Genomic DNA, 72089 nt, shown 5'->3' with positions numbered 1-72089 from the left:
CAATAAATTAAATTTTTTAAATAAGTAGAAAGGAGTGACATGTGAGAGCAAACGTAGACAGTGAAAGTGGCCTTTGAGACATAGGCTTTGCTACTAGACTGCGATGAGGGGCTTGACAGCTGTTACGGCCATGAGAAGCAACATGGGTACTGCAGGTTAAGAACATGGTGTCTGAGGGGGAAAGGGAAATGCCACAAAGCAAGCAAATGGGGAACAAGAACTGAATATGATTTTTTCTCCTAAAAACACAAGGAGCATATCAGCTGAGCTTCCTAGATGAATGCAGGGTGAAACTGTAAAGGAGTAATTAACTTGAAAGCAGTTCATTGCCAACGAAGTGTCTATTGATATGTATGGAAGCAGCGGGGAGGCCACATCAGAGGGCAGGGGACCTGTGCTTGAGTTTCCGGAGAGGAAGAGAGAATTAGATAAAAACAAATGTTTGAGAATAATGACAAGCAATGGGGGCTTCGTTTTACCTTTAGTTTTGTCTGTTTCCCCAGTCAAGAACTCATATAAGCAGGCTGATCTTGAACTCTGTCTGTCTGTACAAGAAGCTGCCTTTGAACACCTGATTCTCCTGCCTCTCCTCCCGAGTGCAGAGATTCCAGGTGTGCACCACCATATTCAGTGCAAGAGAATAATTGATATTGGATAAAACACCAAACCTCAGATTGAAGAACACTCAACAAAGAGTCTGCACCGGGGTAACAGTGAAGCCTGTGAGAGCAAGAGGAAGGAAAGGTAACAAGAACAAAAACGCATCAAAACCACACAGGGAGAGAAAGAAAGGCCCACGGCACAAGAGAGGAAGCCAGCTACAGGAGAGACAGCAGTAAGAACAGCATCTGAGGGTGAGGCTGGCAGTTCCACTTCAGAGCGGAGCACTTGTCTAGCATGCTTTCTGACCCAGAAAAACAAAACAGAACATACTCCTAAACAAGGCAAAGCACAACAATGTCTCTAAAGGGCTATAGTGAAAATTAAGGCAGGGAGAGGAGACTGCTAGGGGCTGTCCATCACTGTCAGGTAAAGCAATGACAAAGAAGAACATTTTCCTGTAAACACAAACCTGGGAGAATTCAATGCAACAGAGTTTTACTACAAAAAACAAAACAAAACAAAAACAAAAACCTAAAGTGAGCAGACTACCTACTCACTTAGCAGGTAGCAGCCAGGCACCCAGACTGTTAAGAATGACTGAAGAACACTGAAAGTGGATAAGAAGAAACCACTAAGTGGTTGTTGACCTAAAAGGAAAGTTAATCCTAACAGCGTTGTAGCTGTCCGGCAGCCAAGGAGGGCCTGGAAATGAAAAAGGTCAGGGTGGGAGAAGAGGATGAAGCCAAGACAAAGGTTCTGATCAAGACTCAAAGTTTACTATTCAGCACTGCGTTTTATAGGGAGAGCCCACAGACCCATCCTGTGTTACAGCTAGCTTATGTTGAAAACAAGCTCGGTTTACTCCTGTAGGAAACTGCAAGTATGGCAAGGCAGAAGACTCCGCCTGGGTCGTTTTAAGGTCCAACTGTGGTGAGCACTTAAGGTCTATTTAACCTGCTCCAGGCTCGGGGAAAGTCACACAGCATAATTATCCTAACAGCATAATTTTGAAATTATAGAATGTTGAAATAAGTAGATCACTAATGGAGGCATTCATTCTTCCCATGGGGCTGCAAACCCCCCAAGCTCCTCCAGTCTGCCCTCCAACTCCTCTATTGGGAACCCCTCTCTCAGTCCAATGGTTGGCTGCTAATATCCACCTCTGTATCTGTAAGGCTCTGGCAGAGCCCCCCCAAAAGACAACCATAACAGTCTCCTTTCGGTATGCACTTCTTATCACCCATAATAGTGACTATTTATAGTATGAATCCCCAGGTAAGACAGACTCTGGGTGGCCTTTCCTTCAGTCTCTGTTCTACACTTTGTCTCCATAGTTATTCCTGTGAGTATTTTTTCTCTTTCTCAGAGGAATCAAAGCACCCCCACTTTGGTCTTCCTTCTTCTTGAGCTTCCTGTGGTCTCTGAATTGTAACTTGTTTATTTTGAGCTTTTGGGCTAACATCCACTTATCAGTGAGAGCATACCATGTGTGTTCTTTTGTGATCAGGTTACCTCACTCAGGATGACACTTTCTAGTTCCATCCATTTACCTAAGAATTTCATGAATTCATTGTTTTTAATAGCTGAATAATATTCCATTGTGTATATATATATCACAATTTCTGTGTCCATTCCTCTGTTGAAGGACATCTGGGTTCTTTCCAGCTTCTGGCTGTTATAAATAAGGCTGCTATGAACATAGTGGAACACGTGTCCTTATTACATGTTGGAGTATCTTCTGGGTAATATGCCCAGGAGTGGTATAGCTGGGTCCTCGGGTAGTACTATGTCCAATTTTCTGAGGAATGACCAAACTGATTTCCAGAGTGGTTTTACCAGCTTGCAATCGCACCAGCAATGGAGAAGCCAACCAGACACCCCAGAGCTCCCAGGGACTAAGCCATCAACCAAGGGGTACACATGGTTCCAGCTAAAAGAGTGGCAGAGGAATGCCTTGTTGGGCATCAGTGGGAGGAAAGGTCTTGGTCCTGTGAAGGCTCAATTGATGTCCCAACATAGAGAAATGGGGGGGGGGGTGTCGGAGGAGTGGGTAGGGTATAGGGTAGAGGGGCATATTCTTGGAGGCAGGGAGTGGGAGGACAGGTTGGGAATTTTTGGGGAGGGGGAAACTAGGAAGGGTTATAACATTTGAAATGTAAATGAAGATATATTCAATAAAAATTTTTTTAAAAGGAAGCATTCATTGGAATCATGCAGTTTACACTATGTGCTTTTTTTTCTATTAGTAAAAATCTGGTTAATGTAATTTAGTATAGTCTGGGAAATTAAGGATGTATATACTATCCCTAGCACAAGGCTTCTTAATCTCAGCATTATTAGCATTGGGACCAGATGATTCTTTGTCACAGTGCTGTCCTGTTCACTGAGGAGTGTTTAGGTGCTTCCTTGGTCTCTACTCAAGAGTTGGCAGTTACACATACCTTCCCCAGCCACAATCCCAACTTTCTTCACATAGTTGACATATGTCCCTTGGAGATAGATATTGCCCCTTGTTGTGAATCACCAAAAAAACACATAGCAAAGGAAGCACATGTTTACCCTCTTGCAAATATCTCTAGGAATGGGTTCAACTTAAGTAAATATGATATGCCAGTAAAAAATGCTATGTAATTAGACAATAATTTGAGGACTGAAAAAAACCTTAATAAGGTCACTCATTTATTTTATTTTTCTTTTACAGAACCGAGGTATAAACTAGAGGCTTGCTGTAGAGGAACAGCAGCATGGCTGCTCTGGTAGGGATCACACCCAACGATATGATCCAGACAGATGCAGATACTCCCTGGGTTACAGGATGATCTGCCTGAAATACAGACATATTCCTAGTATACACTTTTAATCTCCAACAGTGAAGGTAAGTTTAGTTTGTAGAAAGTAGCCATATTTGAAAGTGACATCTAATTAAGATTAAGGGGCAGACAGACTGACAAAATCAGAGAAGGATTTGACTGAATGAGTCAGAGATAGAGTAGACAGGAGAACCGTGCAGGGACAGAGGGTGTGGCAGTGTTAACAGGACAGTTTCACAAAGACGGTGGCAGAGAGAACAAGCTAGACACAAGTGAAGACAGAACGAGCCAGGGAAGGAGAAGCCAGAAGATTAGAACATACTGCCAAAGTCAGTATGAGGCCAGGCAGAGCGACTCATTGAGAAGCTGAGAGAAGCTGGATTGAATCAGTCAGCTTGGAAGATGACACCGTACAGAGGCTAGAAGCCTCCAGGCCTTGGCCTAGGCATAGGAGACACTCTGGGCTCAGCCTAAGCTGAGTATTCCTAAAGCTCAGGTAGGGCTTTCATCTTGTCTCTTAATCTGAGGAAATAAAAGTGATAGTTACAGCTTGTACATGCTAGGCATGTCCTCTGCCACTAAGATAAATACATCCCTAGCCCTGTAAGTACTTTTTTTTTTTTTTTAAATTTAGATGGGCTCTCACTAAATTTCCCAGGATGGTATTAAAACTGCAATCTTTCAGTCTCAGCCTCCTCATAATTGAGATCGTATGCCTTTGCCACTAGATCTGGCTCTGGGGTTGACTCCCCCCGCCCCCACTCTGTAGACCAGGCTGGCCTCGAACTCAGAAATTCATCTGCCTCTGCCTCCCAGAGTGCTGGGATTACAGGCGTGCACCACCACCGCCCACCTGGGTTTGACATTTTAACAGTCAAATTTTAGTAAGAAAAACTCTGTAGTGTTGAGACCACAAGTCACCTAACAACTTTTGAGTTGGTGGGGAATTTATTAAGCCTTTCCTGCATGAAATCATGTCTGAGAGAGGAGAATCATTAGAGTTGGGACATCTGTGTCCAAAGATTGCAGCGACAAGATGTCAAAGTCTGCAAAGGATCGGAAACTACTAAAGTTTAATGACTGGTGTACGGTACAGCTTGTGTGTCTAGCAAATAGTTTGAAAACACTGATCAACTTATTTAGAGCACAACACAAAATTCACTTTAAAACTTCAAATATGTACATTGATTTCTATATTAACTAAGATTAGGTTATCAATTAAAAAATGTTTTAGTAGTACCTTGGAAGCTTGGGAATAAAAAGGAATTTTAAAAACCCAGTTGGTACTCAATCTACCTTTACAGTTTTTGACCAAGTCTGGTCTCCATGGGGAGTTTTACATGTTTCTCAGGAGGTGTTAATGTGCTCAGGATTGAGAATCACTGTTTCAGGATAGAAGTTGGCAAACTAGAGCCACAGCCTCCTGTTTTGTAAATAACACCGTATTTAGTAAAAAGAATCATGGAGTATACTTGTCTCCCAAAGTCTGGCCTGCAGCAGTTACATCCTAAACGGAAACCTTCTTGCCCTCTGCAAGTTACATCATGTTTATAACATGACCACCCTCCTGGACTAGCATGGCGTGAGTATTACCATGACAGGTAATGATGGAAATACTGTATACAGAACAATATTCTTTATATGGAATTATATCATTTGCACCCCTCATACTAGGACAAATTTAGGCACTAAATGTTAAAACACATGCGACACACATACTCAAATGACAAGCACAACATTCAGGGTAGTATACGTTCTGAGAAGACAGAAGATACTTGGGGAAGAGAAAGGGTTAAGTTTAAACATCAAGGAACAAAGACTGGCTAGGATTGAGAGAGACAGTTCCATGCAAGTGTGCTATGCTGCACACTTTTCTAAAGTCTCGTAACTGAGTGATTAAGGGTAGTGGATGTTGAGCCCTTTTACATACTACTTCTAGTACATTTTAGCAAAATACTTTTCATTCCATTGTCTTGTGAGGTTCTCACAATAATACAGCAATGTTAGTTAGTAATGTTAATGTTAGTTATTTCAGAATAGGAACTGTCTCCATATTAGTTTGCAACTAAATCCTTAGCTAGCAGTTTAGTGTCTGGCACTTAGTATAGGATCAAGAAATACCAACTGGATAACGAATCAATGAATAATACACATTTCTGTGACCTGTAGAAGCCTAAGAGCTGACATGCAAACTCATATTGGCATCTGGCCTAGTGTGATTCCCAATACACCGAGCTAGCTTTCTACCATGTGTTGTATATTTAAATGATGATGTTAATGAGAACTGCTTAACAAGCAGAGAGGAGATGAACTCAGGCTTAGCATTTCCTGTGACGATCAGGAACAATCTGGAGAAATTGATCATTTTACTTTTTTTTGTTATTGGTAAGTATCAGAATGAGTAGACAGCTTAACTCTTTATTGTGTAACTGACATGTTTTATACATTAAACGACCGAGAATGGGTTCAGTGGTAATACGGATGGCTGCCTAGAAGGCGAGATAGTCTGGTAATCCATCCCACTGTCAACACACTGTCTAGCGTACTTCCTGTGGATAGATGTAAAATAAAACAATAAGATGAGACACTTAATAAGTGCACTCTATTGTCTCTCTCACCTCTGTCTCTGTCTCTCTGTCTCTGTCTCTGTCTTTCTCTCTCTCTCTCCTCCACCATACCTAGGCATGCACACAAGCTGGATGGTGTTGGCTGTGGGGATAGAACCCAGGGCCCCAAGTTTCCTTACACAGAACATGTGCACTATCACGGACCTACATCCCTGGCCCTGGGAAGACACCTTTAAGTTGGTTTTCCTTTCCCCCCACCACACTCTCCATCCTCCACCAGTTCTTCTTTAGCACCCACTGTTTTCTTTCCCCATGTCTCCATGAGTTACCATTTGCTGCTTATGGGACTGTAGGCACATAGCAATTCTCTGCTTCAGTTTTTCCACATGTAAAATGGGAACAATAAAAGACCCAACCTAGGTCAATATGAGATTAATTTGGCCAATATGTGTAAAACACTCAAAATAGTAGCCAACTCATAGCATGACATGGCTTTTATTTCTTCAGTTATTGTTTTTTTTTAGATCAGCCACCAGTTTCAAGGGAAGCTTTTCCTAATTCCCTCCATCAAATGCCCCATTTCTAGGTTCACTTTGGTCTTCCTTTCACACCACTACTTACATGCTTTTTGTTTTGTTTTTTTGTTTTTTGTTTTGTTTTTTGGACTTGGTTTTTTGAGACAGGGTTCCTCTGTATGAGCCCTGGCTGTTCTGGAACTCACTCTGTAGACCAGGCTGGCCTTGAACTCAGAAATCAGCCTGCCTCTGCCTCCCAGAGTGCTGGGATTACAGGCGTGCACCACCACCGCCCGGCTACTTATATGCTTTTATATCTAGTCATTTAACTTTTTGCTAAACTAGATGTTAATTACATACATGTTCATTTCATTGTTTTTCTTCAAAAGAGCAATCATTTTGGGCTAGAAACACAGTTCAGTGGCAGAGCACATGTAGCCGTAGGCTCAAATCACACCATTGCAAAAATGAGAAAACAGGGTTGGCCGGGCGGTGGTGGCGCACACCTTTAATCCCAGCACTTGGGAGGCAGAGGCAGGCGGATTTCTGAGTTTGAGGCCAGCCTGGTCTACAACAGAGTGAGTTCCAGGACAGCCAGGGCTACTCAGAGAAACCCTGTCTCCAAAGAGAGAGAGAGAGAGAGAGAGAGAGAGAGAGAGAGAGAGAGAGAGAGAGAGAGAGAGAGAGAGAGAGAGAGAGAGAGAGAACTGGGCTGGCAAGTGGCTTGCTCCCCAGCCTGGTGACCTGAATTTGACCCTAGATCCCACATGGTGGAAAGAGACAGCTGCCTCCGACAAGCTGTGCTCTGACTTCATGCAATGCTGTGGTATATATGTGCCTCCTGTACCAAAACAAAACAAAACAAACAACAACGACAACAGCAAAACCCAACCAAATTAATTTTATAAAAAGGAATGGCCAAACATTAAGATTTTACTCACAGATTTTACTGAGGTATAACTGGCATAAAATAAGATATTCACATTTCTTTAAAATGGTAACAGTTTCATACAAAGAAACATACAGTGCATTATAACCAGGACTATATGTGTAGGACGTATTGTGACCACGCTCTCCACCACCCTCTCGTTCCTCTCATTCCTTTCCACCCCTTTTCCTTCCTCACTAATCTCCTCCTACTTTTTTGTCATTTTCTGTTTGACTCACTGAGTTTAATGAGGGTTCCTTACAGTCGCATGGGTGAGGGGTTATTTACCAGAACACAGACAACTTATTAGGGGCTATATCACTAAACAAAAACCATATCCTCTCCCCCGGCAACCATAAATTTCCTCGTGAACCTCTCTCTCCTCCACTATGAAGTTCTGATGCCCAGTCTCGGGTGGGTATCCACAGCTCCTATGCGTTCCCAAGTGCGAAGATCAAGGCATTCCATTCCATAGCACCCCAGCCTTAGCTCTTCTCTCTCTTCTGCAATGCTCACCAGGCCCTGGAGGGGGCGGTATAGATGTCTTATTTAAAGCTGAGCATTCACCAGAAACTCATTCTCAGCACTTTGACCAGTTAGAAATCTCAGCTTTGTACCTTGTGAAAAGAAGCTTCTCTGGCCAAGGCTGAAACCAGCCCTACTCTGAGTAACTACTTGTGTTTAAAGCACAAACTTTTATAAGCTTTATGCTTATAAGCTTATATGTAGACAGGAGCAGAAATATCACCCCAATAAAGTAAAGCTTTATATAATCTTATTTTCTACAGGTCTCAAAGCCTCTAGGAGTATTTTTTCCCCCTCTTGTTGGAGTATTTCTTCCAGGCATGCTTTCAAGGGTGTGTGTGTGTGTGTGTGTGTGTGTATGGTGTTGTGGGTGTTGTGAGATCCTGCATAACTTTGGGGGAGTATCTTTATTTTTGTCACATACAGCATATAAAAAATATAACCAGAAATAGGGAATATAGGGCTAGGAAGCAGAGTCTCTTTGTACCATGGAAAGGATACCTAGTTAGTGTGAAAGGACGCTCTACTGTTGTCACCCAAGTACCTGAATTTTAGAAAGGCTATTAGTAACATCTTCCCCTGGAGTGGAAACAGGCCTTAGCTGATAGCATCCTGTTGTATAAAACTTTACAAGGAAGGTTCTGTCTGTTCTTTGAAAGGATTACTTCATGATACTTCACCACAGTTTTACCTTCTAACTTTATAGGACAACTTGATTAATCCCTTTCCACAGCTAGAGTGTAACCAATGCAGAACCATGGTAGTCTTGCTTATCATTCTAACAGTACGTTAGTGCCCAACACTTGCTTAGTAAGGGTGATTTCATTTAGAATGAGGCAAGGCTAGAAACATACTTGAGATAATATCTTAATGGCCTTCTCTACTGTGGTGGTTTGTCTATGGTGATATGTCTAAAGGCACTATTAGGAGGTGTGGCCCTTGTTGGAGTAGGTGTGTCACTGTGGGTGTGGGCTTTAATACCTTCAGCCTAGCTGCCCGGAAGCTAGTCTTCTCCAGATGAAGATGTAGAACTCTCAGCTCCTCCTGCACCATGCCTGCCTGGACACCGCCATGCTCCTACCTTGATGACACTGAACTGAATTTCTGAACCTGTAGGCCAGCCCCAATTAAATGTTGTCCCTATAAGAGTTGTTTTGGTCACAGTGTCTGTTTACAGCAGTAAAACCCTAACTATGACAACTACCACCTGAAAATGTTTGTATTACACTTGGTAAATAATAGAGCAAGACAAAGCTTTATAATTCTACAGGGACACAATCGGAGGAGCACTTTAGGACCTGTGCTGCCAGTCCACAGCCATGTGGACAAACCAGTGTCGCCAGAGCCACAGCTGGACAGCAGGCTGGAGGACTCTGGTGCTGGAGATGAGAAGTGAAAGCAAAGACATTTTCAAAACAAGACAAGGGTCCTGAGTCAGAGGAGCGGGAGTTCTGTCAGGCCTGGATGACAGGGAATAATGCGCGATGAACAGAAAGAGTGGCTTTCGACAGGTGGGCAGATGGCCGGGAGGAGACATATGTCGTGAGTTCATTTTAAATGGCTTTGGTTTGAGGTGCTTCCGGATGTTCACTGCAGGATGAACTGGTGACTACCGAAAGTGTGCCTGGAGCTGAGCTGTGCGGCCTGGAGCTGAGCTGTGCGGCCTGGAGCTGAGCACTGTGCGGCCTGGAGCTGAGCTGTGCAGCCAGGTGGGAGATGCAGACGCAGCAGGCTGGCCGGCTCTGCTCCCTGGATAGTTAGCTCACCACCCACTTTGCATAGCTCAGAAACTAAGGTTCATTTTTAGAAAAACAAAAAGGAGGAGGAGAATAAATAAATAAACAAACAAACAAACTAACTAATATCTATTAAGATTCAGTGAAATACAACAGATCTAAATTTCAATGTGCAAAAGCAGTTTTGCTGGAGTGGAACAATGGTCATCTTTTCTATATCCCAATGATTTTGTCTCCCCCCCTCCCGCCCCTACCCAGGATTTTAAAAAATGCATCAGAAGTCGCATGGCCTGTGAAGATGTTCACCGTCTGGCCCTTTACAGCTACGGCTCACACACACACACACACACACACACACACACACACACACACGCGCGCGCGCGTATGCGTTTATCGCTGAGTCAGCAAAGGCTGCTCTGCTTTCTAAGGCAGCTTTACCAGTAAGGAAGACAGCAAGTGTGACAAGCAGCTGTTACAGAAAACAGTCGCATCTGTCTTCCCTCCTTATTCAAATCCTTTCAAGTGTTTTGATAAGACATCAATCAAGTTGTCTTAAAATTTGTGTTCAGAATTTTACATTTTATAAAAAGTGTGTTGGGAACGGTGAGACGGCTCAGCTGGTAAGGCGTTCTTCGTGTAAGCCTAGTGATCCCAGTTTACTCCCCAGGACACCCATAACTGTGGAAGGAGAAAACTGACTTCATGAAATTGTCCTCTGACTTCCACATGTATGCCAGGGCAAAAGCTTCAGCCTCACACAATGATCACACACGATCCCCCTGCCCCCCAACACAGCATGGCACAAACTTCCCCCTCCGACTAATACTAATAATTTATAATAATAATACAATTGTTTTAACGTTTTACTAAAAACCCTCTAAGTACTTCAGGCAAGCCCAAATTATTTGCCTTTTAAGTGAAGACTAAATCTCTTGGCCTATAATAAAAACTGGAGGACAGTATTCGGCGGACCAAGCCTTCTGCACAGGCTGAAATGAGACGGGGTGGAGAGTAACACTAGCTGCTGCAGCCAAAAGGGGGAGCCGCGTCGCCTCAGAGGACCAGCGTTCAGTTTGGCAGTTAGCCAGAAACAGATTCTTCCCAACATGAAAGGCTTCTCTTCTCCGAGTATTAAAAGGCTGCACATGAGGAGCAGCAGCAGCTGGGGAGAGGCTGTGGGTGGTGGCCTTCACACCAGGAAAGCCTTGGGCTAGAGGAGTGCCAGAGAGGCAGGACACTTGCTCCGGCTGCACAGAGCCCTGGGCTCACCATCTCTTGCCCGTGTTTTCCTCCAGAAAGAGCTGCAGGTCTAATTAAGGCCTTTGATACATTATGAATTGATTTTTGTGCAGGGCGAGAGAGGGATGGCGCTTAGCTCTGTTACAAGCACTGGAACTCCATGCAGTGTTACCAGAAGCGTTTGTTGAGGATATTGTCTTTTTTTTTCTCATGCATGTTTTTAACACCTCTGTTAACCATTAGGAGGCGCTGGTGGATAGATACAGACTGCTATTCCCAGCAGGGTTCTTTTCCACTCCTGCGGAGGCTCTTTTGTGATTTAAACGAAATATGTTTGAACTCTAGGCAAAGACAGTGTGCTAACTACAGCTCTAAGATATTCCAGGTCAGAGTTCTAGAATGCCGACCAAGAGCTGTTCGCAGCAGAGTGAGTCTACAGGTCAGAGGATTACCGTGCAATGACTTCCGGCAGGTTTCTTAAGTGTTCTGTACCGACTTCTGTTTGCAGTCCCTGGGGTCCTGAAGGCAGCCATCTCTTCCTCTTCCTCTTCCTCCCCCTTCTCTTCTTCCTCAGAATCCCGGAGTGTCCTGCATTCCAAAGCCCTAATTTGCTGGGCACCAGCTGGGTCCCAAATGACTGAATATTTTCTTTCTGCTGTTGTGTTCCCCCATGTTTGTCTCTAATTTTATTAATCTGGATCTTCTCTCTCCATCTTTTAGTTAATTTGACTAAAGGTTTATCAAGCTTACAGATTTTCTCAACAAACCAACATTTGTTTCATCGATTGTCTCTAGTTTATTGATTTCAGCCCTAAGTTTGATTATTTCTCGCTGTCTACTCCTTTTGGATGTGATTTCTTCTTTTTGCTCTAGAGTTTTCAGGCATGCTGTTAAGTTACTAAGATGAGATCTGTCCAATATTTTTCTATAAGCACTTAGTGCTATAATTTAGCCTCTTAGAACATTTCGTTGTGTTCCATAGGTGTCGGTATGTTGGGTTTTCATTTTCATTCAGTTCTAAAAACTTTACAATTTCTTTCTCAATTTCTTGACATTTTTCACTCAGTGGTGGGTTGTCCCGTGAATTTGTAAGCTTCCTTTTGTTTCTGTGGTTGCCAGCTTTAATTCATGATGGTCAGATAGGATGCAGGATGTTGTCTCAACTTTCTTGTATCTCTTGAGACTTTTGTGTCCAAGTATATGGTCAATTTGGAGACAGCTCCATGAAGTGCTAAGAAGTTATAGTCTTTGATAGTTGGGTGAAGTGTTCTGTAAATGTCTGCCGGGTCCATTTGATTTATAGCATCATTGAGCACCACCATTTCTGTTTAGTTTTTGTCTAGATGACCTGTCTATTGGATGTATGGTTGCCTCCTGATACACAGTTGACTTAACAGGGGCTACACTCAGAGAAAACTGTCTCTCCCTGTCCCAGCAGCTCACAGTTGTCAACAGCTACATGGCCTTATCTCAGTCACAATAGTGCTTGCTTCATAGTAATTAAAGTATAGAATGTGTATCTCTGTGTAAAGCAGAAAGCATGCTGCTATAAGGATTCTAACTTGATATTTGGGCCACATTGTCAGTTTTCACCCCCTAGTAATTCGAGTTCAGTGATAAAAATGTTTACATAACAGGCTCATGATCCCATTACAATAAGAGTATCTCCAGAGAGAGAGAGAGAGAGAGAGAGAGAGAGAGAGAGAGAGAGAGAGAGTTCTAGAAAGCCAGTTTTCTCTCTCTGTATCTATATATACATGTATGTAAGCATGTATATATGTAAATTCCAAAATGGGCAACTTCTAGTGGGAGCCTCTATCAATTTCCTCCTCTCTTCAAAGTCTTTGTCTTTACACAGTCCAGGGAACATAGATGGCTCTGTGGTGCTGCTGGTGTTGCAATGGGAACAGCAGGCTCTGAAGAGAGATTTACTTCCCTCTTTTAGATCAATCATGGAGGCACTTAGACAAGGTGTGCCTTTGTGGGAAGCTCCAATCTACCTGAGGCCATCATCTGTGGCTACGCTTTCCTCTGAGTCTCTCCTGAAAGATCTTGGCAATCATTTTCTCCAAATGGATGTAGATACCCATCATTTCCTCTCCCCTTCCTGCCTTGAATTCTGGGAGGCAATCACCTTTTCAATAGTCCATTGCCACAGGGAGATGGGGACTTTAGAGATAGCTGTGCAAGTGACAGGGTGGGTATGGTCAGAATGACTTCCACTAAACAATGAAGACTACAACAACAACTAGTCCTACTTCCTTCCTCTTCCTCCTCCTCTTCCTCTTTTTGTTTTGTTTTATTGGGACAGGGTTTCTCTGTGTCTCCCTGGCTATCTCGGAACTCACTCTGTAGACTAGGCTGACCTCAAACTCAGAGATCTGTTTGCTTCTGCCTTCTTAGTGCACCCACTGACTGGCTCCATGGAACTTTCTTACTGTGGCTCTTTAATTCAAGCTGTTATGTTGAACTATCAAACTACCCAGAACACAGCAAGGATCATCTGAGCAGGATAGCAACACATCTTGAAATATTATAGAAGGAGGTATTAAATGTAATAAATGAGTTTGACAGCTGTTTATCTAGTCAAATTAAGACAGGTGCTATTAACAACTTGAAGGGAAAATACAAGAGTGCTGAACAGACATCACAAGGCGCTTCTCTGGGAACCCCTCCCGGCCCCCACTTATTCCTATTCCTCATTTCCTGGCGTTCTGCTATGGTAATGGAAGAGAAGTAGAGGCAGAGAGCTTTCTGAATGTAATGTTTGAACCTTATGAATGCACGTTCAGGGATTCCAGAATTTAAGCTTTCATTACTGACCTCTGATTTGTTTTCACTGACCCCTGATGGCAAACAGCTGTGTGAATAACTGTTTAAAAATTAAGTTAAAGGGATGAGTAGTGGTGAGTTCCCGCTTTCAAGTTGTTCAGTGTCATACCTGACATTTCTATGCCATTAAACTTGCGTTCCTGACTGTCAGTCAGTGATGACACAGCCTTTGAACCCTGACAGGTCAAGTGCAGACTGCAGAAAACAGCTTGGTCTCTGAGCCTGAAACACTCTGCCATCTCTGTGATCAGGCTGACCATGCATGCAACTGTTACTGTGGCAAATAAAAATACTTTGGAAATTTCCATCTTGAAGGCCAGCTCTTTATGGAAAACTTTGAGAAGAATTTTATTTACTAAAAGAAAACTTGGTTCATGTATTCTTGTGGTACTTAAAAAGCCCATATAGACTTTTTTTTTTTTTTGGAAAGAAAAAAGAGAAAGGAAACCACTTGTTTGGGGAAGACAAATAACAGACAAGAGGCAGAGAATCTAATGCATAAACTATCACACATGAAAAGGTTTGAAACATTATCCAGCAATATTTTGCCTCTTGGAGAGCTGTTTGCTGGAAGTTACAAGTAGGGAAACTACGACACAAGCAACTTCTAGAGCAGCTCCAATGTGCTGTTCCTCTTGCTTTGTTACCTCACTTGTTCATCATGCACATGTTTCTCAGTCATCACTGGAGACTCAGGCAGCTGACCAACAACAATTAGAGTAGAGATCCACACTTTTAGTTCCCAGGAGCTGGAGTATCTCCTAATGAGAGGAAAACAGGTGGTGCTGTCAGAACTGCTTGTCAGACCATGGAAAACCTTATACTCCAGAGGGGACTCAGCACCTGCTATTTCCTCCCAAGGAGGGACTCTTGGTGATATGCTGATGTACTGAAGATACTCCATGGCTAGCAGGATTTAAAGGGAAATCCGCCAAGCTGCCTCCTTCCAGCCTTCCTCCTCTCCAGGGTCCTTTAAGGCTTTGCTGTTCAGATCATACTAGCTAGTTGGTGATTGAGAGCTCTTTCAATTGTCTGTTCAATCTACTGCCCCCTCTTGTGTGTGTGTGTGTGTGAGAGAGAGAGAGAGAGAGAGAGAGACAGACAGACAGAGAGATAGACAGAGAGACAGAAAGAGACAGAGAGACAGAAAGAGACAGAGAGAGAAAGGATAGAAGAATGAGAGAGATCAGAGTGTCATGTGATTCTGGCATTTCTTTAAATGGGCACTGGAAGACATTTCAGGCTCATGTTGTACGTTCCTTGCCTAGCAATGAAGTCAGCCGCTTCTCCAGGGACGCTGGGCTCCTTTCACTGTGAAGCAGCTTTAGAAACAAAGACTTGCTTCTGGTTGTTGTTCTGTTGGTTGTTCTTGTTATGGTGCTGCTTCCAAGCACTCTAATCTTGGAAAAGAAAGAGTATATACTAACTTTTGTCTTATTTTCCCTTGCTGTTATAAAACACCCAGACAAGATCAACCTAGGGTAGAAAGGTTATAGTTTGGCTTACAATTCAGAAAGATAGAGTCTACCATGGTGCGGAAGACATGGCGACAAGGCAAAAAAGCATGCCTGAGAGGACCAGAAGGCTGGCTGCATCTACTGCTCAGGAAGCAGAGCGTGAGAGAGAGAGTGGGCTCAATTAAACACCTCACAACCTGTGATCCACTTTCTCCAGGAAGGCTCCACATCCAAAAGGTTTCACAACCTCCCCTTAAAGTGTCGCTAGCTGGGAGCCACGCGTTCACACATGTGAATCTACAGGACTAGGGGGATGGTTTTAATGAGAATGGCCCCCAGAAGCCGATCTATTGGAATGCTTTGTCATCAGTTAGTGGAACTTTTTGGGAGGGATTAGGAGGTGTGACCTTGTTGAAGTAGGTGTGGTCTTGTTGGAAGAGGTCTGTCGGGGTGAGCTTTAAGGTTTCAAAAACCTATGCCTGGCCCAGTTTCCTCTGTATCTGTTGCCTGAGACTCAGATGTAAAGCTCTTTCTCAGCTACTGCTCCAGCGCTGTGCCTGTCTGCTTCCCACCATAATAATCATGGACTAATTTTCTAAAACTATAGGCAAGCTTCCAATTAAATGCTTTATTTATAGGAATTTCCTAGGTCATGATGTTTCTTCACAGCAATAGAACAAGAGCTAAGACAGAAGTCAATGGGAAACTATAATAATCCAATCCTGGCAGGGTGACAAACAGCACGGATCCTTCAGGAATGAAGGTATGGGTCCCTCCTCCAGGAAGAACACAGATCCGTCAAGGTGCTTGCTGAGGGTGGAGGCAATACAGAAATAGTACTAGAGGAAGATAGTTATAAATACCAGCTTGTCATGTAACTAGTTGCAAAAACCAAGGATTATAATTGACATGAGTCTTTCAGTTATATTTTGTTAAGATGTATTTGTGCAGATATTTGTTTTATTTTCTTGATTTATCACGCAATATAACACCAGTGAGAGAATACCAATGATTGTTATATTTATGGTTGAGATTCCAAAAGAATTTTCCTTAAGGGACAGTACCACTTATTCTAAAATACTATGTGTTTGCTACAGCACATGAGATAGTTCTATCAATTTAGGCATAATTATGACTTGGTAATTGTTTTCGTTTGGAAACTAAACATGGCTTAAGGAAATACAATTATGTATTAAGTAGACAAGGGGTGACGTTGTGATATTCTTGGTTGTCAACTTGACCACACCTGGAATTAACTAAAATCTAATCAGTTGGGTACACCTGTGAGGGATTTTTCCTAATCAAATCATTTGGCGTGGGAAGAGCATCTTTAATACAGATCATCTGAGGCAGGTACATCCACCTTAAACATGGGTCACTCCTTTTTGTGTCAGCCATATAAAGGCCATTGAAGGAGGAAGCTTTTGTTCTTTGCTCGCTTGCCCCTCCTCTCACTGGCAAGTCTAACCTTTCTCTGGCATTAGAGCTTACTTCTTCAGGATTCCTGCATATATTGAAGACAGCTGAGACATCCAGCCCTGTAGACCAAACAACTGCTAGATTCTTGGACTTTCTGTTAGAATATGGCCAATGTTGGACTAGCCTAACCACAGCCTGTAAGCCACTCTGCTAAATCCCACATATATAAGAACCCTGGATTATACAGGTGGTATTTCACATTTAAACTACATTACCTTCAGGATATGTATTCATGTCCGAGCTTATTTCTATATTCACTGTCTGTATCTACATAAAACTATAGATTAGTTGATATTGAGGTCCTTGGTTGTGTATGCAAAGGTAACAATTCAGCAGATGGTGTCTCATAGTAAATCTATTTCAGTTTTGCTATGGTTGTACATTCAAATTACTCAAAAGGCAACGTCTTAAATCCTTTCTGTAGGCCACCTCTAAAAATTAGACTATTGTAAAATCATAGTACTGGGGGCAGGGCCCTGCATAGATATTTGAGATAAGACAAGCTGGTTATGGAGTATAGTCATGCTGCTCTCTAACTAGCAAAGGTAACAGGCCATATGAAGTGTGGCTATACTCTGAGGACTCAGAAGACCCGTGTTTCTGGTTTGAGTATTCTGACAGTCACAGACAGAGACATGACTCATTTGTAAAGGATAGTGGTTTCAGGAGTTGTTTTACTTGATTTCCAGAGATCACAGAGCATTGTGAACATCAGGAAATGGTGCTAGGAAAGCCCCTGTAATTGTAATTAAGGCTTAAAGTCTAGGTCTGTCTCTCTGTCTCTCTGTTCTTCCTCCTCTGTTTCTTCTCCTCTTTCCCCTCTTTTTCTTCCTCCTCCTCTTCCCCCTCCACCACCCTCCCAGGTATTTGTCATTTTTAAAATCTGTCTTTTGTAACCCTAAGGCTTTTGCAGGCCAGGATGATGGGAGAAGAAAGCCTATGTCACAGACCTGAGTGTTAGCAATATGGTATGGGAGGAAAACTGCAGTGTTTCCATTGCAGAAGCAGTTATAAACAAATGGCCGGGCACAAACTTCCCAAGAAATCTCTTACAGCTTGAAAATGAAATGCCCGAGGAGCACTCTACTTGGCCAAGCCCAGCTCTATCTGAACATCTCATAAATGTCCCTACAAGCACAACTTGACAACGAAGAAAATGTAGGAGAACCAGTTCTGAGATGCAGTGAGATGGAATAAAGCAAAGCTCAGGCTCGCGGCTCAGGGCAGTTCATATGCATCAGCATCCAAGTCAGGGAACGAACGACTGTGCCGGCATGGAGAACCGTGTGGTGTGTGTGTGTGTGTGTGTGTCTGTGTGTGCGCGCGCGTGCGTGTGTGTGCGTGTGTGCGCGCGCAGGAAGAAAATAGGAAGGGGTGGGCCAGACACAAAACACTGATGGGTGTGTCCAGACAGAACACTTTCAATGGCAGAGTAGGACTGATCAAGCATATGTAACATGTTTTGGTAGACTTAAAAAAAAAGATTTATGAAAATTATACCAACAATTTACCACATTGCTTGGCTTCTACTTATCTAAACACTGTATCCATGGACATTGGTGTTGTGTTTATAAAAAGATAAAAAAAGAGGGAGGATATGTTCTATGGAGGTGTAGTCAAGTGTAAGGTATGGGGGTGCCTCTGCAGGGACCAGTCACACAACAGTATAGTATAGCATAGAGTTTATTTAGGACATGGGGAGGGTAGTAAAGGCAAAGAAAGGGAGAGGGAGAGAGAGAGTAGAGAAGTAGAGGCTGGCCATGAGCATGTAGAGAGAGAGGGGGGAAGGGAATGGGAAGGAGGAGGGTGAAGGGAGGAGCAAGGGCAAGAGAAAGCAAAAGAGCAAGGAGGAAGTCAGGCCTACCTGGCCGTTGCCAGGTAACTGTGGGGCGGAGCTTAGAATGCTAACAATTGGTATGGGAGGGATTTTTTTTTTTAGTGTGACAATACTATTTTGAGTGGGTAGTCTACCCAGTGCAATCATGTTTAACTGGTAAAGCATCTCAGCTGTTCTATACACTAATGGATTAAGTTTGTAACTTTTACTTTGGTTCTCTTTGTGATCCTGTAAACATACCATAATACTTTTGGCATATGTTGCACAGTAGAGGTTAGAAGTGTTTTCAGGGCGGCTTTAATTTTGTAAATGTTCAAATTCACAGCAGAATTGTGGGTACACTGCTGGGTGTGGTTTTCCATCTGACTGTTAAGAAAAGGGGGCAACAGAAACTGTGTGGGACTGTGGTTAAATGTTTCAAGCAAACAAAGCTAAAGAAGATGTGGTCACACAGGACACTGCATCCTGCACACCAATTCTGTGGGGCCCTAATTTTACTTGGTGAAGAAGTAACCATTCTCAAGGACTTAAATTATGAAGGATTTAAATTATGAAGACTTAAAACACATTTTCTTTTGCAGAATTTTACTTTTCCCCAGCAACAGAATGGCTCTCAGTGCACGAGCTTTGAAGCAAATGCCATCTTTTTGATACCAACAGTTATATTTAATAATGGTAATGCTGAAAGTTTGCTATATAAATTGCTTTATATCAATTTTGCTACTTCACAGGTAGGGATTTGAAGTTTAAAAAGATGTAGTTTTTTTTTTTTTTTATCCTACAGTTAGTAAATAGCAGAGCCTACTCTTAAATTCAAATCTACCATAAAGAAATCTTTTGATCTAAAAGTTTGTTTGAACATAGTTCTAATACTTTCCTGTAAGCAAAGGGGAAAATTATAGCCAAACACTATTATAGTTTGGGTATATAACTGGCTTTGGGTTATTGTCTTACTTGATCTTGGTATATGACTATGATTCCAGGGATTAAAAATAGAAGCTAAAAGTACTTGTAAGGGCCCAACAATATTCTGGACTATGACTGGAGAAAGCTTTTCTGTGTGTGCCTGCTGAACTACCAAATCTGGATGCAAAGATCCTTTGTGCTAAAAATAAGTAGGAAAATCATGATTAAAGCCAAGTCACAAATCAGTTGCTATTGCATGCTAGGGTGGTGGTGTTGCACAGGACATGGTTTCTTTACAGATGAGTTCTTCTTTGCCATTGAATGTCTTATTTCAAACATGCTCTGAAAATCTTTTTTTATTCAAACTTTTTTTGAGAATTGGAAGAGAGCCAGAAAGCTCAAACCGGAGTGTTAGAAACATCTATAACTACTCTGGAACCTTCCAGCTAGAAGACAAGCTTTGAAGACAATTCGCCCCTCCTGGAGCACTGTGTGACTGAGAAATTGATCTAAGCAGTTTATGTATACAAAATGGATTTCCTATTACCCTAAATAATGGCATTTATATTTTTCCACCTGCTCCTAACACTGTTAGGAGGTCTTTGTTGGACATATTGTTTATAGTCCATGAAAGCTTTATTGCAATTCAGTATCTGTCTTATTAGAGAAACTAGGTAACACAACCAAATCCCCTTCTAGCCACTTGACAAATGAATTTAATAGGTAATGATTTGCATAGTCCTGAGAACAAACAGGTGGTGACTGAGTAGAGGGGTTAAAGAGGGGCAGTGCTGCACCCAGCAGGGAAGGACTCAGGCTCTGTGGGAGGCGAAGTAAGAAAAGAGTGGGACCTAGAATAGACACTGCATTGTATGGTACTGATTTTCTCCTTGAGTCTGAAGACTTTACATCTGTAGCTGCTAGCTGACAACCTCCAGTCCTCAGACATGTCTGAAGATTGTTTTTGGCCAAAAAGCACTGCCTTCCGCCAGTGTGTGGCAATGCTGAAGAACCCTGATAGAGTTGGAGCACTCCATATAGCACAGCCTAGGCCTGTTCTGACTGTGTGCTTGACTCTGCTTGCCTAGTTTATAGCTCTCAGGTGCTGATCCCAGGGGCCTCCCTGATGTTCCCACATGCTAATTTGTTCTGAGCCAATTTTCCAGGGAACTTGACCTAGAGTAAATACCATAGCAGCCTGACTCTTATTGTTTATTTGCACAGATTATCCCTGATGAGTATGGTTTGATTTACTAGTTTTTAACTTCATAATGTTGTGAAAACACCACCATTTAGTTTAAGTCTATACTTCGATTGATCAGTTCCCAGGCTCGTGATATGCAGGAAGGCAGTCTCATGAAATGTGCCAATGAGCCATAGCTCTCAAGTCATTCACAGGATAAGCATAAATACTAACACTCTCCTGTGCCAATTTGCTAAAGTGTAATATAGATTAAGGGTACAAAATGCATTTCTGACCCGTGGAAGATATTTTCAATGCATATTGGAATTATCAGAACATAACCACAGTTTAGAAGCGTCTATATATGGAAGACTCATGTAAAATTTTATTAAAAACGAATCAAACTGGTTTCACACTTAAATGCCTTTTCCAGTAAAGAAAATTATCATTATGGTTTTATATGCAAGACTAATTTATGGCTCATCTTTCAAACTAACGTCAAGCGAGTGTTAGCCTTTGCTGTTTTGTTTTTGTTTTTTGCTTTTTGTTTTCTTCGAGACAGGTGTATCCCTGGCTGTCCTGAAACTCACTCTGTAGACCAGGCTGGCCTCGAACTCAGAAATCTGCCTGCCTCTGTCTCCCAAGTGCTGGGATTAAAGGTGTGCGCCACCAGTGTTTCAATAACAACGCCAAAGTTGTTATTGAAAAAAAATTACAACTTAGCAGATGAGACCCAATTGGAAAATATTGGTAGAATGAAAGTTTAGTACCATCAGTAAATATATCTATTATAAAATATTCTTTCTGAAGAAACAGTTACTCAACCAAACATGGCATCAAAAAATTTTCCCTGAAAATGTGAATGCTTGGTAGCAATGCTGAATACGTACACAGACAGCAACAGCAGTCAAGTGAATAAATATTATTGTAATGTACACATGCAACCACTCCCTTTATGCATAATTTCTATTTTTGGAACCAAAGAATTCTGATGTGTGTTAGTACTCCTTCTAGGCTCCTCCCAACAGTTAACCTGGCAATAAGCCAGGTAGCCCCGGCTTCCTACAAAAGGGGCTGTTTGGACTCTCCTCTCTCTGTTACTCTTTTCTCTCCCAGCCTCCTTTCTCTCCCCCTTCCATCTCCACATGTTCCAGGTCAGCCCTCTTCTCCTCTTCTTCCCCTCTCTCTTTCTCAACTCCCCTTCCCAAGTTCTAAACAAACTCTATTCTACTCTATTCCACCCATCGTATGGCTGGTACCTCAGAGGGAAGGGATGCTTCAGCTTGAGCCTTCTGAGGCACCCCCACACCTCACCATACCTGGCTCTACAAAACATATCCTGATCTCTTTTTTATAAAACACAACAATGTGTCTTCATCCTTCTTCATTTTCCTTCTCAGTGCCCAGGAAGGAACCCAGGGCTTTGACCATGCATGGCACACATGCTACCATTGAGATACAAGCCACCATCCCTGTACTGCTTTGTTACGGGAGGATGGGGAGAATGTGAATAAGTGAAGTTGATTTACTCACTTGACAATTATTCTGAGAACCTATTCCAAGCCAGCTCTCCTGGTAGGCACTGGCAATGTAACTACAGGCACAACAGACACATCCTCTGTCCATGTGAAGCCTATTCTCTAATGGAAGAAACTGACATAGGTTGTATTACATAAGCACGGTTGATGGATTTCTACATTAAAAAGGGAACCAAGTACACTGTACGCCCAAACTGTATTTAAAGGGGAAGTTTCATGATGTTTAAGTTGAGTACTCCATGTGGTTGTTGGCCAGTCAGGCTGGGGCAGGTGTTGGGGCTAAAGAAGTTAAGCCACATACAAAGTGCTAGAAGAAAGTGAAGGGCCAATGCATCAATGAAGAGGGCTTAAAAAGAGAGAAGGGGGTGGCGGTCAGAGAAATGTGGCACGGTGGTGTGGGGGAGGGGGTGCCCAGGCGGCCCGTGTCCAAGCACCTCTTCCCCCTGAGGGAACACACGCACACAGGCATGGTATAGAATAGAGTTTATTCAGGGTAAAGGTTGGGAGTTAGAGAGGCAGGGAGAGAGAGAGAGAGAGAGAGAGAGAGAGAGAGAGAGAGAGAGAGAGAGAGAGAGAGAGAGAGAGAGTGGAGGCCGGCCATGACCACGTGGAGGGGGAGGGGAGGAGAGCCCAAGGGGCAGAGAGGTGAGAGTAGGATTGGGGGGGGAGAGGGAGGAGGGGCAAGTAGCCCCTCTTATAGTGGGCCAGGTCTATGGGGCGAGGCATACCTGGCTGTAGCCAGGTAAGTGTGGGGTGGAGCTTAGACAGAATACTAAGCAAGCATGTCTCTTTCTGGAAACTGATAAAAGCATCCAGTGTAGCTGAGTCTGGACAGGGCAGTGGTATAGAAAGATGAGGTGTGGAAGATTAGATCATGAAAGGAGACATAACTATTATGGAGTGTAGGCTTTGCCATAACAGTGACAAGAAGCCATTCAAAAGATTCAAATCAAGGAGATCAAAGTTATATTTTAGAAATTTTACTTAACTACAGAGTGGGTAATGAAGGTGAGGAGAGTGATTAGGATTCTCACAGGGGAGAATTAGACCGAGTGATGTTGGGAAAGAAGGATTAAAGACGTTATTAGAAACAAAATAGGAGGACTCAGTAACTGGTTATCTGTGGGGAGTGTGGGAGAAGCAGGAACTAAAGACTGTCCTTACCATTCCGCCTCAGGAGCTGGGGGAGGGGACTGCAAAGAGAAGGCTTTAGACAAAGATGAGGTCTTTTTTGAATGTGCTAAACTTGAGTTTTGTAAGCAAGTAAACAAACAGTTAAACTGAGGGATTTTTTAGCCTGCCCACTGCTCTCAATGGGAGATGCAGATGAAGCTGCTGGTATGCAAATAGCAACAAACAGACACGAGGAGGGATGGAGACCAGGCTGCTGTGCTGACCCCTAAGCAACATCAAAACTTTAAAGTCTTTGTTACAACAGACTAAATCCACCTATAATGCCAAGGCTTTGACCTGTGTGTATGTTCTTTAATTTGTATGTTCTTCTTGGCCAAGTAGTACTAGAGTTTTAACAGGTTTATAAGTATAATTTGATTTTTTTCTTTTTAAGGCAAAAAACTGATAAAGTAGTTTCAATACTCTATTATGAACAGGCATTTGTGAAACAACTTAAATAGAATCTATAAGCCAAAGATCTCTGAAATTCTCAATCCCTAGATTTGACTATTTTTAAGATTATAAATTCTAACTTAAGCCAAAAATTGTGGCTATCTCTTCCTGATCTCCTGGCTCGTCCTTTGTGGATTTGTAGCTCACTGGAATCCAGAAAGATTTCCTTGCAAAAACATTTCATCAGATACATCCTTCCAAAGGCAACGGTGGCCCAGCCTCTACGTGGAAGAGACACAGAGGTGGTTATGGGTGGGTACATGGGGGCACGCTGCACGTGCTTCTCTTGTTTCATAACCCGTGTTGTTTTCTTTTCTTTGAAGACTGTGGTAGCCATGGAAATGTGGCCTCCAGGGTGGCTGATTGGAAATATGCTGAGGGTTTTTTTTTTTAAACAACTGGCTCTTTAGAAAAAATAGTCCTTCTTTGTAGTGCGAGCCAATTTTTATGATGTAAATATTCTCACCACAGCCAGTTTAATCTACCAATGTGACGTCACTGAAGGCAGGAAAACAAGTAGCATAGGCTCCTGTGAGCCAGTTCATGTGGCTCCTGTGGACAAATCACCCTGTTCTCACAAGAACAAGTATCAATGTCAGGTGTTGGTGCTCAACACAGGAAAATGAGCTGCAGGAAACACTGTTGGGTTCAGAGAACGGATCTACTTCTGTGTGGTCAAGCTGGTTTTAGTTCCTGACTTTTTCTCTCAAAACAAGGCTGAGGTGATGTGCCCACCAGCACTCTGATGACCTTAGCACTCTAACTGTTATTTTTGGCTTATAAGGAATCTTTTTACTTACATTTAAAACTGAAATAATTGAGAATCATTTTGAATCTATTTTTATACCATGAACCAAAGAAATTATGTTGCACTTCAAGATAACAGTACAATCTGCATTCTAATGTGTTGAATAAGAGAAAATATTTTATATATTTTAAGCAAAAGCTTTGATAGCATACTACATTAATCCATAATGTATATGGAGGTAAAAACATCAAATACATCCTATTTTTTTCCTATAATATATATATATATATATATATATATATATATCCATTGACACCAGTGTGTGCATGCATAGTGTTGTCAGGCTACACACTAATACACACTAAGACTTCTTTTAAAGCACTTATGACAAGAAGCATGGGTAGAAGTTCTATTAGGTGCACTGCTTTTGCATTCCAAAAGGAAACTAGCTTTCCTGGTAGCACTAGGGAAGAATGTACTCATTAGCTTTTTGTGCACATATGCAAAATTTCATGGATTCTATTGGAATCTTGCAATCCTACTGTATACAAAGGAGACCTTTTTCCAAACACCTGACATTGATACTCAGCTTGCAAAGGTAAATGTAAAAATATTGTAAACACAATTAAAAAACCAATGATATAGGACAAACTTTGGTTTTTGAAAAGTCAAATGTAAAGGCCTATGTTTATGTATAATCCAGAGATACATGCTATAGTCTGTGCTTCTCACTTCTTTTGTGCAGGATTACTGATTTCAGAAAGCCAAGTTAAATGTTCTCACAATTTACTGCTTCAGAATTTCTTGCAGAATAATGTTTAAAATTGCATGAGTAAGAACTTTACAAAGTGGCCTAATAAACATACTTTAAATTAACCAAGCAGGGCTTTAGTTAATGCCCTGTCAAACAAAAATGCCTCCCCACCTCATTTTTGTATTTAAATGTCTTTGTTCAAATGGATGACTCGTAGACAAAAGTATAAGATTTTAGGTTCTTTAACAAAACCAAAAATATCAGTCATTTTTCATTTTCAAAATGTATTTAAAGAAATGCTTGTTTCAGTATAATACATTTCTATACATTAGAAACATGGCTAACTAATTGGCTTTAATCATAGAATATTACAAGTGGCTATTGAGTTCTAAATTTAAACATGTGATTATATTCTGACTTTTGTACTTTTCAATACAGATATAAAAAAACTATTTGATTTTTTTTCTTAAATAGATAGAAATCACTCTTTTGGGAGAAAAACTCCACGTCACAACAGAAAATGAATTGTTTTATATCTTCGAGTAATTGTTAGAAAAGAACTATAAAATTATGAACTTTTGGGGGAAAATGCACTGAAAATGTCTCTAGAAAAAACATGCAAGCAGCTAGGGACAGCATGGCGGGCACTGCCAGGTGCCTGCCATAGAACTCTCAAAAAGAAGTTAGCACCAGAATCATCTCTAACTTTACAATCTCATGAAGGCCTCAGTACAACATATAAAAATGTCTATTTAACCCAAAAACGTTATCAACAATAATAAATATATTATTTTCAGTTTGAAGACACTAGCGTTCTCACCTTCACAGCACGACTGCAGTACCATTTACTTTGTTTTGGACTATGCAGAGATAAGAGACAAATGTATCCCCAAAATGGGATTTTTTCAATTGAGGTGTAAGTGGAACAGTTTTCCAATTAAAACTTATTCTTAGCTATATTTCCCCTTTTTCTTTCAACATGCTTTTATTGGAACTTTACAAGAACTATACTATTTCACTGCAACTCCATGCCGTACTATTTGCCCTGTTGCTGTTTCGTGATGTTCAGATATGGCATGGGGAAGCATTATCTAAAGGTAGATACAGATCACAGGAGTGAAAAAGAGTTTGAATAGGTTAATATATAGTCAAAAATATATATTCATCCTTGCTATAACAAAGAGTTGAGTTTTAAAGAACACTCATTTATAATTTAAATTATAAAATAGCCAGTACACAATATGAAATATGTCAAATTATTTTGGCTTTCAAAAAGCCCATGGGTATAGCTCTATCAGTTACATAGATGGCTACCAAATGTCCAGTGTTTTACTGCTGTACATAAATAATGACAAGGCAAAGAACAGCAACTAGTCCAAGAGCTTGTAGGCCCAAGAACCATAGCATAAGCCAAAAGAAAATGACCACTACTGGTTCCACAATTCGTTCTCCAAAATACATCCTGGTGAAGCCCATGTTGAGGAGGTTTTTGTTCAGTTCACCAAAAAGTGTTCCCATCTTTTTGTAGTCATCTCCAATGGGTTCGGCAGGGTGGGTTTGTGGTTCTTCAACATCCTTAAAAAAAAAAAGACAAAACAAGTTATGAACATAAGAAACATGTAAATATCTCTAATAAGAATGATCTCACTATCTTCTCCAAATAACTGGGCACACACTTCTGGTAATCATTTAGTAAACACTAATGAAGATGTCTACAACTCATGGGTATATAACTTCTGAAGAATTCTGAAGATGAAAGTAAGGCCTTGATTCTGAGAAGGGGCCACCCCAAACTACCTCATGGACTGATATAACACAAAAACTTTTATAATAGAGAGTTGGTAGGATGCTGTGTTCCTCATTGGAAGATGGAGGGAAGAGCCATGTGCAGTGAATATAAGCAACCTGTGACACAGGAGGAGAAAAAGTCAGATCTAGTGTCTCTGAAAGGAGCATGTCCTTGTGATCTAGAGTCATGATCTCTAGGAATATAAGATAATAAATTTGTGTCACAGAACAAATTCCCATTGTTTAGAAAATGAGAATGTCCCTTTGGCTTGACATATTGTCTATCCCTCCTTTCAAGAACAGAGAAAACACTTATTGGGTATTTGTAGACTTAGACCATTGATTTGTAAGACGTAGGTACAGTTTATCCACCTCCATTCATTCTCCAGATACCTGGAATTGAACCAAGGAACCTGTTTAAGTGAAGAATGATGTTTTCCTTTCTCTCCTCTGAGAGCCTGGTTGCAGAGCCCCCTTTCTGCTGCTCTCCTGTTTCATGAAGCAGGCTTCCTGGTTATCTAACTTGGTGAACACACGTCTGTGAACTAAAGTTTTAACAGTTCCAGCTCAGCTGGCTGGAGAATGACTAGTTACTGTTCTCTCTCAGCCATTACTGTTGTGATCTCTCATTTTATGCTTTTGCTTGCTATGAAGGCTTATGTGGGGCTCTTGCATAGCTTCCTGTAAAAACACTGCTGCAACTGTAAATGCTTCCTGTTAATCTCATTAGGGGAAAACAAAGTTTTGAAATAGGATTAATTTTATACAAGACCAAAAGTCTATTGAGAAGTCAGAGCTGCAGAAAATCTCCACGTATACTCAGCTGTATACTCCAAGAATATTGTTACTGCCCAATCTTTCTACAATTTAGAACATCATGCTAGTTCCTAAGGTTTCCAACCTACTTCTGTGGTTTTAATATTTATTTCTTCAAGTTTTTATGTGTTGAGGGCATGGTCTTTAGTATGATATCAGGAGGTTAAAGCTTTAGTAGGTGGAGCTTGGTGGAAGGTTATGCCAACTGGGAGTTTGTTTTAAAAATTGATTATTAATTCTTTCAAGAGAATTGTTAGGAAAGGCTTAGGCCTTGTCCTGAGCAAGCTCTGTCTGGATTCCAGTTCCACCATGTAGCTACCCAGAGACTGCATTCTACCTTGAGGGAAGGCGGCCACAGTGGAACAGTAATCTGCCTGTAGCCGTTCATTTTGATTTTTAGGATCCAAAGCCATCAGCTAAATAAAACTTGTTTTCTTTTTAGCCTGTCTCAGTATTTCATGACAGTAATGAAAAACTAACTAATAGGCTAATCTTTGGAATTGTGCAAACGTTTCTGATTTCTGGCTCCTAGTATGTTCTAACAATAGGCAGCCCACAGAGACACCACAGAGATGAAAAGAGAAGGTAATCTGCTTGGATTAATCTTATGTTCACCAGTTCCTCATCCTCTTATGTGTTCCATGATACCTGATAGCACATTAAAACATGCAAACTTGTCCTTGTCTGATAAGCCATTTCCCTCCATAGCAGCATCTGGAGAATCTTTGGTTTAGTTTGCATTTGTTCAGGGTTCATATCTTGGTTTCTTTAGTGTTTAATAATGTTGATAGTGTTTTTGGTTTATTTTTAAAGTTGTTTTTTTAAAAAAACTTTAGAATCAATTGTTATCTATGGGCTCATTGTACTTTGGGTTTTGGGTAGTTCTTGAAGGTTTCTAAGGGTTTTTTTTTGTTGTTGTTGTTGTTGTTGTTTTTTCCCCCTGTATTTTGTGGGTTTAATATGAACAAAGCACCCAGATCAGATACAATAGGTATTTATTTTAATGTCCTTATAAAATGAATTAAGTCTATGAATTGGATTTTCAGGAGAAGAGGTAGGTGTTGCAGCACCTAACTCCATCAGGGAGTTAGTTAACTTTGAGTCTAGGTGCAGTGACAGCAGACAGCAGGATCCTGGAGGGGCTGCCTTGAGTTGCCAATGACATGGCAAGATAGTATAAGAAAATTTAGGTAAGCTGTAGTTATTGTAGCCTGATTCTATTAATATATCATATATTAGATATAAATAGTATACATATATATATCTGTATATATATATATAATATATTACAAATTCAATAGTTTCTTTTTTTTTTTTTAAATTCGATATATTCTTTCTTTACATTTCAAATGATTTCCCCTGTCTTGGTTCCCCCCTCTCCGAAAGTCCCATAAGTCCTCTTCCCTCCCCCTGTTCCCCAATCTACCCTCTCCCACTTCCCTGTCCTGGTATTCCCCTATACTGCTGCACTGAGCCTTTCCAGGACCAGGGACCACTCCTTCCTTCTTCTTGGGCATCATTTGATATGTGAATTGTGTCTTAGGTATTCCAAGCTTCTAGGCTAATATCCACTAATCAGTGAGTGCATACCATGAGTGTTCTTTTGTGACTGGGTTACCTCACTTAGGATGATACTCTCTAGTTCCATCAATTTGTCTAAGAATTTCATGAATTCATTTTTTTAATGGCTGAAATGCACTCCATTGTGTATATACACCACATTTTCTGTATCCATTCCTCTGTTGAGGGACATCTAGGTTCTTTCCGGCTTCTGGCTATTATAAATAGGGCTGCTATGAACATAGTGGAGCATGTATCCTTATTACATGCTTGGGAATCCTCTGGGTATATGCACAGGAGAGGTATAGCAGGGTCCTCTGGAAGTATCATTCCCAGTTTTCTGAGGAACCGCCAGAGTGATTTCCAGAGTGGTTGTACCAGCTTGCAACCCCACCAGCAGTGGAGGAGTGTTCCTCTTTCTTTACATCCTCACCAGCATCTGCTTTCTCCTGAGTCTTTGATCTTGGCCATTCTGACTGGTGTGAGGTGAAATCTCAGGGTTGTTTTGATTTGCATTTCCCTGATGACTAAGGATGTTGAAGATTTCTTTAAGTGCTTCTCAGCCATTCGATATTCCTCAGGTGAAAATTCTTTGTTTAGCTCTGTACCCCATTTTTAAATGGGGTTATTTGGCTCTCTGAAGTCTACCTTCTTGAGTTCTTTGTATATCTTGGATGTAAGCCCACTGTCGGATGTAGTGTTGGTAAAGATCTTTTCCCAATTTGTTGGTTGCTGTTTTGTCCTTTTGACAATGTCCTTTGCCTTACAGAAACTTAGTAATTTTATAAGGTCCCATTTGTCAATTCTTGATCTAAGAGCATAAGTTATTGGTGCTCTGTTCCTAAAATTTCCCCCTGTGCCAATGTCCTTAAAGGTCTTCCCCAGTTTCTTTTCTATTAGTTTCAGTGTGTCTGGTTTTATGTGGAGGTCCTTGATCCACGTGGACTTGAGCTTAGTACAAGGAGATAAGGATGGATCAATTTGCATTCTTCTGCATGCTGACCTCCAGTTGAACCAGCACCATTTGTTGAAAAGGCTATCTTTTTTTTCACTGGATGGTTGTAGCTCCTATGTGACCATAGGTGTATGGGTTCATTTCCAGGTCTTCAATTTTGATTTTATATCCAGACACTTTGCTGAACTTGTCTATCACCTGTAGGAGTTCTTTGTTGGAGTTTTTTTGGGTCGCTTAAGTATACTATCATATCATCTGCAAATAGTGGTAATTTGACTTCTTCCTTTTCAATTTTTATCCCTTTGACCTCCTTATGTTGTCTAATTTCTCTAGCTAGAACTTCAAGTACTATATTGAATAAATATGGAGAGAGAGGGCAGCCTTGTCTAGTCCCTGATTTTAGTGGGATTGTTTCAAGTTTCTCTCCATTTAGTTTGATGGTGGCTACTGGTTTTGCTGTATATTGCTTTTGTTATGTTTAGGTATGGGCCTTGAATTCCTATTTTTTTCCAAGACCTTTAATTGAATTAAGTCTATGAATAGGATTTTCAGGAGAAGAGGTAGGTGTTGCAGCACCTAACTCCATCAGGGAGTTAGTTAACTTTGAGTCTAGGTGCAGTGACGGTGGACAGCCGGATCCTGTAGGGGCTGCCTTGAGTTGCCAATGAGATGGCAAAGTAGTACAAGAAAATTTAGGTAAGCTGTAGTTATTGTAGCCTGATTCTATTAATATATCATATATTAGATATAAATATTATAAATAAATATATATAAATAGAATATATTACAAATTCAATATTTTCAAACAAATATATATTCAAATATATACACACTGGAGAAAATAAGTACAATGAACAAATACATACATATCAGCCAAATTTAATGATTACTAAATTTTGCCATCTCACTATGGTACTGTTCAATGTGGCCAACTAAGAAAAGGTTACTAGAAAAATGCCCCCCCCAATGTGTATTAATAAGTACAGTTCTATGAAATCATCAGATTCCTACAATGAACTGAACAGGGGTTCAAATAATTCAAGGATGACCCCTGCAAACATGGGGAGGAAATGGGTCATGTTTCTAAACTAGCAAGGTGTAGCGGGCCCCAGTCTGCTCTCTGTATCTACGGAGAAGTTTTGAGGACCTTTACCTCCAGGGTAACTGTGTTATCAGTAGTACTATTAATGATGTAGCAGAAGTGGAAACAGGGAGCACCTACTGTGTACCAGGCATAGCAGCACTACCATGATTAACTTCTTTTGCAGTCCTTAGTTAGAGGTCAGGAAGCTGCCAGTGCTGACTCACACTCAGCAGCGGGCAGGTCTGTGGGCCACACCTTAATCCCCATACACAGTTGGTTTCTAATTAGTGCTGAATACCTCAGTTTTCATTTTATTTCATCTGAATTTTATTTATTTCATCTCTGAAAAACAAAGGGTATGGTAATATTTTGCTTTTCAGAAGAACATTTTATTCATTAACAGAGCAAACTGAACATCGGTAGGATTCTTTACATCTTTTGTCACAGTTTTAAAGTAAGTTTATCAAACAGGAAAATTGTTTAAGTTTATTTTCATTTTGTGTAAAAATTTAAATGAGGTAAAGCTATCTGTAGACTTGTACAGTTTATAGCTTATAGTGACTGGAATCAGCATTAAAATGTCAAAAAATAGAGAAAAAAGAAAGGGAGACAGAAAAAGAAAGGAAGGAAGGGAGGGAGAGAGAGACACAGAGAGAGAGAGAGACAGATACAAACACACACACACACACACACACACACACACACACACACACAGAGAGAGAGAGAGAGAGAGAGAGAGAGAGAGAGAGAGAGCCAAAGTCTTCCATCAAGCATGAAGGAAATCCTCCTGGCAGGACTGGAGTTCACACACACTCAGTAAACCGAAACAGAAATGCAGATGGAGTTTTCCCTGCTCTGACATTAATCATGTGCTTCTGCCAGATTTTCTTCTTTGTGTGTGAGACTCCAATGAAGACCATTTGTCAAATAGACAGTTTCTTTTAGGGTTACATTGGACTACTAGAGAGTGTTCTCAGTGAGGCACTGACAGCCCTTGTTTGTTCATGATTGAAGACATACACAGAAATATGAGTGATCCAACTGATTCAAAATCCTTTCAATTTTTTTCTTTTATTATGTGTGAGAGTGGGAGTGTGTGTGTGTGTGTGTGTGTGAGTGTGTGTGCACACGTGCGCTCGCGTGCACATGTGCATTCAGAGGGTGTAGCTGTGTGTAATGTTTGTATGGGTAAACATGGTACAGGTGTAGTGGTCAGAGAGTGGCTTGTGTAGCTGGTCTTCTCCTTTCGCCTTTTTCAGTCTGGGGACTAAGCGTATGGCTCCAGGCTCGTGTGACAGGCAGGAGCATTACTGTCTGAGCCATCTTGCTGCCCTCAAAATCCTTAAAATAATTACATCACTTTCATACTTTAGAAACCATGAATAAAAAGGCCAGGTTCCATAAGCCCACTAATAAAAAGGCACTGTTTTAAAATACTGCATACAAATATGCAGATAAACCAGTGCTGATATTCAGAGAATACATATGACTATAGCAGTAAACTACTGGATTTATCTTTGGTAACATGAACCCATGAAAGTCCTAATGAGGAAGGTGAATTTACTGCAGTACCCAGGCCAGGATGTACACCAAGTAAGAGAGAAATCCTTTTTGACCAGTGGAATAGCTTGTGAGCTGAGCTTTACTGATTTGAAGGTGAAGTTTTGCCACTTCACTGGCTTGCTAGTCTACTGGCCTCTGATCTCCCAGCCAGTCTCTTTATTACCTGAGAATTTCTGATCAATCAGCTCGTAGTTTCCCTGAGCTCCTCTGTATGTGGTGCATTATTTTTTTCCAGTTGCTTTTAGGGTTTTCTAACTTTCAGCACTTTAACCAACACAGTTTATCCCCTCATCTTTATAGTATGTAGATTTGCCTGAATAATGTGTATACCTTAAAATTTTTCATCAAATTGTAGAAGCTTTATTTTTAATATTATATTTTCTGAAGTGAAAATTTTTGGTCTCCAATTTTTTGGCGACTCAGCTGTGTCATGTGATGTTCTGTTTTGGAAACTGTCTTATGAGAGGATGTTTTTGCTGAAGCAGACATGTGGGAGGATGGTTTGCTGAGAACAGACATGTGTTTCTTGGAAGCAGACTGAAAAAAGGGCACGTGATGTTTTGCTACGGCAGACACTTGAGAGAACATGTGATGTTTGGAAAGGGTGTAAATATAACCCAACAGACAGTGGCATTGGTTCACCTTATCTTCTTTGCTGGTCACCACTGGGCTTTGCTGATGACACTGTATGATATTGGTTAGCCTTGCCATTCTTTGATGGTCATCGTTTGTTGTGACTTCATAGAGAAATGTACCAAAAAACTTCTAGTGGCATTCTGGAGGCTGCTTGTTGCTAGCAGAGTCTCATGATTTCTTCTGGATTGACCTGCCATTGCTGGTTCATGAATGGTGTTTGCCAGTAGATTGAGCTCCTGCTGCTGATTCATATGAACTGAACTGCTGATATCCTGACTATGCAGATTGGATTTTCTCCAAAGAACTATTTCTAAACAGGTCCATATTCTCCTTTGCTCCTTTCCTTTCCACTGCCTCTGGTGGGTGGTGGGCTAGAAAAGAGCTTAAAGTGTTTAAGAACCCTTATTAAACGTAGGTTTTGAAAAATTTACACCTTCATACAATCTTCTCTTTCTCAATATCCCTATTACCTGTTCATTGATGTGACTGAAATTACCCGACTGATCTTGAGATTTCATAATTTTATTTTGCCTATGCCTAGATTATTGTATTATCAACTCCAGAATTTTCATAAGAAAAACCTATTAAGTTCTTTTTTTTTTACTTTCTCTCTTCTTTTCCTCCTTCGCCTATTCTTCTTCTTTCTTCTTGCTTTCTTTTTCATCCTCTTCTTCTCTTGTATATTACATCCTAACCTCAATTTCTCCTCCCTCTTCTCCTAGTCCCTGCCCTCTACTTCCATCTCCCCCAGATCCACTCCTCTTCCAATCTCCTTCAGAAAAGAACAGACCTCCCAGGGATATCAATCAAACAGGATATAATGAAGTTGACAATAAAACTAGGAATATCCTTTCATATTAAAGCTGGTCAAGGCAACCCATTAGATAGAAAAAGTCCCCAAAGCAGGCAAAGAGTCAGAGACAGGCTCTGCTCCCATTGTTAGGTATCCCACAAGAACACTAAGATACACAACCATAACATATATGTAGAGTATCTAGCTCAGACCCGTAGAGGCCCCCCATGATCACGTCTCCATTCTCTAGTAGGATTTCCTTCAATGATTTCCTTTTTCTTTCTTTTCTCTTTTTTCTTTCTCTCTCTCTCTCTCTCTCTCTTTCTTTCTTTCTTTCTTTCTTTCTTTCTTTCTTTCTTTCTTTCTTTCTTTCTTTCTTCCTTCCTTCCTTCCTTCCTTCCTTCCTTCCTTCCTTCCTTCCTTCCTTTCTTTCTTTCTTTCTTTCTTTCTTTCTTTCTTTCTTTCTTTCTTTCTTTCTTTCTTTCTTTCTTTCTTTTCTTTCTTTCTTTCTTTCTTTTTTAAGATAGGCACTTACTATGTAGACCAGGATGACCTCAAGCTCATCAGAGATGTACTTGCCTTTGTCTCCTGAATGCTGGGGTTAAAGGTGTGTGTCCAGCTTGGTGTCATTTAAAAAATAAATCATAAACTACTTTCTTTTGTGTGCCCCTTTTATGAATTATATTCTCTTTGTCAGTGGAGGCTGGCTGAAGAGATATAGGCCTGGTCCCACTGGCCATGCCTACAGAGAAGAGCCCTCTGTAAAAGTGCTGGGAGTGAAGAGGGAGAGACACTGGAGGACATCTTTCCAGGTGGAATTCTTGTTCTACATCAGACACTGGCACGGAGATGCTAATGCAGCACCATGATGGAGAACAGTGATGGAGTGTGGGTTGTTCAAATGCCAAGACACAGCTCTCATGGAGATACAGTAGCCTTCCCTGGATAAATGTCTCTGCATTTGCTATCTCCCTTCAAGAGGACTCCAGACACTTTAAGCTACTGTATTTAGTGTTTCACCAGTCAGCCATTGCCTTGCAGGGAAGATTTGATGAATTCCTTATTGTTCTAGAGATACTGGAAATGACTGATACTGGTCATTTGTGGGTATTAGTTATTTCTGTGGGCAAATTGAAGGGCAAGTTTTCTAGGGCTGAGCCAGAGGATTTTAGATGGCTGAAAATTAAGTGCTCTGAAATCAGTCTAGAAATTTATGCAATCTGAGAGTGTTTATTATTTTTAATACTATAGGATGATCAAATTTTGGGGATAAATATTTGATTTTGAGAATCCATATAGTCAGCTCTTAGTTCTTCTATTAGCACTTTTAAAATGGTCCTCAAAGGATCCTCTTTTCTTCCTTGTTATTTCTCACATATGCCATTTTTCTTAATATTTATTTTATGCATATGAGTACTCAGTCTTCATGCACTCCAGGAGAGGGCATTGGATCCCATTACAAATGGCTGTAAATCACCAAGTGGCTGCTTGAATTGAACCCAGGACCTCTGAAAGAGCAGCCAGTGCCATCTCTCCACCCTCCCCCCCCCACATATACTATTAAATGGGCAACTTTACCATTTCTGCTCTGCAGATTCTACCATGTTCTTTAGCCAGTAATTAATTCAGCTTTCATTACATCCAAGGAAAGTTAGTGGGAATCAAATCTCCAGTTCTATTTTTCCCTTAGTTGTGCCTAATAGGTTGAAATTTTTTCAAAATTTGTTTAACACATTTTAGCATAACTAAAAATATCTTACAATAACATACAAAACATACAATACACACACATATTTTTACACATATAGATATATATACAATGTACAGATTTTTAAGAGCCTCAGAAAAGCTCTAAAAATTTCAGAGGTGTCAGAATTAAAGAATGTTCTGTGTCAAAATGTTACAGAATGCTTTTGTATTTTGGCTTAACTTGAATAAAAATCAATTTTGAAAAAACCCAACAAAATCTTAATATTAAAATATTTAGGTTTATATCTTTAAAGATGAGGTGTTTAACTGTCTTTGTATTATAGCAAAAACTATTCTGTGGTTGGAAAAAAAAAGAAAAAACAGAACACAAACAAACAAATAAAACCCCCTAACTGAAAGGACTTTAGAACTTGCAATTTCAACTTGCCAGATGGTGTGGTACCACAGGCTTATTTTGAAAAACCTAATGTTGTCCTGACAAAGAGAGACTGTTATCCTACTATTTCTTCTGCAGGGCTGATCAATTTATTTGTGGAAAAGAAAACAACTTGATCACCTCTACCATGTAATCTTCTTTAAGACAAATCAATCCCCCCCACCCCCCATGGCCTTGCTCCTTTATTTAGTTGGACAATATATCTTTCTTTTGGAGAAGAAAATAAAAAGCCAACCCTTGACAAACAAACAAACAACCTTTACTTCAATATTTAATTACTTATAAGGAGTAATTTCTTCCATTTTATTTTTCTTTATCTCAAAAATGAAATACAGTGCTAACCTTGAAAACCAACAAGTAAATAAAATTTTAACTGACTTTATAAGTTATTAATAAAAGTAAAATTTATTAAATAGCTCATGCTAACAGTTCAAAGTTTTAATTATACTGATATTCAAAGTATAAAGAAACTGAAGAGGCTACATAACTTAGTCACAATCACTTTATAGCTGGTGGAGGAAGATGCATTTGGCAGTGTGGCTCTAATAACCACACTCCTAAGGCCCTGTGATAATTGGCATATGCTTTATCACTATAAAAACCAACTGTGTGATTGTTCATATTCTATTGGCCTTAATATATTAGGTTCTTTTTCACAACAGTTTAAATGGTTACGTTATAATAGTTATAGCAGTTTAAATAGTTACGTTATGTTAGTTCATTTTATTTAGTAAAAATAACAATTTAAATTGGCCTTCTATGAGGTTGGTTATCATACTGTACCTATACTCAACTGTGATATTAATGACTTGTTGGGATTTACATTTTTCTTAAAAAGCAAGCAAGCAAGCAAGCAAACAACAACAAAAACCCAAATCCAAACCATTCCCTAACCTTAATCCTTGTCTGTCTGAAGAAACAAAAGCAAGAGAAGCTGACAGAGTTCAAGCAGGTAAAAAGGAGTGCTGGCATGGGTCTGAAGTCCTAGCTATGCAGGAGGATGAGGCAGGAGGATCTCCTGTTTTCAGGTCTTTGAGGGCAACCTAATGAGACATGTCTCAAAATAATAAAGCAAGAAGTAGTGGTAGGGTTCCCCAAGTACCCTAAGCTCAACCCCAACTGCCACAAAAATAAGAATCAACAGAAAAGACTAGAAACATAAGAGACATCAGCAGCTGGTAATATTCCAGTTTTCTAACTATATATAGTAAAGAGAGAAATATATTTCAGTCAACCTGACATAACTACCATCTTCACCCCAACCAAATTTTTCTTGATTTTGTAGTAATATATTTAATAATAGCTCAGAGCTAAGAACTTCTGCAGAGTGAGCTCCAGGGATCATGGTGAAGCTGCCTACAGACATCATAGTTTTTTTCTTTTTTAATCCATTAAAGCTACACAGAGATTAAAAAAAAAAGAGCAAGAAAAATGAGGAAAAGAAATTGGGAGTTACTTGCTAAGGCCTTTTGTACTTAGGTCTTCTTTTCTCCACTCAATCAACTCCGTTATTCCACTCAACCTCTCAAAAGAAAGGTTGCTTTGAAAAATGTCTTATGGGGGTGGTGAGATGGCTCAATGGTTAAGAGCACTGACTGTTCTTCCAAAAGTCCTGGGTTCAATTCCCAGCAACCACATGGTGGCTTACAACCATCTGCAATGTGATCTGATGCCCTTTTCTGGTGTGTCTAAAGACAGCTACAGTGTATTCATATACATAAAATAAACAAATCTTTTTTTAAAAGTATGTATTAAAAAAGAAAAATGTCTTGTTACCTTCTTGGGAGGAGACACACATGCAAAGCAACAATAGGACATAGCATTATACTATAGGACTCGTGACTATCTTTACTAAGGAGTTATGAATTTTGAAAGCCTCTGAATTACTTGTACATTTAGTTCTTTTGGCTTATATTTTCTCCTTGTAACCCAGAACCTTAGTCTAGCATTACAGTTATGAGTTCAGACACTTGCTCTTCCTCATTCCTCTCCAAGGGCTCCCAATCTCCATGTTCTGTGTTATTGGTAAACACTGTGTCCAGATACCTTGTTAAAGAGCACGTCTCATGGTTCCTAGTACTTTCCCACATTCCTGAATCCTTTCAGTCACCTTTCATTACCTGTATCCAATTTCTCATGTGAATTGGCCCAAATCTTTTTCACTCTTATATTCTCCTTTCTAAACATACTATTTCTGCTTAAGATTCAATTTACTATCCTGTCTTTTATGTACATATTTATGCTTTGTTGTATGTCTGTCAATATGTTTGTATATGTAAGCATGCATGAGTGCACGGCATGAGGATGGGGGTCAGAGGATAGTTTCAGGTTTCCCTCATTGCCTTGCTTAAGATAGGGTCTGTGTTGTTACTCACTGCTGCATACACCAGTCTAATTGGTCCCCAATCTGGCAATTCTTCTGTCTCAGATGCCTATCTCCCAGTAGGGGCATGCTAAGATAACTGCTGTATACCCTACTGAATCAGCTTTTTAGAATGTGGGTTCTGGGGTATCCAAATACAGATTATCAGACTTGTACACCAAGTGCTTTGCTCACTGAGTCATCTTTCCATGCCAACTCATAAAAATACTATAACTCTACTTTTTATTCCTATAGTAAAAAAAGAAAAATAAAAGATCTTGATTTGAACTAAAACCGATGACTATTAGGCAAGCTACACTTTCCTTTAGAGTATGGACAGAAAATTTTACCTAGATGAAGGCTAACTCCCAAAAGCTCTAATGCTGCTGTTTGGGCTATCTGAATGTAATATACTGAAAATATTTTTTAAAATGTATGCTTTGTAAATATGCTTCTGTTGAGGCTTAGAATAGAACTTTCCAGTTTGTACCTAGGCCAAGAAAATACAGTTTACATATTATACAGTTTGTAAGCTCTGTTGCTCACATTTTAGAATATGCTAGAACGTTTATAAGAAATATTCAAATATAAATGGTCATTGCTAGAATTAGGTTCCTTTAAAATTCATTTCTTTTCTAAGGCCTATAATTTGATTTGTTTTATCAAAGTCAATAGTACTTATAAGTCTAACAAATTTTCAGAACTTACACAAATACTATTCCTATAGCGATATTTGGAGCTGCTCATTACATCCTATACAATAAAAGCTTCTTGGTGTGAACTGACCTTTCTGTCAAGTCTAGTGACTTGGTTGATTCTTTCTTTGCTGTTCTGAAATAACTACTGTGCAATTCTTATTAAGTAAAATGACTCAGTTATCAATCATTCAATTAAGTGGGAGAAACTGGTTTGAATAGCTTTTCATTATTTATAGCACTAAAGGATCTGCAGGATCTACCCTTATAGATAAAGGAAATGTGCTGTGAGTGAATGAAGGGCTTGTGTGTGAATGAGATGGCAGGTTAGAGCTGCCTCTGTGTGTGCCAATGAAGCAGTCAGAATATGAAAAAATACACCATCTACCAAAGAGAGAATAAAGGAAGAGCTTGGGAAGCCCACAAAGGGACGGAAACGTCCAGAAAAGATCAGAAAGCAGGATGGGCAATGGAGTGCACGTGACTCAGCTCTGCCATGCTCCTTGAACATGGGAGGACAAATAAATGCCTCCGGAAGGTAAGCCAGATAGAAGCTGGGTACCCACCCTCAGGACAAGCTCATGGCTTTCACCAGCCTTGAAGCCACTGTGGGATTTGGCTAGACAATGTTTTCTCTGGCATATGGGTCAGTAGTCGAGAGAAATTGATTTTGCCATGGTCTATGATTCATAGGGCCTGGAACTATCTTGAGAGAGGAAGTACTGTTAAAAACTAACAACACAGGCCTCTGATCAAGTCAGGGAGACTTAATTCGGCTTGGTACAATTGCTGGGTGAGAGAGAGTTAGATCTAGAGTCAGATACTGACAAGTCAAAGGTATAGATGGAGGAAGCTGGCTCAGTCAGGGAAGTACACAGAACAACAGAGCTTCACTGTGAGGTGGACCACAGATGTCATCAGCTGAGCATAACTTTGGTGTCAGAAAGCTTAGAGTCCAAGGCCTGTGGACAGATCAAACCCTGGAGCCACCTTATCACTTATTCACTGCTGAAGAACTTGAGTGCTCAGAAGTTTCTAGAGTGTACTTGATACCGAAGGCTGCATCACTCCAGTGCAGTTTTGCACACTGGAAAGGATAAAGATGGTCCCATGCTTGTGCCAACCTCACTGATGTGATTGCTTCGCACATTCCTGATGTACTTGAAAGACACCCTTTAGCTGAAACATTAGCCATACAGGGGAACTGTACAGAGGTCCCTGATATGAAGAGAGAGAGAAAGACTTTAGGAAGAAGGCTGTGGTGGATATCCTACACTTGTTCAATATAGACATAATCACAGAAAGAATCCAAGAATCCACAAACTCAACTGCTGCCCTCCCCCAACTCTGTGCTTTAAACTGATGTTTTCACTATCTTGTGGATATCTTTTCTGACTCCTGTGATTCCTAACCCTATTTTTACTCAATGTTTAACAGGATTTTAACTTTATGTATTACATTTTACATTTTTTTTGTTATTTCCTTTCATACATTTATCTAACATTATTTATACTTTATAGGGCAATCTCTTCTCTTCATCCCTCTTGCTTTTTTCAGCTGTTGTACCCCATGATTTCCCCTTATATTTTCCTCCATAAGTAATAGTGCTTTGGCTTTCCTTTTTGCCCCTTTTTACATTTATCTAATTTTCATTATTGAACTTCATCATTGAGATGTCTTGGTTTTGATTTCCCCCTTTTCTCTTCCGTCAATGACATCCTACTCTGTTCTTCCTTTCAGTTATTTAGCATTGCTTCTTTGTTTCTTCCTTTTCCATGCCATCTTCTTTCTCTCATTCATTCATTTCCAAACATCATATAGCCATGCAGTGATGTACTTTTAAGTGTTTCTTCCTCTTGCATGGGCAGATGTGGCTGACACAGCAGTTTACTATCTCCTGGGCAGTCCTGGGGACTGAGACTGCTCAGTCATTTGCTCAGCCAGGTCCCATGCCAGAACACCAGAAGGGATAGCCAAACAAGGAAATGTTCAAATTGAAAGAGAGGAATTCATAACTCCTCAAGTACTAAAGTCAAAGATACTGAAATAAGCACTGCTTGATGAAAATTTCAATAGTTTTCTGATACAAATGCTCAATGATCTGAAGGAGAGAACAAAGAAGCAAGCATATTTAATTCAACACCTGTAGAGGAAATCCAGCAACAGAGAAGGAAAACTCAACAAAGGAAAAAGTAAGCAATATGGATGAAAAAGTTAATTAAAACAAAAGGAGAATCCAGCATAGAAATTGAGATCTTTGAAAGAAAACAACAACCCTATTTCCCCAGAAACCAAACAAACCCAAACCACCAAATAGAAAAGAAAGGTTTGAAAAGAAACAAGTACAAGAACAGACAGAGGAAAGGCGCAGGAATGGAGGAGAAGGTTGAAGGATCAGTGCATGCAAACATCAAGAGGGGAAAAAATAAGCCTGACTGGAGTAATCAAAAATTCTGGGACAGGATCAAACCTAAGCATGCATACAAAGGAAGGAAGAGAAACCCTAAGGATACAGGGAATCTATTCAGTAAAATTCTAGCAGAAAACCTCCCAAATTTAGAGACAGGCACAACATTCAAAGACAAGAAACACATAGAACCTCAAAGAGTTATGAGCAAGTTAGAATTTTTCCATACCATGTTACAGTTTAAGGTATCAAAAATAAAAGTCTGGGGCTAGAGAGATGGCTCAGTGGTTAAAAGTACTTGCTGTTTTTCCAGGGGACCCCTGTTCTGCTCCCAGCATCAAGATGGTTCCCAGTTACTTGTTACCCAGTGTTGGGACAAGCAAAAGAAACTTATTTTAAGTAGTACCATTTCATTTTCAAACTCTATTTAATCATAGGGAGAAACTAAATTCAAGGTCTCAGGCCCTAGGAAAACTGGGGGACTTCCTAAAAGCTGAACTGCTTCTATTAGAAGGAAACAGTTTTCTGAGTCCAGACTTCTCAAGGACAACTTCTCCATCTTGCTGGCAAGGTCAGATTGTGTTCATCTTCCCAGACCCAGGAACCTACCCTAACTTGATTGGTGAAATCTCCCTTGCTCAACCCTTTATGTCAAAATAAGTTTGGACAGTGCTATAAACCCCTTCCACCCTCACCCCCACTTTGTGGTCTCATCCTTAAAATATGCTGTGCAATTTCTCCTCAGGGTCATAGTTCAGCTCCCAAGTCTGTTCTGCAGCCCTGATTGATCAGTAGCAGTTTGATTGCAATGAAATTTTGTCATCTGCTTTGACCTGGTGTTTGTGTTATGTTGGATTTATGTTGGATTTAAGTGGCCCAACAACACCAGCTCCAAGGTATCTGATGCCCTTTTCTAGCCTCCACAGGACAACTCCCCACTCGCTGACACAAATACACATTCAATATATAAATTTAAAAAGAATCTACTGGGGGGGTGGTAGCACATACTTTTAAATACCAGAACTCCCGAGGCAGAAGCAGGTATATCTCTTGAGTTCCAGACCAGCCTGATTTATAGTTAGTTCCAGGATAGCCAGGACTTCATAGCAAAACCTTGTCTCAGATAACAACAACAACAAAAACAACAATAACAACAAAATGAATCTTTAAGAAAAGCCAAGACACATTTTAAGACCTGTATGGCAAAACAAATCACACACAGAGACAGAAACATCTGAAGAGTATCAGATGTTTTGTCAGCAATTCTAAAAGTCAAAAAAGCCTGGAACTGTATATTTCAAGCCAAGAAAGTAAATAACTACCAACCAAGATTGCTATTTCCACAAAGGCTATCCTTGAAAATGGACAGGCAAATAAAAACATATTAAGGTAAGCAAAGGAAAGGCAACTCTTGATTTGAAGCCATCAGTGCAGAAAATACTTAAAGGAGTAGCACCCAAGAGAAGGAAGAGCGACAGTCTTTCATAAGAGTGTGAAGTGAATGGAACCCCCAAACATGCTGGCATAGATAGCTCTTTTGATATTTGGTATAGTAGATATCAACCCAAAAGTCCTAAGAAAAGCTAAAGGAGGCCACCACATATTAGTAAAATGAACAATTCCTCAAGAATAGATAACAATTATAAATAAACATACACTCCTAATGTTGGGGTTTCCAATTTCATAAAACAAACATGTAGCGATATATAATGGACATAAAATCAAATGGACCTAGATATAAAAGCAAGGGCCACACCCACATGCCATTCTTACCTCATTAGGTCACTAAAATGGTAAACCAACAAGGAACTATCAGTTGGACTACAACAAATCAAACGGAACGAACATATTTTCAGAGTATTCCACCCAACAGATATAGAACACACATTTTTCTCAGTAGCCACAGATTGACCTTTCAAAACAGAACAAAGTCTCGGTCAAAAACCAAACTTTAACAAATGTAAGATAATTAAAATAATTTCTTGTACCTTATCAGGTCAACAGAAGTAGAAAGCTTTAGGAAGAGAGACCACAGACAGGCTGGGAAGCTACGCATTAGGTAAAGTGCTTGGTGCAGGCATGAGGACTCAGATCTGGCCTCCTGCACGCCACACAGAACTCTGGCATTGGAGACTTGAAGATGGGTGGTTTCCCTGGGGACATTCTGGGCAGCCAGCCTAGCCTGATTGGTGAGCTCCGGGTCCAAGTGAGATGCCTGATCTCAAAACACAAGGCGGATAACTGTCCTAAGGAATAATACCCAAAGTGGACCTCTGGTTTCCACACATGTGAATGCATAACTATATATGTGTACAAATAAATACACACACGCGCACGCGCACACACACACACACACACAGAGGGACCACAGAAACTGTACAAATTCTTAGACACAAACAAAACAGTCACTGAAGAAATAAAGAAGGCAATTAAAAATTGCATAGAATCAACTGAAAATAAAGCACAACTTACTAGAACTTTTATAATGAAATAAAGGCAATTCTAAGCGGTGAGTTTATAGCCAGGACCAGGCTGTTTCTGCTATGACTCTAAATAAAATTTGATAAGGGGGGGGGGGAAGTCTTTGCTGATTACACATCAGATGGAATTAACAGCAAGGACATGTAAAGAACTGCAAAAGTTAAATACCTAACCCAACTATCAGTCAAAAGATGAGGCAATAAAGTTTTTTTTGTTTTTTTTTAAGGAAAAGCATATGGCAAAAAAACCTTGAAAAAGTGTTTAGCTTTTTCCAATTAGGAAAATTTTCCAATTTTTCCAATTAGGAAAATGAAAAGTAAAACTAACATTTACAGGAAATAGCTGGAACTGAAAAAAAAAAAAACCTATTATGTTAAGGGAAATAAGTCAGACTCAAAACAAGACATAATGTTCTCTCTTATATGTGGAACCTAGATTTAAAACTTTGTGTGTTCATTTGTATGCACATATGTAGGCCTCAAGAGTAGAAAATAGATCATGAGGGGAGAGGGAGAAATCTTAAGGAGCTAGGAAGAAACTAGCTGCAGGCGTAGAGGACGGTCAGAGTCGGTGGGCAAGAGGAACAAATGAGAACCCAGGGCAATGACATGTCTGTGTGAGAGGGCCATATAAACTCTTTACTTTGTATGTTAATCTTAGTAATTAATACAATAATTCAAACGAAAAGAGTATAGGTTTATTACATTTCTTATGGAAAAAGCATTTTGAAAAATAGGACATATAAAGTTGGCTTTATTACAATCTATTAATCGTTTTAGGTGAATGATGATGTTTTCTGCTTAGAATCACAGTTTATAGTTTCCCCATGGGAAGTTTTTTCCCTTGCATTTTATGCAGGTCCTGTTGTGGCCTGTTTGTGCCCAACAAGCCTACGTAAATTTGACAGTTTATTAGACCACACTCTGGCTCTTGGTGTGCCTTGTAACATTGATTGTTAACCTCTAACTCTGATGATTCATAATCCTTGATTCAATTATCATTTAAGTTTTCAAAAACAAACAGACCCTTTAGTCAATTTGGTCCACCTTAACATATGATTGACTGCATTTCACAAGCAAGGCAGGTGCCTTGAGGTCAGCACAGTAACTCCCTGCCACCAAGCTTCTTAGCATAGAAAGAAAAGAAAGGTAGGGAGAGAGCCTCATATTTAAACACCACTACTCTCTCTCCCTAATCCAAAGAGTTTCCGTGCTGAGCACTATTTCTGAGCTCTTGCACCTCTTCAGATTTCTAGACTGGTATGCTCAACTGTAATCCAACATTTCCTTGCAGACACCCTGAAACCCCAAATTTAACATGATCAGTGCCAAGCTCAATCATTTGGCTTTTTCTACAGTATACCCAGCCTTAACTATTTGAAGTGTAACTGAAAACTCTGCAGGTCTTTCTAGACATCTTCCCCTTTCCTCTGCTCCTCATGTTTGCCAAGTCACTTCCTTCTGAGATCACACCTAGAACGCATGTAACTTCCAGGCTGGCAATCTTATTGACTATATACATCCTCTCAGTAGAGATTTCATCTACTTTCACGGTATTATTAATGCTTATATGGATTATTCGGTGAAGATGCTTTTTTTGAGACAGGGTCTTATTTTAGCCCAGGTGGTGGCGAGTTTGCTATAGGGCTGAGGATGATCTTGAACTTCATATAATTCTTCTGCCTCTACCACCTCCCAAGTACTAGGATTATAGGCATGTACACAGTTAAAATGCTTAATTTTGAACTCATATCGTGGCCAAGAGAAAATTATTACTTAACATTTTCATATTTTCAGAAAAAAAATCTTACAATTTAAATTTGATCGATGTCACTTGACTGTCACTGTCTTTCTTTGCTATTAGCTATCTGTTCAATAAACTGGTTCAGTACTTTTATCTCAGACACTTGCTCATCACAAAGATGCTATAATTAAGCTGTGTGCTATTGGTCTCTTGAAGTTTAACACACACACACTGTAGGAGCTCTCAAGAATCAGCCATCCAGGATTGAAGGCAGGGACATTCTGACAACAAATTCTGAACGTATTCCAACAAAAAGTACCATAGTGTTTTTTAAAAAATGTGTGTGTACTAATGTGCTTTACTCAAAATAGCATATCTTCTTTCTCATCTGCATCCCTTCTCAACAAGAAATCAGACCTCTAAGTCTTTTACTGCCAAAGTTATAACCAGGCATTAAAAACAGAACACATTTTTAACAAAATGTATTATGAAGTATGATTATAACTCAAGAAATGTATTTAGAGTAGATTTATTATTTTATGTGTACTTATTTACACCTAAATGTGTGCACAGCACATGGCTGCAGGTGCCCACTGAGGCCAGAGAAGGGTATTGGATCCCTGGAAGTACAGGTAGTCATGAGCCACCCATGCAGTGTGCTAGTGTGACCAAACCAAACCAAATTCAGCGGAAAACTCTCCTAGCAATTCACTGAGCAATCTCGCCAACCCCTCAAGAAATACAGTAACAAAGAAAAGAAAAGGAAGGAAGTTCGGTAGAAATGAAAAAGGGAGAAGGGAGAGAAACTGACTAAAACAAGTCCAGGGGCCAGGGGGATGACTCAAAATGTAATAAATAAAGGTGCTAACACAAACCAGCACTATGTGCACAATCCTAGAACCCACACAAAGCTGGGTATGAACAGCACTGACTCCATAGTTGTTGTCTAACCTTCACTACCACGGGTAGTGATCATAATAATTAAAAAACATTCATCATTTACTTATCCTTTGATCTTGCCAGAAGGATCTGAACTTGCTACAATAGAAATAAGGGAGTAAAATAGTAGTGTAAGATAGAGAAGCAAACGGATGGAGAAGGGGCCTGAGGAACGGTGCTAGCAGTTACTCAGAGGCCACTTGATACTGGGCTCTACCCTCCTGACGAGTCAAAGGCAGGCACAACTGAGCAGGGTCAGAGGTGCCCTCGGTGTGCTCACCCATTCTAGACAGCAATCCCTGCACAGCCACCACTAGCCGCCTTCTGAGCATTTATGTTCTCCCAGCACCTATAATCCAGAGTGACTAGTTCCTTCATGCATGGTCTCTCCTCACCCCATGCATGCTACCAGATTAACTACAGGAGAAATTTGAACATATTTTTGTTTATTTGTATACCAGCCTAGACCAGGGCTTGGCAAATAGTAGGTGACTCACTCCAAATTTTTGATCGAATAGATAAAAAAGCTATCAGGGAAACAAATGCAAGCAAACACAAAACCAAACAACAAACAAAGCTGAAAACTTTCTATGATACAATCGTTGGAATAATTTTCTAAACATTAAGTGTTCAGTATGATATAAGTGGACAGGACAAGCTCACTTTTAGGATATGGCCTAGTTGTTAGAGCAACCAAAGTTTTAACAACAGTAATCAAATATAGAGTGCCTAAAGGCTTTAACTCTACAAGATTGAGAAACATCCAGAAATATCACAATTGCTATGCCATATTCATTACATTGTAAAATGCTCTGTAATATAACTAATACAATAAATATAGGGGATAGAACTAAATATAAAATGTATCCATTTTATAATATACCTTATAAGCTCTGCCTAAGGATAAATTAATGCAAAGTTTTCTGTGTACTTGAGTTGTAATTATAAACTGTTTTGGGGGACTAGAGGTGTTCAGCAGAGAGATACTCAGTCTGTTAGGCACGTTTCCTGCATCCTTCCTGTGATACACTAGTGTATCTTACAGTCTGGACAGCAACAGCATCTACTCATAAGGAGTCAGATCAGGTTTCTCACCAAAAGACTTTGTATGAACTGGTGATGGAAGAAATTAGCCAAAGTCAAACAGTTTGCCTACAATGTGACTTTCCTTCTCAAGTCTCACTTTGTAGCAGTGTGAGAATACTTCCTAGTATATAAACAATTACCTCTGCAAACTATGGGATGAGAAATTCTGAATCAGATTGAGGGAATTGGCAATATGCAAGACCTCAGATTTAAATTCTCTACCTTTGTAGACATTCTACACATATATAGGCAAGAATATGAACAAATGAATTATAAATCATTCTTACTAATTGGAAGAATGAAAAATATTCCCTATTTTTCCTTACAGGGAATTCCTGAAATTCCTTCTGGTATTACAGAGAAATATATCAAAGGAAATATAACAAAATTTAATTTTCTTAAGACTGTTTCAATAGTGGATATTAATGACTTCGTTCTTCTTTTTCCTAAGTTCAAACTACTTGTGCTTTGTTTTTCTTTTGATCAGAATTCTGATAAGCTGCAATTGTTACTGTAGGAAAAAAGGCACAAACAAGGCAGGTCACTTCCTTTTCCTGTGCCAAGATTAAGCACAGATGACAAGGATGTTCAATGAGAAAAAGGAAAGCCCTTTAGATACAAAAGAAAATTAGATTATAGAGTAGAAAATGTATTTTCTATCAAGTTCATTAAAAATCTCATTTATGTGTTCAAATTAGACTAATTTTCAAATGTCTTATCAATTCCCTTATACACACACCCATAACTAATGGGTTTTTGCAGATAAATGGTTGCTATTGAAGAGCTGTGAGCCCAGAGCAGATAAAACTAAAGACAGTAGACTAAGGTGCAAGAAGGGCACAAAGATAAGGTTTTTACTTATGCTCCCTGAGACAGCCTGATAGTCATGGTGTCTTTAGTTGGCCCTTTAATATTGCTTTATCATACATTCTCCTAAGTAGGAAATTGAGAAAATGTCATGTGGGATTATTTTTGCTCCTGTAAAAAGTTAGTGACACACAAAGGGGGAAGGAAAATCAACTTAAGATCTTCATTAAAAAGGAAAACAAAGCAAAACAAACAAAAAAAACAACCCACAATCTGGGTGGTGGTGGTGGTGGTGGTGGTGCAGGCCTTTAGTCTCAGCGCTCAGGAAGCAGAGGCAGGTGGATCTCTGAGTTCAAGGTCAGTGTGGTCTACAAAGTGAGTTGTTACACAGAGAAACAGCATCTCAAACAACAACAAACCAACAAAACAAATACAACAAACTTAAGTTATTGAGTTTTTTTTAGAGAATTATAAAACAACTTTTCTTAGAGAATAATATTTATTAAAATGAACTTCTATGATGTGACTAGTTGAGGTGAATAAAGTTGAACCAGAGGGAAAGGTGAAGAAGAGAACATGAAATAGAAATAGGGAGCTAATACTTATTGAAGGCCTACTGTGTGCTGGGCAGTTTTGTGTAAAGTATATCTCAGTTAAGAGGTGGACAGCACTACACCTATTACAAATGAGAAAACTGGCCATCAGGTTCAGGTTGGTCAAGCAGTAATGCCAGGCTTCAAACTTAGAATGATCACACTATAAATCCTGTGCTATTTCCTAATAATATCAACAAGAAGACACGGGAAAAGGAGAGCGTGGTAGAGGTGAGTGGGAAGGAATAGAAGTGCCATGGGAGAATGAGCCCAATGGGAAGAATGCAGAAAAGAATGTGGAGGAGAGAAAGGCAAGTTAGCTGACCTGGAAGAGACAGAGATAAGGGCTCAATTGGGATTATCTGATTGAAATACAGACTTCAAGACAAGAAATAACCTATTTTTACATCTTTTTTGGGAGGAACACAGACTAGCAGGGTAATTACTGCACTGACTCCTCCTTTCCTGTGAACTTTTGGGTAGAGTTTGGCATGGCTGACATTTTAAGGCAGAGAACACTTTGCTGTGGTATTGGATCCTTTTTATCACTTTGACCAAAGTCTTTGATGTAAATACCTTAGAGGACAAGGGTTCATTTTGGCTCACTGATTCAGACCTAGGGTGCAGAGAGCATGGGGAGAGAACAGTTTACATCAGGCAGTCAGAAGCAGAAAAAGATATCCAGTAAGGGTTTTCCTCACCTCCCAATGTTATCACATTATGAATCCATCTAGGTGAGAGTTTTATGATCTGCCTCTAACCTTTTGTGACCTTGCAGACTACCCAGAAGTACATTTTACTAATCTTCTAGTCATTCTTCTGTAAACAGTCTCATTACAGTCTAAACTGACTTGAACTCACGGAAGAGTGTGCAACACAGAACCTAGTTTATTCTCTTTCTTAATCCAGTATCGCTGCCAGCCATAACCAATCATCCCAAGGGGACTGTTTTCTATATTCCAGGCTGTTTAGCAATATTCCTGGATACCTGGTAGCACCAACTATCTCATATATCAACAACCAAAAGTTAACACAGTGTCACATAGATCCTAACACAAGACTGTCTTCAGCTGAGAACTACTTACTGATCATCTAAACTCAGTATTGACACAATATTGTTTACAAGCTGCTTTTAAAAGATGTGAAGCAATGTGGGTACAGACAAAGACCTAGTTTTGAGCTATATAATCTAAGGAAAAGCAGCAGAACTATCAGAGACTGGCTACTGTGATGATGACTCTGTATGTAAGATAAGAGGACTGGCTTTGGCATTTAGAGACCTAGGTTCTCCTCTGCTCTGGTACTCCTTAACTGCTGGCTTCTGTTGCGTCTGAACTCTTGCTTTACCAAGAGTTCAAATGTACACTTCAGGGAGAAACTGTTAAATGACTTTCTTACATACATCTACTACCAATACTATCCTGAGGGGCAATCACAGTGAATGTCATGAGTTGGTGCGCTTATATTTCCTCTATTTCCTAGCCAGACTGTGGTCTGTGGTCATTACACTGCACCACCTGAGATTCTGTTAAGAGATGCCAAGTATCAGACCCTTACTGAAAATGAGCTGCATCAAAATCTTTGTTAGCAAGTGATAACACATCATGCACGTTAGCTGAGAGTGCCACAACAAGTTGCCCTCCGCCTGGTCTCTCCCTTAACTGTGGGTGTGAAAAACCTTAAAGTCTACTTGTCACATTTCTTTTCGGTTTTGGTTTGACAACTGGCCCCCACAGCTAACATTTGCATGCGAGCTAATGCACAAGGGAACTCTCTAAGAATGCTTTTCATACATTATTAACTCATGTGATCCACCCTCCTATGAAGCTGGCATAATTATCATTCTCATTATACAAATGAAGAAACTGAAGCCCACAGAGAAGGGTTAATTAACTCACCGAAAGCTTCAAAGCTTCGGTTATAAGTACAAACCCATGGATTCTGCATCCAGAATCCATACAGCAAATCCTATCTCTAATGACAGATCAAAAACGACACTTAGGTTACCCCATTATTTTCTGAATCACCTTTGAGAAACTTTGATACACACTGTCATGGAAGTCCAGCTTATTTACTTACATTTCTAAGCCAGTATCATTCTTTGTAAAATTTTAGGTATTGCAATGGGTAAAAAACAGCAATGAAGCATGGTTATTTTGAAGGGGGCAGGGGGATCTCTGAGAGTTCCAGGGTAGCCTGTTTCACATACTGAGTTCCATGCCAGCCAGAGCTGCACCGTGAGACTGTCTTAAAAAAAAAGAGAACAACAGCCGGGCAGTGGTGGTGCATGCCTTTAATCCTGCACTTGGGAGGCAAAAGCAGGCGGATTTCTGAGTTCGAGGTCAGCTTGGTCTACAGAGTGAGTTCCAGGACAGTCAGGGCTACACAGAGAAACCCTGCCTTGAAACCCCCCCCCCCCCCCAAAAAAAAAAAAACCAAAAAAAAAAAAAAACAAAAAGTGGGACACTTGTTGAATGCACTCTTTGGGATGCTTCAAGTCACTTCTAGGACCTTAACTCTCTGACCTGCTTTCTCCACTTCTAGGAATCTATTTCAACATAGAAGTGTGATGATTACTAGCACATATTTTTTAGACGTCATTATTTATGAAAAGAAAGTTTGAAGTCACTGAGTGTGCACTGTTAGGAGAGTGGACTACTGGGACGCTTTGCTCTAGAGGCCTTATTTCACGGCCTTTTTCTAATATGGGAAATGATGCTCACTTTCTTTTTCATTTTTATTTTTTCTCCTCTCATGTATTACATCCTGCAGTTTCCTCTCCCTCCTCTCTTCCTAGTTCCTCCTACCCTGCTCCCTGCTCCCCCAGATCCACTCCTCCTCCTTTCCCTTCAAAAAAAAAATAGCCCCCCTCCCAGGGGATAAATCAGACAGAAAACTTTGCTGAAACACATGATGTATACATGGGTACTCAAGCCAAGACACAGAGATACAGTAACTCCAAAGTGCTTGACTTTAAGGTATTACTTGGAATAATTCCTTACAAGTATTTATTTTCTTCACATGCATTTTTAAATCTCTGAAGTACATATTACTTATATAATCATAAAAACCTTAAAATTAATATTAATAATTCTAAAGTCAGTTTGGGAATCATGGGATTGCCCCATGCTTTCTATAAATACAGCCATCTCAGGTTATCCTGAATTGTAATCTATGTTGTATATAAACAAATGCCACTGAGATTACAGACATGTAATAAAACCCAGAGAGGTTTAGCCTTCCAGCGACCCAGCAGGGCACTTACCCTCCATAAAGCCACCAGGCAATCACTGTCAACCATACACTTGGACCATCTCTCCTGAACAACATTGTCAACTCATGTGGACTAGCTATCTAAGTCTAGACTCCCCGACTCCCTGGAGAGCAGCACACATTTCTCCCTCTCCGGCTTATCTCTCTCAGAGTCTTGTCTTGTACTTCTAATCGGACACAGCTTCTTTTTCTCAAGGCTTCCTTTTTAAGGATTCTTGATTTTAACAAGACCTCTTTTGTCAATCATCCTGCCTGGAAAAGGATTCAGGCTGAAATGCTAGCTTAGCTTTTCCTCAAATGGAGTATCAGCTGAGGACAAACTGTAAAGTATGATGCTGACACTATATTAGTTATTGATAAACCACCTGTATCCACAGCAGTATTTCAGTATCACAGGAGGACATGTGAAGGTATGTTCTGATCAGGTGTTTTAGCAACAATAAGGCAAAGAGAAGAAGTTTTGTATAGATGCTTATACAAGTCTTCTAGGTTGAGGGAATGGGCCTACCAGACAGAAGAAAGGCAGGGATGACAGAGATGTGTATGGAGACTGTAGGCTGGGAACTAACCCAGCCTGCTTATCAGAAAAGGAAACAGAAAACAGAACAGGATGGAACATGTAAGATTAGGAACTGACAAAAAGCTGATTCTGGAACCCACCGCATTGGCCCCGCCCAACATCGGAAGGCATTTCAGAGGGCTGTGGCCTTCAGTTCCCTCTCAAAATCTAGGAGGCGGAGGCTCTGGAAAAGCAACTGAACACGCTCTGGAAAAGCAACTGAACACGCTAAGTAGAAAATCGGCAGGAAAATGGCCACTGCCTCATTTCAACCTAACTTGTTTTGCTTCCATTTTGGTTCCTATCGTTGATTTGATGGAAAATTTCTGTGTAAATATTAAGTAGCTTAGAAAGGAATTTTCCAGAATTATTCAATTTATAAGTTGGAGTCCTGGTATCCTTAAAACCAACCCAAAAAGATGAACAAGAGAATATCTCCATGATGAATAAATAAAACGACTCCTTGGAATGTTTTATGTTGTTAACTCTAATATGCTTCAGATATTTTATGTATAAAAATAGCTCTATCTATGTGGTATTGCATGGACTTTGAAATTTCATTTGTAGGTTGTAAAAAAAAAACACCCTAGAAAACAGGCTTTGTGATATTGTTGCCAAAATATGATGGGTCACAAAAGTCTGCTTTCTGCATTAGGGTTGGGCTGTACCAGTTCTGAGTTCCTGATAGGAAATTCCCAGATGTGAACTTAGAATATACAGGTAAAGTATGTAGCAAAAATACAACACAAGCAACATGACTTAAGAATTACAGGAAAATGAAATTTCATAGTACAATGGAGGAGGCAGGTATGTGATAGGGTATCTATTCTCTACAAGGTATATTTAATATTTTTGTTTCATCCCTCTTCTTAGTTCTATTAACAGTGTCAGTAAGACTAGAGTTCCTGCTGTCCATGTCATGTAAAGTCCAGAAATGCTTAAGGGAAAATTTTCACATATTCCTTTAGAATCATTTGTATATTTTGGAAAGGGAGTTTTAGTTGCTGGCTGTGTTTTCCAGTTGAGCAAGAGTAAGAGGAAATCAAGACCTTATCTATTGAGTCATGCATGGTACAGTTAAGTAAGAACGACACCTGGAAGGGAACCAACAAGATCTCCTAGCTACCAGTTACTTGCTTCAGTCACTGGCTCCTATATTGTCACATAGATGAACAATTACCGTCTACATGGCGATCAAGCCCAAGGCCACATTAACATTATTTTTGTTTCTTAAGTAATGTGTTTTGTTATATCTGAGGACAAGTTACAGGTATTATTAACTCATTATTCCAGAAGTCTAGGCTTACTTATATGATTTCTAAAGGTGTGCTTATCTGGGGGATTTCTGAGTAGCTAATTACTGTACTGCCTGTAAAAAAAACAAAAAAATCGTCCCACGTAGAACTCAATTTTTACATTCGACTGCTAGTCTAATCTTGCCGGTATCTGGGTATCTGATGTTACCATTTCCCTTAGTATTCTCAATGATCGCCAATTCAGAGAACTTTAAAAGCACCAAAGCACCCAGTTTCTCTCTTAAGTCTTTTACTAAGGCTTCCTTCCCTTTGGTGCCCACAGCAGGCAATTTTCTTTTTTCTTTTTTTTTCTTTTTTTTACTTCTAAAATGAAGTTCGGCTCTGCTCCGAGGTGCTGTGAAACTTGCTCGGGGAGAGTCCCAGTGTCACCCAGGCGCAGACCCATGCTTCCCGACCCGCTGTGCCGGCAGGCCGCCCACACCGTCCAGGGCGCGTGCGGTGCTCAGAACCCGAGCGCATGGCCCGCGTAGCACAAGTTGCCGGGTGTTTTGAGGTGAGGCTCCGCCGGGCATTTCCACGGCTCCCGGCCCCGCCCGTCAACCGCTCGCCGCGTGCCCAGCCGCCACCCCGCCGCCCGCGCGCCCGCGCTCACCTGCTCGCCCTCGTCCTGCGGCCGCCGGCGCCGCGGGCTCGCCCCGGGCTCCCGCTCCTCAGCCCGCCCTGCCGGCGCCGCCCGGTCCTCGTCGCACTCCCCGCCGCCGGCGCCGCCCCGCAGCAGCTTCCTGGCCGAGCACATCCCACCGCCGAACTCCGGCCGCCCGCACCGCTGCCGCTGGCCACACCGGGACTCCCGACGCACAGGGGAATCCTAGAAGCGCGCCCGCCGGCCTGGGCGCCAGAAGTGCGGGAGCCGCCCGCCCCTCCTGTCAGTCGCTCGCCCCACCCCCAGCTCGGGGGCGGAACCCCGGGGGCGGGGGCGGCGGGGAGAGGCGGGGCCATGGCGGACCGCGGCCCAATGGAGGCGGGACCTGGTGCGGTGGGCAGGGTTCTGGGAGGGGCGGGGCCATGGAGGGGCGGAACCAAGGGGTGGTTGTAGCATTATCCCAGTAAGTGCATTGAGACTATGAATGAGGCCATAAGTTCCTAAGGGAGATTGTATGCTTCTGACAGCTATTGAAGTATATGACATATGTGAAATTGTGTATCTGTAACTATCAACACACAACAGATATCCTGTAGGTTGTGTGTGTATATGTGTAAAAGACAAAGAGAGAGAGAGAGAGAGAGAGAGTCAGAGGTGAGGAACACTGTAACAGACTACATGAGGGAGATTATGTATGAAAGTAGCCCTAAGTGCACGAAGGAGATTGTATCTGACAGGTTTTTAATGTATGTGAGAGCCTGTGTGTAATTGTGTGTCTGTGAGTAACTGCACGCACACACACACATACACACACACACATATACTTAGATGTTGTGGTTGTGTGTATGTGTGTGTGTGTGTGAGAGAGAGAGAGAGAGAGAGCGAAAGAGAGAGAGAGAGAGGAGGAAGTTATGTGTTGTGAGAAAGTGTGTATAAGAAAATTGTAACTGTAACCAAGTGCATAAGTGCATACAGGAGATTATATGAAGGAGACCACTAGACGTATGAGATTGTGTCTGACAGAGAATTATAAAAGCCTGTGTCTAATTGTGTGCTTGTGAGAGACTCTCACCTGTACGCAACAGATTGTGGAAGACTGGGTATCCCAGAGTCACAGGATAGTATGGAGATCATAGGTGTTGAAGGTCCGCGTGAGGATGCAGGTATAAAGAAGAGGGCAGCTGGGAATACTGCCTCCACATGAGAGGGAGCTGCGTGCAGGAGGTGTGAGCACAGAGAAGAGTTCTGTGAGTGTGAAAGACAACCGAAACACAGTACACCTCCATACAGGCTGCAGCAGTCCCCCGGCCGGCCCTGGCTATGCTGCTGGCTGCTTGTGCTCGGAAAGGAATGCAAGATCTCTGTCACCTGCTTCTCTCCCTTTGCCTCCTCTCCCTAAGCAACTCTGAGTGTCTGTGCTGATTTCTCTCTGCTTTCTAGTGTGCATTGCTTGTCGGAGCCCTGGGGTCATTTCATGGGCTATCTGCCGTAGTATATATTTCTAGAAATGGTTTGAAAACTCTCAGTGACTGATAAGAGAGAGAAATCCAGTTTTTTCTTTTTCTTCTTCTTGCTAGCCCATCCACACAAGGGTAAACTGAGGGACATGAAAGTAAAATACCAGATTTTTGTGTTTACCTTTTATCTGAGCATTGAGAAGATAATGGTGTAGATAGTATATCAGACTGCCGATGGAAATCATTTCATATTTAACACGTTGATCTAGAGAAGGGTAAGCCGCTTGGAAAATCCTCTTTTAATTTTAATTTAAATTTAATCTACAGGGGCTGGAGAGATGGTTCAGTGGTTAAGAGCAGTGTCTGCTCTTCCAGGTCCTGAGTTCAATCCCCAGCAACCACATGGTGGCTCCCAACCATCTGTAATGGGATCTGACACCCTGTCCTGGTGTGCAGCTGTGCATGCAATAGAACACTCAGATACGTAAAATAAATAAATCTTTAAAAAAAGAAAATACCTAAAATGTCTTCAGGCCCAGCCAAGGAATTAAGTAGGCAGGTCTTTACAGGTTTATTTTACATAGCGGTTTTGTTTTGTTCGGGAGAGTCAGGAGTTGTCTATTCTCTCGCTCACACTTACCTCACACACTCTCTCCTGTGCATGTACCTAGTATCTCACACAACACCGTTTCGTACACACAGTCTATCTGTTACAGTTTGTAATGAAACCCAGTTTCTCTCTTACACGGCATCTCACAAATCTTCTTTAATGGTTTCTGCCAAACATACACTTTCTCTAGAGAACAGAAAAATATGCTTTTGGACATCACAAATTAGAAAAAAAAAGGAATCTGGCTTAATGTCTGTCTTAAAGGACTTAAAAATCTTCCATGACAGTTATAAGTGTTATATGTCGATGATTAGAAAGAGGAAAGCATCTCGTGGGCAGGGCAAGAGAGTGCAATGCTGTGTATGTGTGTGTGTGTGTGTGTGTGTAAATAAGACCAATACTCTCTCTTGTCCTCCTAGCTTTTCTCACTAGACACTTTACTCTTTCTGAACAGGGTGACGCTGTCTCCTGATTATATACATTCTTTTTGTCTACTGGCAACATTTCATTTAAGTTTTGAAATTTTCCTTTGACTACTGTTCCCTATAAATGATCTTTAAGAAAACACAACTCTAGGATCATATGTAGAGCCCAGAGAATATTAACCTTTCCTGCCAACCCTGTGGACTTGAGACATCTGTGTCCCTCTTTTGCATGCTTGCATTACTACAGGCAGTCCGACAGCCATGCACGGTCCGTTGGGTCGACTGAAGGGAAGCCACTTGTATCTGAGAGGCCCAAATGACACAAGATGCACACAGATGGGTTAGGGAAGGCTTAGCGCATCCAGAGCTTAGCTTGCTCAGCGCATGAGTCCTTTAGAACGTGCCATCTGGTTTTCTCCTAACGGTCATCCCTTCTCTTCCTCCCTTTTCTAAGACAAGGGCCTTGCTTCTGAACCCCAGATAGCCTCCACTCAAGTCTCTCCTGCACCTACTGCCACGGGGCTGAGACTGTGCTACCTCTGCTGACAGAGGCTCCTTGATTCTTTGAGAAGTCATTTAGTGTTTCAGTAGGTCGTTACTGAAGGCTAGGAGGCATTGAGCTCAGACAGATAGCCCTGCTCTCAGGAAACTTCCAATGTAATAGCCACGTTCTAGCATGTTTCTCTTGGCCAAAGTAAAACAAAACAAAACAAAACAAAAAATAAAATAAAAACTTTTACCAAGACAGGGGCAGAGTCCTATGTCAGTAGTCTTTTTCTACAATATACATTTCGGTTTTGTTTTGTTTTGTTTCTTGCAAATGATATGCTTTTGTTCCCAAGAATTTGTTTTTCCTAGAGACCCAGAGAACTACAAGGCTAATAATAGTATCTACACAAGACATTATTCAGATTAAATCCCAGATGATACACTTTAAGTGCATTTTACGGGGCGAGTGGGCTGTTTTTACTCTCTGAGCCACTTGAGTAACATCTAAGGAAAGCCATCAGTCACGTGCCCGCGGGAAATAGAAGACTGTTGTTGCCTAGGCAACTGCAACATGTCAAACAATTTTTTTTCTAATATATTTGCCTGTTTCCCCAGGAATTAATTGGCCCAGTGTGCTTGTCTACAGAGTGTCCTGTGTAGCATGGCACGGCCTATGTGGTTGCTGTAAGAATGACTTTATATCATGCTGTCACCCCTTTATACCTTTTAATACTCCTTCACAGGATTCATTCACTTATCTTTCCAGCTGTTGTCAACTTGACACAACCTACACATTCTTGAGAAGAGAAACTTAGCATTGAATTTCTTGCATCAAACTGGCCTGTGGCCATGGCAAATCTACATGGCATTTTCTCAGTTTCTACTTGATGGAGGATCCGGCCCGCTGTGTGTGATGTCATACCTGGGCAGGTGGGCCTGGGCTGGGTAAGAAAAGTAGCTGCAAACCGGCATAAGAAAGCCAGAAAGCAGCAATCTTCGGGTCTCTACTTCAGATCCTGCCTCGAAGCCGTGCCTCGATTTCCCTCAAAGGTCAACTCTGACCTGTATGGTGAAACAAACCCTTTCCTCCACAAGTTGCTCTTAGTCATGCTGCTTACCATAGCAACAGAATGCAAACCAGAAGGGTGGAACAGGGTTGCAGGTTAACCATCCCAGTCAGTCAGTCGCTTGCGAAGACAATTTGCCCTACTCTTGGAATTCATTTATACCCTCTGTTTGCTTTCTTTCCTCTGGTGTGTTACCTTTGCTCAGTAGCCTGTTAACTTCTTCCCATGCAGAGATGTTGTCATTGGGGGTGGGGTGGAGGAGGGGCCAGCATGAGAAAACTTTAGAAGTCAAGGGGAAGAGAGGGGGAGGAGAGAGGAGAGGAGGGGAGGGGAGGGGAGAGAAGAGGAAGAGGAAGAGGAAGAGGAAGAGAAGAGAAGAGAAGAATAAGAGAAGAGAAGAATAAGAGAAGAGAAGAAAGGAGAAAAAGGACCAATAGCATTGCATTCTTAGGACAGTATACACTCAACTATAAAGGTATCTGTACCACTAAGCCCAGATAGGAACCAATTCAAAAGGGTGTGCCCTGAGCAAAAGGGAAGTTATTTAAAGGGAACAAAGTTACCCTTAGATAGGAGGAATAAACTTTCCACTTGTGCCCTGTGATGATGACCCATCGTCCCATAGTTAATAACACTCAGTTACGTACATCAAAGTTGCTGAACGCAGACATTGAAAATGTTCTAGTTATAAAAGAGTGGTAAGCAATCAAGGCTCTGGATATGCTGATTAGCTTGACATAATATTTTATGACACCACATTTATGGTATCTCATTGCCTTGTGAATGCATATGAGTATTTTTTGTCAAAAATAAAAGTTGAACAATATTTTAAAAGTGTCTAAGGATATCCAAGTAAGACTGCAGCCTAAGAAGTTGTTTTAGGCCAAACATTTTAAAATACAATGTAAGGCAGGAAGATGGAGGGCCCAAGGCCAGCTGAGGCTATACAGTGAGTTTGAGGCCCATCTCAGCAACCATAGATACTGCGAACATGTTCAGAAACAACAAAGAGAAACTAAAACAAATGAAGAAGAAAGTCACTTCCAACTGAGAATAGCAGAACAACACTGTCATCTTGCACCCTAGGATGGAGACAGAAAGCAACAGTAAAGGACTTTCAGCTTTGCTCAGTTTAGGTATTAAAATTTTCAGATGTGAAATTCTGAGGACAAACACATCAAGTTCCAAACAGAATTCTAAAACGTGTTTTGTTTTTCCCCTTCAGAGAATGTGGCTGTTGGTGGTGCTTTCTGATAAGCTTAATTTTAATGTTCTGATTGGAGAATACAGTATTGTCAAGATCTGTATCTGTTTTCCTTGTAAAGCTGGATTGCAGTCACCTGAAGTCGAGCAGACTCACTGTCGCTGCTGAAAACTCTATGACTGTTTGTTGAATAATTTAGTTCATGAATGGGCTTGGATCTTTTATTCATGCTAGTCTCAATAATTTACAATCAGAGCTGGAAAGGAACTTAAGAGGCAGCTTTGAGCACATCTCCACGCAATGTTGAAGTCCTTCTGTGACGCTCCTGACGGGTGGTCACCCTTACTCTTCTTGAAGACTCCTGTGCTGGTTAGTTTTCATCGCCGTAACATAAACTAGAATCGACTGGGAAGAGGGAATCTTAACTGAAAAACTGCCATCGTCCCATTGGTCTGTGGGCATGTTTGTAGGGCATTTTTTCACGTCGGGATTGATGTGGGCAGGCCATGCCCAATGTGGACAGTGCCACCCCTAGGCAGGTGGTCCTGGCCTGTATAAGAAAGTCAGTTGAGCAAGCCCTGAAGAGCAAGCCAGTTAGCAGTGCTCCTCCACGGACTCTGCTTCAGTTCCTGCCTCTAGGTTCCTGCCTTAAACTCCTGCCCTGAATTCCTCCAGTGATGGGTTGTGATCTAGGAACTGTAAGATGAAATAAATTCTTTCCTCCCCTGTGTTGGTTTTCAGTGTCTCATCCCAGCAACAGACAGCAAAGCAGACCAGTTGCCTGCTGTGGCAAACCCACTTTATTTCACACCATCTGCTTAATTACTGGATAACTCAAACTGCTAGCAAGTTGTTTTCACCTCTTGACTTCAAAACGTAAATTTACATTTATTTCTGTACTTGTTGATGGGGATAGGTTCCTAAATACGGTCACAGAGGTCAGAGGACAGTTTGTAGGAGTTGCTTCTCTCCTTCCACCACGTGGGTTCTTGGGAATAAACTCAGGTCTTCAGAGGTGATGCTAAGCTCCTTCACTGGTTGAGGTGCCTTGCCAGCAGCATCCACTTTCTAAATCTAATTTGGATCTCCTTTGCCTACTGAGACAAATTAATTCCTGAAGTACAAGAGATCAAATGAAAATTTTTCTCCCCTCAAAACAATTGTTTAAAATTTTAAAAATATTTAGTTCTTATTAACTTTTTAGTGTGTGTGTGTGTGTGTGTGTGTGTGTGTGTGTGTGTGTGTGTGTATTAACATGCATTCTGCAGCATGTGTGTGCAGGTCTAAGGGCAGTTTTCAGAGTTGATTTTTTTTTTTTCTTGATATATGTTCCAAGGTTTGAACTCAGGCTATCAGCCTTGCTGAGCCATCTCACTACCCCATTTTGGAGTTCTTTGTTTGTTTGTTTGTTTGGTTTGGTTTTTTGTTTGTTTGTTTGTTTTGTATTTGGTTTTTTTTCGAGACAGGGTTTCTCTGTGTAGCCCTGGCTGTCCTGGAGCTCACTCTGTAGACCAGGCTGGCCTCGAACTCAGAAATCCGCCTGCCTCTGCCACCCAAAGTGCTGGGATTACAGGCGTGCGCCACCACTGCCCGGCTTTGGAGTTCTTTTAAAAGTAGTTTTGTTTAGGTACACTGTGTGAAATTGTGTCTCTGTCCTTCCTCCCCTACCTAAGGCATTCTCTGATTAGCTCTAATAAAAATCTAATGGACAATTGACTGTGCAGGAAGTGGAAGATGGGACTTCCTTGGAGGTAGAAAGGAACCCTGGGAAGAAGGAGGAGAAAAGCTTTTTCTCCAGGAGACATGAGAGAAGACAGTCATGACTATGGGTCTGGAAGATTTAGCTAGCCACGTGGCTAGATGGGGCTAGGTGGTCATCAAGTTTGAAGACCTGGTTAAGGAATGGCCAGTTAGAGACTGTCCCACTTGGGGATCCATCCCACATGCAGACTCCAAACCCAGACACAATTGCAGATGCCAAGAAGTGAATTCTGACAGGAGCCTAATAGATATAGCTGTCTCCAGAGAGGCTCTGCCAGATCCTGACCAATACAGATGTGGATGCTTGCAGGGACCAAGCACAGGGACCCCAATGGAGGAGTTAGGGGAAAGACTGAAGGAGCTGAATGGGCTTTATTTGGTATCAATAGAAGGGGAGGCCCTTAGTCCTTTGAAGGCTTGATGCCCCAGTGTAGGGGAATGCTAGGCTGGTGAGTGGGTAGGTAGGGGAGGACTCATAGAAGCAGAGTATGGGGGGATGTGATAGGGGGTTTCAGAAGGGAAACTAGGAAAGGAATAACATTTGAAATGTAAATAAAACATCCAATTCAAAAACAAAACAAAGCAAAACAAAACAAAACAAAACAACCTTCCCACCTAAGGCTTAAGGCTTTGAAATATTAAAAGGTCTCTGTGTGGTTATTTGGAGAAAAGCTGGCTAAGGAATAATTGCCACTGTATTAATTGCCAGCATTAATTACATATACATAAAATAATAATTTTAATTTACATATGATTTTATTTTCTCTTAATCTTTATTCTCCCAGTTGTTGCTTATAGGTAGATACTAGATTTTGCTATCGCTATCTACATCTTATTTTGCTTTCTTTTAAAGCAAAACCTATTTATCACTACCAGGAAGCAGGATACACCTATTTTTTAAAGAATGCTCCAACAGTCAACATTTTATTTGCCAATACTTGGTCTATGATTTCAGTGTCAGGGAACCTATTCCTGGGCCCAGCAGGGGAGAATATGATATTGACTAAAATTCAAATATGTTTCACTGTTCCTCACCTTTAGTGGCCTCTGTGGCTGGTTTAAAGATTGGCACATAAACCAACTCAGGCCAATTAGGATCAGTAAAATTCAGCCCTGGGACTTTGGTTTGTGTAACAGGAAGAAGAGCATCTTGCGCAGGTATCTGACATGCAATAACATGCATAGGGCAACAGAAAAGCCATCACATAGCATCCAACACTAGAGTCAGCCCAACAACTAGAGTCCGCCCAACAGAACTTACAGCTGACTAGCGAACTTTGTAAGGCAAGCTGTTCCATAGCTTAGAGCTATCTCTGCCTGCTTTTTATCAGTTACGTTAGTCAGAAAATCTATCAGCATAGTGTCACCTCTTCCCAGTATCCCTCATGAGCCATGCTGAGTTGGCTTTCGTCAAGGACTGAAAGAGTCAGAATGACAAACTCTGGGACACAGGAGAGAGAATAGTTCTTTGATAATCAGTCTATGGGAAGTTCGTTGAAAATGTCTGCGTGTGGATTTCATCATCAGAAAGAAAGGAGCTTCAAATACAGAGGGGGACACTCTCAGCCAACTATTGAACTGAACACAGGTCCCCAATGGGGGAGCTAGAGAAAGGACCCAAGGAGCTGAAGGGGTTTGCAGCGCCATAGGAAGAACAACAATATGAGGCACCAAGTACTCCCAGAGCTCCCAGGGGCAAACCATCAACCAGATAGTACACATGGTGTTACCCATGGCTCCAGACACATAGGCAGCAGAGGATGCCCTTGTTAGACATCAAAGGGAGAAGAGGCTCTTGGTCCTAGAAAGGCTCGATGCAGCAGTATAGGGGAATACCGGGACAGGGAAGCGGGAAGGGGTTGACAGGGGAACAGGGTCGGGGAGATGGGTTATGGGACTTTGGGGGGGGGAACCAGGAAAGGGGAAATAATTTGAAATGTAAATAAAGAATATACCTAATAAAAAAAGAAAGAAAGGAACAGTAGATATTTCAAAAAGCATCTTCTTGCTTTTATACTTTTTTGACTTCTGAATGGCTGTGCTTCTAGATCCAGCCTGAGTGTTTTGGATACTGTTCACAACATTTATTGTGTGTCACTCTGTAGACCAGGCTGGCTTGGAACTCAGAAATCTGCCTGCTTCTGCCTCCCAAGTGCTGAGATTAAAGGCATGTGCCACCACTGTCCGGCGAGAGGTTAATTCTTAAAAGTCAGAGAATAGAAGCAATTTCCTCATGATACTTCTTCCTTTGTCACTAGTAATTAAATCATCTAAAGTTACACTTTCCCAACCTCCGCCACTGCAAAATATAGCCTTTAAAATATCTCAATGTATATATAATTTATCCTATTGTAATTATAAGACATTTATAATTTTAAGACTGTAATTTTTGTTTGGCTGATAGTAGGTCTCATGCTTTTTTAACGCCTATATTAAAACAAACCAACTATGCCTTCAGGAAAGTCATAAGAATAACACAATGAAAAACCGTAGAGCTAAATCACATGGTGTAGTTAATGCTCACATGTGTTTGCTTTCCTGGGTATGAGCTTCACGAGCAAGTCTGCTGCTAAGTTTACACATGAAAATACCGAAGACTTCTAAGAAGACTGCTACCCTTTCCAGGGAACACTGTAGAAGGATCTAGAAGAGTGGGGGTAGTACAGTATAAGGGGCTAGAAATTTTAAGTCTTGACTGTGTCTGAATTTCTGGCCAAATAGGCTTCTACTTCCTTATTTACAAAGCTTAGAACATCGATAAAAGAGGCAGCTAAGTTTACACCCAAACTATTATCAGTCGGCATTAATATTGTACGAGTGGAACCAATAACACAAGGGAAGACTTGATTAATTTTTTTATTGTAAAAGGGAAATCTTAAGTTATATAATATGGGATCAGAGGTAGGTTGGATTATAAAGGAACTTGAAACACTGAAAAGGGGTTTATAGAAGTTGTAGAAAGCAGACTGTAAATAGCATGTGCCAGTGTGGTTCGTGGATGTAAGCCTAGATCCAGTGGGCAAGTGGGTTTCATCTCGGGTACTGATTATTGATAGTGGTTACCTGGCGTGCTGTCTAAGAAGGCAGGGAGAACTGGGGAAGAAAGACGGATGGCATGAGACATATGAAGTGGTCCACTGCTGCTACGCTCTCAGGCATGCCCTACAACTGGCCTGTGGAAACCTGGTGGGCCATGCAATGCCATCACAAGATAAGGCCTGTAAGAGATGAGGGCAGAACCCCATGGATGGGCTTGAAATGGGTGAATGCAGTATAACCCTCAAACATCTACAGCAAAGCAAGGTCAAAATCACTCAGGATGTCCCAGCTGCCACAGTCTGTCATCTACAATATACTATCCAGCTTTAACTTGTTTCTCTGTGTGATATAATTATCAGGAAAGACAATATAATTGAAGAGCAGACATATATCTCAGCATTATTCTTATAACTGTCTGTGTGATTAAAAGTACTTACTGCTCTTGCATAGGACTTGTGGTAGCATCCCAGCCCTTACATAGTGGCTCCCAAACATCTGTAACCCCAGTTCCAGAGGATCTGACACTCCAATCTGACCTCCATGGTCACCAAGTACACAGACATACATGCAGGCAAAACACTCATACACATAGAATAAACAAAAAAATCTAAAGAGAAATAGCAACATTTCTATAGGATTATCTAAACAATTTTACAGGTTTTAAATCCTCTGAGAAGAAGCATATTTGACTGACACATAAATAAAAATATGGAAATATATGAAAGAAAGCAGGGAAGGTGGCTTATGTACATTTTCTTGTATAGCTGCCTCTTTTTATCAAATTATACTTGAGGCATCTTCTGTTCTTCCTTCTTGTCTTGCTCTTCCATATCTCCAATTCTTAATAAGCTAGAACACAGTTAGGAACAAGAAACTACTCTAAGGCCTTCTAAGTGACTCTAGAACCTCCTGAGTATTAATTAGTTCAACCACTTAGAAATAAGTGCTTCCTGGGTTCTCAGAGGGAGTCTGCTTATTCATAAACTGCAAGCGCAACCTCTCAGGATGCAGGAAGATGCCAGGTGATGTTTGGACTGTATATGCAAGGCACCATAGGACCTGATTTATGTGAAGGGGCACAAAGACTATTAAGGAGCCTTTGTTCTCATTTTTTAAAACTCTTAATGGAGCTCATAAAGTAGTTGGGCCTCGAAGGGTAAACCCCAACATGAGTCTCACAGGGACTTGCAAATGGACGGCTATGCAGTTCAAAAGCAGAGGGAGTACTCACACCTACACAGGGCTTTAAAAGCAAAGCTAGGGGTGGGGATTGCTGCAGGGGGATATATGCTTGTCAGCAGCTGAGGTTGTGTTTCTCAAGTTAACACAAAGTGAAAATGTAAAGGTCAGTCCGGGAGCCACTTACCATAGGGACAAACTTTGAAAGACTTTCAGGCCATCACTGAATAATACAACAACAACAACAACAGCAACCGGTGCTCTAATGTTTCATAGCTTTCGCAATTGGAAGTTCCCTTGGAGGCCATCTGGGCTTTAAATTGCATAAAGGACACTTAGGAGGGATAAGTGACTCACTCCAGACGAGAGGGAGTGTGCTATCCCAGACACACCTTTTTTCCTTACCCTAACCCGCCCTTCTTTACCTCTCATTGTAACTACTCTCCCTGGCCTGCCTTTATAACAGATCTACTGGCCTAGAGTCCTTCCATGAATTCTTAACTCATACTTTTCCTTCTATTTCTTCAATCTCCATGTCAGGATGGGTGTGGTCTGGTATGTCTGTAGTCCCAGCAATTGGGAGAACATGGTATGTCTTTCAAATTCAGGCAAGCTTACATTCATTTTTATTTTGTATGAATGGGTTTTACCTACACGTCTGCCTGTGGACCACATGCATATGATACCCACAGAGTCCAGAACTCAGAAGCCTGTCTTGAAGAAGAAGCAAACAAAACCACCAACAACAACAACACCAATGCTGTGCCTCTGTGTTGCTGATGCCACCACTGCCACCAAACCATATGCCACTTGCCAGATAGTCATTTTGCAAATATAGCAGTGATAACCGTGTATGCCCACACGTTTTCGCTGGCTGTAGATAAACCTTGAAATATGGCTATCCTGTCCTCACCTTCTACCATCAGGTCCTAATTCGCTGGCCACCATTCACTCTCCAACTTCACTTGACTAATAGGTCAGCATTTAAGAGTGACCCCAGATATTATCACCTCAAAAACTCCATGCTAAGTGTTATTTCCCGGGTTTCAGCACCATTGTTAAGTTCATAAAAAGTGAAAGAAGTTTAGAGAAAGTGGTGTGGGGGGAAGGGGGTGCCCCAGTAGGCATCCCTTCCCCCCGCGGGACCAGACACACACAGACATGGTATAGAGTAGAGTTTATTCAGGGCAGAGAATGGTAGTTAATGGAGTAGTGGAGGCAGAGAAAGGCAGAGAGAGGGAGAGAGTAGAGAAGTGGAGGCCATCCATGACCACGTGTAGAGAGGGGGGGAGGGGAAGAGAGCCCAAGAGAGGAGTAAGAGGTAAGAGTGCCAAGAGGTAAGAGAGAGGAGGGGGCCCAGCACCCTCTTTTATAGGCCAGGCCTACCTAGCTGTTGCCAGGCAACTATGGGGCGGGGCATACCTAGCTGTTGCCAGGTAATTGTGGGGTGGAGCTTAGACAGAACCCTAACACTAAGTAAGAAGCTCTTTCCCTGTTGCTTCTGTTAAAGTGACCTCATCAAATTCTAACTATGTACTTATACCTCCCCTTGTGTTGAATGGGAATTCTTTGATAACTATGTTTTCTTCATCTTTGTCTGTCAGAGCATGTGTATTAGGTACTTACTTCAGAATGTTCATATGCACAGCTCCCAAATTCCTATGTAGTGTGATCTGTAATCTGCAATATGTAATCTGTCTTTAGCGGTAGAAACATCAAAAACTTATCCTTATAACAGAGACAGCAGAGAATTCCTTTGCTCCTTCTGCCATGTGAAGAGACAGGAAGATGTCTATGAATTAAAACATGGGATTGTAGAGGAATTTTAATCCAGCAACACAGCCACTCTGGATGGAATACAGACACACCTTTAATGCCAGTAGAGAAGGACAAGTAGAGCTCAGAGTTCAAAGTTAGCCTGGTACTGAAAAGCTAAGATCCAGGAGTAGTGGTATATGCCTTTAGTCCCAGCATTCAGGAGTCAGTCAGTTCTCTTCAGTTAGTGGAGCCAGTGGAGTTGAGTTCAGTTCTGTTCAGTTCGTGCAGCAGAGGCAGGTGAAGGCAGAGAATAAGAAGGAGCCAGAAGATCAGAACAGATTGCTAAAGTTAGTTTAAGGCCAATCAGGGTAATTCAGTGAGAAGCTGAGAGAAGCCAGGTTGAATCCGTCAGCTTGGAGAGGAGGTTGAGCCAGAACAGCTGAGCTGAACCAGCCAGCCAGAGTTCAGAAAGAACTTGAAAGGGTGAGCTTATTTAGCAGTAAATCTCAGAGGCTGACAACATTCTAGGCCTAGATTAGGTTGTGCAGAGGCTAGGTGCTTCCAGAACTGGGTCTAGGTTAGCAGCTGGAGGCAGTGAACCTCTGAGATGACAATTCCTTCCATTTTTACTTTGTATGAATGGGTTTTGCTTACATGTCTGTCTGTGGACCACATGCATGTGGTACCCACAGATTCCAGAACACCGACTTTAACTGGAGTCACAGATCATTGTAAGATACCACGTGGGTACAGGAGCCTGAACCCAGGTCCTCTGGAAGAGCAGCCAGTGCTCCTAAACCTCTGAGCTGTCGCTCTATGCCCAAATTTCTATTATGTACAAGTCACTTAGTGTATGACATTTGGTTAAGCTAGCCTGAATGGACTAAGACTGACTGACTGCTCAGTGTCAGGACATGTTAGATTCTCAGTAAGTAAGTACTGAATGCATGCACAGGGGCCTGAGAAGACAGGCCCTGAGCTCAGTTGACCAGGCGACTACCCTTGCTTCCTGGAATGAACTATGGATCCAAATCAAATGAGAAGTTTTGTTTTGTTTTGTTTCTGTTTTGTTTTGTTTTTTTTAAAGCACAAATTCTAGGCCTTACCCTTTCCCACAAATATCAGATTTCTTCTCTACATTTTTATGTTTCTCACTTGCCTCTAATGAGTGAATTGAGTGTGAATTCTTAGGTTGGCATTTGTAAGTCAGTGTGTAGTGTTTTCTTCTCTCTGTGTCTCTGTCTCTCTCATTCTCTCTGTGTGTGTCTCTCTCTTGTTGTTGTTATTATTATTATTTGTTTTGGCTTTTCAATACAGGGTTTCTCTGTGTAGCCCTGGCTGTCCTGGAACTCACTCTGTATTCCAGGCTGGCCTCAAACTCAGAGATCCACCTGCCTCTACCTCCCCAGTGCTGGGATCAAAGGTGTGCCCCACCACTGCCTGGCTATTGCTTTCTTTCACGTGCTTTTAAGAATCACATTGAAGAAGTCAAAGCAATGTGTAATAGACTTTAGAAAGATTTGCATTCACAATGGTTAAACTCTCTCCAGAGAGCAGTATATTATAATAACGTTCATTAATGATTATGGGCAGATAAGGTTCAACTTCAGCTGATATCGCTCAATTACGGTTTACTTCTCCACTTGCTCTGAAATAGGGTTTATTTGTCCTATTAATTCTTCTCCTTGTAATCGCTTAGCATCCTATGCTCGTTTGTTTCCCCATTTATACTTTAAGGAAAGCTCAGTCTTTTCTACTTACGTCTGCTTTTCAGATGCAACAACTCTTTTCAGCACTGGCTTTTTTATACTCATGATTCTCTCAGACTGCCTGGTTGCATCTCTGCAAAGTAGCTGAAGGTTGCCCTTTGCAAGCAAGATGGTCAAGGGTTTCTTCTGCCATCACAGGCGACGCTGTTGCTTTCTGTGGCTTGTCAGGACTCTGAGGACAGATGCTGCTGTGGGTGGGAATTTGGCTGGCTTCACAATTTTCCATGGACTTCACGTGCTGCTCAGGCTTGGGCAGGAAGCCCATTTCCACAGGCGGTCCTGGAGCAGGAAGACAGCCCCTGTGTAGGTGGTTTTGAAGAAATCTCCTTCTGGCTTTCCTGATCCCAGCTGGTTTTAAGTTTCCAGGTCCTAGTGCGGAGCCAGGCTCCAAGTTGACACTTTTTGCAAGACAATTCACAGGCAGCTTTGGTTTCAATTAGATGCATTTTATGTGACAATTGATTTTTAGTTTTGAAATTTGCTATTTGATTCAACTCCAAGGATGTCCTGAGTAGACATTTATGCTATATTCATCCTACTTGTAGAGAGGAAAATTAATATGTAAACCATATTAGCGCTTTTGTTAGATTCTAGATAAACAGAAAAGGCATGTTTTTTCCTGAGTTCTTTCATGAAGTTTGTTGCTTTCAAGTCACCAAAAATAGACTAATTGATGAGATATTTAATGCTTATGTCTCCTTCTATCATCATCAATCATTATTATTGTTGAATTATTTGTTTGTTTTTGTAGCTAGCAGTACCTGTTGATTTCAGATTAATTTGTTGTTTCTAAGTGCTTAAGATCAAGTTAAAAAAATATAAGGCAACTCAGAACATATGTTTTGGAGTTAAGAAAATGTCAAGCTGGGCGGTGGTGGGGCACACCTGTAATCCCAGCACTTGGGAGGCAGAGGCAGGTGGATTTCTGAGTTTGAGGCTAGCCTGGTCTACAGAGTGAGTTTCAGGACAGCCAAGGCTACACAGAGAAACCCTGGCTCAAAAAACAAACAAATAAATAAACAAAAAAAGAGAAAGAAAATGTCAAGATGAGTTAAGGAAACATCTCTGGGGTTTTCAGAGACCCCTGCTCTGAAAGAGAATTTTCATTCCATCTTGACTCAGCCTTATATTTGCAGATACATATAAGAATAAAGAACAATACACATGGATGCCCTATAATTTATTTATATTTGTTAGCTAAGTAAGTACTCTATGGTCTTGAGAATGTAATTTGGCATAGACTCCAACCAATTTTATAAAGGGCATTGAAGTGGTACACAATGGCTAGTTAAGGAAATATATCACATTTTGCTTGATGTTTCCAAATATACAGCTTCAGAAAAATCTGCATTATAACATTGTATGCTGGCTTACAATGTTAGGTTTCAATGTTAAAACCTTTCTAAGTTTTTAAAAACTGTAAGTTTTTAAAGTTATAAAACGTACAAACTTTTTATTATTTATTAAAGGCTTTAGCCATAAAGGCTTCTATGTCATTCTCCAGGTAACATTTAGACCTGGGCGTGTAGCTCAGAGTTAGAGAACTGCCTAGCCTTAAGTCCTTGGGTGCGAGTCCTAGCACCAAAAAAAGTAGTGTTTTGTTAATAAAAGGTGGTGTCTCTTGGAAATCCAGCAAGCTACCATTGTGCCACAGAGTCAAAGCGGTGTCTTTTAAAGTAATGCTAGTAGCCATTTCTTAATGCTGAAAACAGTTGACGATTTAATATCGTATTTTTCCCTACATTCTTAGATTTATTTTAAGGGGGCTAGGGAGACAGCTCAGTTGGTAATGTGCCTGCCAAAGAAACATGAGGTCTTACAGTTAATCCATCCATGCCAGGCAGCGAAGCACTATCCAGCAGC

The 72089-nt window shown here is 41.0% G+C and overlaps 1 protein-coding gene across 1 annotated transcript; it reads right to left on the bottom strand.

The window, feature by feature from the left end:
* Window positions 1–25509: 25509 nt before the first annotated feature.
* Fam241a (family with sequence similarity 241 member A) lies at window positions 25510–55760 on the bottom strand. Its single transcript, XM_052179279.1, has 2 exons — window positions 55478–55760; window positions 25510–26858 (listed from the first exon to the last, which is right to left on the bottom strand). Exons 1-2 carry the CDS (start codon window positions 55619–55621, stop codon window positions 26613–26615), a joined length of 390 nt encoding a protein of 129 aa, XP_052035239.1. The 5' UTR covers window positions 55622–55760; the 3' UTR covers window positions 25510–26612.
* Between the last annotated feature and the right edge of the window lie 16329 nt (window positions 55761–72089).

The sequence above is a fragment of the Apodemus sylvaticus genome, chromosome 4 (genome assembly GCF_947179515.1).
Source record: "Apodemus sylvaticus chromosome 4, mApoSyl1.1, whole genome shotgun sequence".
NCBI lineage: Eukaryota > Metazoa > Chordata > Mammalia > Rodentia > Muridae > Apodemus > Apodemus sylvaticus.
Note: the sequence above shows the minus strand (reverse complement) of the source record. Positions and strands in the feature narration are given on the sequence as shown.

Bases quoted from the DNA above. Each gene is read 5' to 3' on its own strand.
- Fam241a (XM_052179279.1), bottom strand. From the start codon at position 55,621: ATGTGCTCGGCCAGGAAGCTGCTGCGGGGCGGCGCCGGCGGCGGGGAG. The intron at 26,859-55,477 runs GTGAGCGCGGGC...TTTTTTTTTAAG, and splicing joins CGCAGGACGAGGGCGAGCAG to GATGTTGAAGAACCACAAAC.